Here is a 72,089-nt window from a genome sequence, read left to right as displayed (position 1 = left end):
ATTTCTGTCTATATTGTCTGCTGTGCAATTAAAATCCCCACCCAGTATTAAAAAGTCAGTAGAATTACAGCCTGCAATGACAGTGTTCAGTGTGTTTAAAAACAGCATCCTATCCACTCCCCTAGTTGGAGCATAAATACAAATAAAAACAAAAGTTTCATTTTCAAAGTCTGCTGTCACCTTTAAAAGTCTACCATTTAAAATCTCTTCCACTTTGTAAGAACAAGGTATAAAATTTTTAGATAAAAGAATAGCAATACCAGTACTGGTAGAAGAGCCATGACTTAAAAACACAAGCCCCTCCCACTCTTTAGCCCAGTCATTGGCATTACTAGCATCACTGTGTGTTTCTTGTAGAAAGGTAACATCAATCCCCTTCATTTTCACCAGCTCACACAGCTTCGCTCGCTTTACACAGTCTCTTCCCCCATTCATGTTTAGAGTTGCAATTCTAATATCACCCATTAATAAAATTAAATAAAAATGGCTTAAAATAAAGGTCATTCGGACCCAGGAACAGCAGCTCATCTTATACATCCGCTTCAATATTCTCTTTATTACATTTAGTCAGTATTTTTTTCAACCTACAAATTGAGCACAGTTTGCGAAATAATCTTCAACACGAATACCTCTTCGCCCCTTAGTGACTTTTAAAAACTGTTTAATTTCTTCAACTTTGTACAGTACAGGCATGCTCTCCTCCTGCGAGCACACGGACCAGCCTGAGTCTGAGAGAGATCCGTCACTCTCTGATTCCATTTCACTCACTGCTTTAACCTCGGTTTTAGCTTGTTTATTACCTTCTCCTCGAGCTCGCTTTTTTCTTTTAATTGGAATTTTAAAAACATTTTCTTCCTCCATTTGTACCTCCATTCCATCCTTCACTACTGATTCTACTGAGGTGTTCTCATTACAGTCATCACAAATCTGATCACCCTGTTTCCTTAAGTTCAAAACCTCCTGCTCCACAGGGGCCCTTTCCACAACGGGCTCTCCTGCCGCTGGTAATGCCTGGACAGGCTCACCCTCGGCCGGTGCAGCCTCAGCGGACATCTCCTGAGCATTCTCAACCTCGACCAGTTCATCCCCTACAGGTATCTGAGCTGGCGACAACGTCTCTGTGTCCTGCACTGTCATCCTTTCAGCAGCCGTAGTGGGAACAGACATTGCCGGTTCAGTCTCATTAGGCCCTGTTTCACCAGTACTCCTATCCCCTAACTCAGTATCTTTACCATTATTGCTAGCACTATGATGACAATTACGGACAAGATGTCCAAACTCTCCACACCTAAAACACTTCATACTAGTGTTAGAAGTTACAAACACAGTGTAATCAAAACCATCTACTCTGAATTTTAAAACCAGATCTAGTTCATCTTCACCATCTCTTAACACCATGAACACCGTCCTTCTGAATGACACCAAATGCTTAACTAGTTGTGATTTACAGCCTAGGGGTAATTTTTTAATAGGGGAGACAAGTTTACCAAACCTTGACAGTTCCTGTGCTATTAGCGCATCAGAAATAAACGGGGGTACATTGGAGATGGTAATTTTTTTAGATGGGGTACTGAGGGGTAAAACAGGCACAAGTCTCTCATTAATCACAATTCCATTCTGAACCAGCTCACTTGCTTTCTCCACAGAAGACAGAAACATCACCACTGCATTGTTCATTCGTGATGCAGACAATATGTTATTATAGCCGACTGCGACCCCCGCAGCCAAACAGCACTCCTCCACATTCACCCGGCACTCAACCTTCACACCGTGCCGGCGTGTCAAGTTTTCAAAGCACCGGGTGTTTGGGAAAGCCATGCTTCCAGCAAAAATGCCGGTAGCAGACTCCCCGCGCACCTCACGCACACACACACAAACACACACACAAAACACTCACGCGCGCTCTCACTCAAACACTTACACGCAACTTTCAAAATTAATTTAATCAAAACAAACTAAAGAAAAAGTTTTTGGCAAATAACGCCACTCACGCTCACCACTCACGCTCACCACGCCGCTCACCACGCTCCACCGCTCACACCCGCACATGCGCACGAGAGAGAGAGAGAAAGAGAGAGAGAGAGAAATTTAAGTAAAATGGGTGGATATGTCTCACCTGGACTGCTAGAGCCATTAATGTTTTGTTAAATCGAGTGTTAGTCATGAATGAGTGATTAACTACATAAACAATGAATACATTAAACGAATACATACATAAAAATGGAGTAAATACGTTTTCAGATTATTCTGTGCTTAACAATACTGACTTATAAACTCTTTATAAGTGACATCTGTGTTAAAAATGTGTTTGTATATTTCACTGTATTGTGAGAAATGGGACGTTATAAGTCATATTCTGCTAAAGCATAACGTTTCATAAACATATTTCAAAGTCAGACACATCTTGATTAAAGTGAAAGTGATCTTAGCTGTGTATCAATAAAAGCCAAATAAGTGAAATAAGACATTGTATTTTAACTGTGTTAAAAAGGTTAAACGTTAAAAAGTGCATCTTTATAAAAGAGATGTATCAGATAAATAGCTAAAATAGACTTGAATCTGTTTTGTGAGTGTTAGAAAGATCAGTAGAATGTGAATGTTGGAGCCATGTGTTGTTTTAGAAATGTTTCAGTATATGTGAACTTAAAGCTGACACGGTGATGTTCTGTAGATCTTACAGCACAAATATGTAGGAATAATTGAAATGAATGTTAGTGTATTAAAATATTCTTCTTATTATCACCATTATTATTCTAAATTGTTATATTTACTTTTTTCTTACATTTGTTCTTTCAGCTACATGACAGTTAAGCACCCTGGACTCGACCTAGTCCTGCTTGGTAGCTGTGTTTTACTTCGCACTAAACAGCCTATTTTTCTAGTAGAAAATGAAGCTCACATCCGCTTATAAATGCATGTGGAAAACACCAAGGCTTTGTTTGCTCTTTTCAGCCTGTGTCTACAAGAAGATCGGGTTTCCTCAGCATATTTTTACGTGTAATAAGATGTGAAATGTGCGCTGCGTCGCTTTACGCATCAGGAGCGGTGTGCTGTTTTAGCAGAACACAAGGAAACAGAGCATCGTTAGGTTCCCTTTGCGGGCTTTTACATGAACGAGAGAGCTTATGTTCGGCCGACGTGCACTTTATTACCTCGTATTTTATATCAGGACTTGTATTTTAATCATTATTTGCCATGAGAAAACACAAGTGCGCATGTGTCACGGAAGCACACAGACGCTGCGCTGGCCGAGTTGAGTCTACACCAGGGGTGGGCAATTAAATTTTCCAAGGGGCCACATAAGAAACTGGGACTGTTGTGGAGGGCCGGACCAATAAGGTGAACTTAATTCTGCTCAATATTAATTTTATCTCTTTATTTACATTTACATTACATTTTCAGCATTTAGCGTTTACGTCTTTATCCAAAGCGACTTACATTACAGTTACACTATACAGTCTGAGCAATTGAGGGTTAAGGGCCTTGCTCAAGGGCCCAAAAGCAGCAACCTGGCAGTGGAGGGGCTTGAACCAGCGACCTTGTATTTACTAGTCCAGTACCTTAAGCACTAGGCTACAACTGCCCACTCTTTATGAGAAGCAGTAAATTGTACAGTTCTAATAAGCTGTTAATGTTTAGATGTTACAATCAGAAAATTAGAAGTAGGCAGAGAAAAAACAACATTATTTTACTTTTTAAACAAATAAAAAGCAAAAAAACTAATGTGAACAAATGTGCAGATTTTTAAACTATTTTGTTTGGAGTCTAATTACCACATTTGTTTTTCAGTCCTTTGTTATTGTTGGATATTCTTTTTAAAATCACAAAGCTGGTCCTGACTGCTTCAGTTCTGGATGTGTTAAACTTTATAAAAAGTATTTGTTGCTTTTGCAGTTTAGATAGTGAAGCTTCAGGTGTGACGCTCTGCATCGTTCATGTTGTTGTATTTCTCTGTTTAGTACCGCAACAGCGATTTAGAGCCTAAATTGTGATCGTTAAACAGCTTTACATCTGACTTCAGTAAATAAATACTTTGGAAGTTCACGTCTTGTTAAAAACTCCACCGTCAATCACACTCAGTTCTGTTCGCATTACGGTGAAGCTGATACACTCGCGCACACGAAAACGAAATTTACGGATATTTAAAGACACAGCGCTCCCGTCAAAAACAATCCTGTTATACTGCATGTTTGATGTACATTTATTTACATCTAATTTTTAATTGCCTCGAACCTCATGCGGGCCGGTTGGAGATGTCTCGCGGGCCGGATGTGGCCCGCGGGCCGTACAATGCCCAGGTCTGGTCTACACTGTTCTCATGTGTGCTATAAAGCCCCGCCCCCTCTCGTAAAAGGGAGGAGTCTCTGTACAACAGAGCACAGCGCTTCACTCGCTCTTTCTTAGCGCCGTTTTAGCTCCAACAACGATGGTAGAAGAAGCTCCATCACCGGCCAGCTCGGCCCCCGCCAAGGCTCCTAAAAAGAAGACCGCGGCCAAACCCAAGAAAGCGGGTCCCAGCGTCGGCGAGCTGATCGTCAAAGCTGTTTCCGCTTCCAAGGAGAGGAGCGGCGTGTCCCTGGCCGCCCTGAAGAAAGCTCTGTCTGCAGGTGGATACGACGTGGAGAAGAACAAGTCCCGCGTCAAACTCGCCGTCAAAAGCCTGGTGACCAAGGGCACCCTGGTGCAGACCAAGGGCACCGGCGCCTCAGGCTCTTTCAAGCTCAACAAGAAGCAGATCGAGGCGAAGAAGCCCGCGGCCAAAAAAGCCGCCGCTCCTAAAGTGAAAAAGGCCGCAAAGAAACCCGCCGCTGCAAAGAAGCCCAAGAAGGTAACAGCCAAGAAGCCCGCCGCTAAGAAGGCCAAGAAACCCGCTGCGGCCGCTAAGAAAACCACCAAGAGCCCCAAGAAGGCTAAGAAGCCGGCGACCCCCAAGAAGGCAGCCAAGAGTCCTAAAAAAGCCAAGGCAGCCAAACCCAAGACCGCTAAGCCCAAAGCGGCCAAGGCCAAAAAAGCTGCCCCCAAGAAGAAGTGAACATGTTCCTGTTTTATTACCTTCGTTTTCTTAAAACGGCTCTTTTAAGAGCCACCTATATCCTCCCATAAAGAGTCGCGTTTCCTAAACACATACATACATATAAGCATGCATGCGAACATACAACTATTCATACATGCAACCATCCATACATACATATTTTGTGGAGAGAGTGATAAACAAGGAGTTAAAAACACTAAGTATGACTGGTCCTGTTTTATTTGTAATAATGATTTTGTCACACATCCCCATAAAACTGTCCGTATAAATGTGTATATGTATGTGCACTCACGTATATGAGCTCCTTACATAATGTAATTGTTAGTGTAAATGTTATTGTGACATAATATAATGTAATTGTTGCTAAAAAGAAGCTTTTCTGTATCATACATTACACGGGCGGGAGAACGGAGGAGTCCATTCAGTGGATGTCCACTCAGTGTAGCATTATATGTACTTGCAATAAGTCCGTTAATACAAAACATAAAAAATGATGACAGGCTAAATGGAGTACAATTAAATGATGAAAAACTTATTATAACTGCCTATGCTGATGATATTACTGTGTTTATTAAATAAAAAAAAGAATTGGATATAATTTATGAACATTTTAAAAATTATGAAGAAGCTTCTGGTGCGCAATTGAATCTACAAAAGTGTGAATGTGTTTGGATAGGAAATGAAGAACAAAAATTTCAAGTTAATATTACAGAAAGACAACAAATAAAAATTTTAGGTGTTTACATTGATAATCAAAAATGTGTCGACTACAATTGGACTGAAAAGGAAAGGTGTATAAAAAATGAAATAGGTAAGTTTGCTAATATTTCTCTGAGCTATAAAACCAAAATCGCAATAATTAAAACTTTTGTTCTTTCAAAAATCTTGTTTTTAGCATGCATTTTTCCACTCAATAATATATGGGTTAAAAAAATTAATAAACTTAGTTGCAACTTCATTTGGGGAACAACTAGAGAAGTTACTAAACGAGAGTTATTATTTAAAAGTAAGGAATTTGGTGGATTAGGTGCAATAGATTTAGGAATTAAAACAAAAACTGCATTTTGTAAAATTATTGCATGCGGACTTCACAGACAAACTAAGTGGATTGGAAAAACCTCAAATTGGAAGGAAAAAAAAGGGAAAATAAGAAATCAAATTCCGTACTATAAAATAGTTTTTTCAGATTTTATCACAATATTTAAATATTGATTGGGTTAATTACTCTAATAAACAAATTTACAAATTTATTATAGATAAAATATATGGAAATCTAATAGATTATAGAGAGCTTCAACCCCACGAAAGTGAGGAAGTAGTCAAAAATATAAATAGTAAAATGCCAGAAACTATTAGAGATGTGGTATGGTTAATCTCTGTTCGAAGACTTCCAGTTAGAGCAGTTGTCAGTTGGAGTTGCTATGTTAAAACTAAGAAATGTCCTATGCCAAACTGTTGCGAAGACGAAACTTTAGAACATTTTTTATTACAATGTTCTAGATCTAGAGAGGTCTGGACAAAAATGTTATGTTAATGCGCTGATATACAAATAAATATGAAATATATTGCTTTTGGATTGTTTAATAAAACTCTCTCAAAGATGGAAAAGGAAATATTATGGTTAATTATTAATATTGTAAAAGTAAAATTATGGAAAACAAGATGTAAAATGACAATAGATCAAGTTTTTATTCCAAGTGAGATTGTTTTTAAATCAGTTTTAACAGAAATGAGGAGAAGACGGACTCTAGAAAAAAGAAATTCATACAAATGTGTCTGGGAGAAATATAGTTTTTGAAAAAAAATGAAATTATGTAAGTTGATTCATGTATCTTTTGTTGATGGAGATTTGTCCCTGTTTATTATTGTAATTATGTGATTAAATTCAATAAAAAAAATAAAAAAAAAGAGAACGGAGGAGAAGAGAGGGGAGGGGGAGGAGGAGGAGGAGGGGGAGGGGGGGCAGTATGTGAGGGGGCGTGTATGTGTTTCCCTGAGACATGACGGCGCGTTTAGGATTGGATCAGCTGTGCATTCGCTCTAAGCCAATAGGAGAGAGGCCAGTTTGCCTATATAATACCGCTTCGAGCTGTCCCCCGGTTTACTTCAGTTTTGTTTAACGAAGACATCTGATCATCAAAATGAGTGGACGCGGCAAGACCGGTGGTAAGGCTAGAGCTAAGGCCAAGACTCGCTCATCCCGTTCCGGCCTTCAGTTCCCCGTGGGCCGTGTTCACAGACTGCTACGTAAGGGAAATTACGCCGAGCGTGTGGGAGCCGGTGCTCCTGTCTGCTTGGCTGCCGTGCTGGAGTATCTGAATAATATTCGGGGCTACGCAGACACCGTACTTCATTACGTTTATACTTCAAGTTCGCGGTTTCCATCTCGAAATTTCCGAAACGCTTTTGTCAGAGCAGATCTGAGTTTGAATCTCTCACTGATCTCGTTCCTGACATCACAAGGCTGCTCCGCTAAACACGCGCACTCACTGAAATGGTCAGTGGTAACTGCATATATACTAGTGATGAGTCGTTTGTGAACGATCCGATTATTCTGGTTCTTATCGACTGTAATCCACCCATTCAGCTTCGCATCAGTAGAGGGAATTAATCATAACTCGTAATAAGAGCTGCACTTTCAGTTTCACGGAGAGCGAGCGAGACACACACACACTTACATTCACATACACTAACACCACACACATAAACACACACTCGCACGCATGCATACTCCTATACACACACAGAGAGAGAGAGAGAGCTAGAGCTAGTAGTGTATAATGACAAATAATTGAGAAATAAACTATAAACTTGTTTAATTGTGTTAAATCTGGTTATTTCATTGTGCTTATGTTGTAAAGCAGAAACAAACAGTCGCATCTCTGCACAAAAGAGGATTTTTCTGAAACTTAATGAAATGCAACCACAGTATGTCTCTTCCCTGTAGTTTTTTTTCCTTTTGAAATAAATCTTTTTTTCTCATTTAAGTGTTGTTGAATTAGGAATACATTTAAGGCAAGGTAGCAACATTTTATATTAATATCGGGGTGTCTTATAGTTTACCTAGTAGCGCCTCCCGAAGAACGAAGAGCCATTTTTTGAACGGCTCTTTAAAAGGAACCGAGCCAAAAGATCCGACTCCCTTCAAAGAGCCATAATTCCCATCACTAATATATACAGTATATATACACACACACACACACACACACACACCTAATTAATGTGTGCCATATGTGGTTCTGTGATGAGAAACATAGGTGGTACTTGGAACTTTTGGTTTGATAATGGGTGGTACTTGGTCTAAAAAGTTTGAGAACCACTGTTCTAGTGAATGGGGCAGAAGGGGGCGTGGAACGGTATGTTGTCTGTCCAATAGAAACCCAGGACCTTGGACCAATCAGAGTTACGTGTTCCAACTTGGCTTACTCAGCATGCAGGGTTAATAAAGCGGGCGTGTAGAGCGTTTACATTCACTTGCAGTTTGCTCTAGAGGAAACAGCAGCATCATGCCTGAACCAGCTAAGGCCGCGCCCAAGAAGGGCTCCAAGAAAACCGTCACCAAGACCGCCGGCAAAGGAGGCAAGAAGCGCAGAAAGTCCAGGAAGGAGAGCTACGCTATCTACGTGTACAAGGTCCTGAAACAGGTAGTGATGGGAATCCGAAGCTTTCTGAAGCACTGAAGCTTTCCATCCAATTGTCCCGAAAAAAGGTTCACTTCATGAAGCCTCATGAACCATTGGACATTACCGCCCTCTGATGGACAGAGAAAACAGTGTCTTGTATTAATCCCCTTCAGTTTTTAACCCCATTTCATTTCATTAAAAAATTATTTTGGTCAGTAAGTCAATAAAGGAAATCTGTTTGGTTTGTTGTGATTTGTTGTGTCTTATCTAGGTCTGGGTTCTTATTTTTGCGTTTTTCTAATAAATTACATTTCTATAAATTATGCAATCTTCCCAAAATTACGTTTGATGTGAATTTTACATTTTTCATAGCCGTAGTTTATTGCCTGTTTTTTATAGGCAAGGCTCATATAGGCTTTCTGTATGAATATCCATGTATATCATGTGAATGTTAGTGTATGAATGTAAAAATAACAAAAGTGCTTGTGGAAAAACAAGTTTGATCTCACTCTAGTGATGGGTCGGTCGCGAACGATCCGGCTCTAAGAGCCGGTTCCTTAAAGTAAACGACGGGATCCGGCTCCTGATCGGGAGCCGATTCGGTTTTATTTTCTGTTAAAGCCGCACATGATTGGTCAAGATGCGTAGCGACGTGCACACGAACAGGAGGGAGAGAGAGAGAGAGAGAGAGATAGAAAACTTCATGAAGTATAGTAAAGTTAAAGAAACAGTAAAGTTTGGACACGAGGAGCCCCTTTTACAAGACCCACTGAACTGGTGTATTCAGTATTCAGTCTACCCACATCTTATACATGTGATGGCACATAGACTGTAATGTAGCAACATCTGTCCCCTCAGAGAGAATCTTTTAAAAAAAAACAGGGCAGATGAAAACAGAGGGAGAAACAGGATCTTCGCCAAAGACTTACAAATACTGTCATCTGGATGCTGCTTTTTTTGTTTTGCACATTTTCATTTATACTTTGTTAAGTGATGCTTTGTTGATGTGTTCTTTCACTCTAGATGCAAATTTACAAGTAATATACACAATCAGACCTTTTTGTTTAATTGAGATGGGTCTTTGTAATTTGTTTTCTTTATAGTGTGTATTTGATTTGATTTAATTTACAATGCTACTGGGACTCTAATTTCCTTCGGGATCAATAAAGTATCTATCTATCTATCTATCTATCTATCTATCTATCTATCTATCTATCTATCTATCTATCTATCTATCTATCTATCTATCTATCTTGTTTTTGTATTTTATAATTTATTGTTGTAGCACTCTTCCATGTTGAGTATATAAATGAAACAGTTTAAATAATAAACATTTGATACAATGTTTTTACATTAGTAATTAATTTTACATGTAATTTGGTAATAAATTAATTTAAGGAACAAAAAAATCTAAGGAGCCACTTGGGAGCCGAAAGAGCCGGCTCTTTTCAGTGAGCCGAGCCAAAAGAACCGGCTCTCTAAAAAGAGCCGGAATTGCCATCACTATCTCACTCTAACGCTCTCACTCCTTACGCAACCCTCGAAGCGCGAGCTATGATTTGCTCTTTTTGAACCGGCCTCTGAAACAGTCACGTGGGTGTGAGCCGAAGTGAAGCTTCGGACGTCATAGTCACGTGATCATTTCAGAACGAATCAAGCATCGACTCAGTGATTCGAAGCACTGAGTGTCGTTTTTTTGGCACATGCCTCGAAGCTTCAGTGTCAAGGGTGACATCACTAGTTTTTTCAGCTCACAGACTTTGGCAAAATTCACCAATATATTTAGTAATGGTGCAGGAAGTGGTTTCTGGAAACACTGGGAACTGGTTTCTTCAATTCCAAATGACGTAAAGTTCATCGTTGTAAAGTTCTGGACTGGAAGAGTTGCGGATGAGGATGTCGATCAGTACATTATGAGGTTTGCACATATACTACAACCTGTTCAAAAACCAGTAGACCAGTTTGGAATATGGTATGGTGTACGGAGGTACAAAATAAAAGTCAAGAGGGACGATGGTGGAAACCTAATGCAAATCCCAAACTCTATCTCGATGGGGCCGTACAACGGGAACATCACCTTTCCTGGACAACAACAACGGTGCTACATTTGTACATCTTCAAGTCATCAAGCTAAAGAATGCGACACGATTAAATGCTGGAAATGCGGTCAACTGGGACACAAAGCCAAACTATGTGACAATTCTGAGATCTGCAATTTATGCAGACAAGAAGGACATTCATACTTTTCCTGCCCACAATCGTATAGTAATAGAACTAAAATTCTGCAAAGTCCTTGTACAGTATCCGTCGTAAATGTTGCAAACACGCAGCTGCCTGCACAGACGCCTTCAACTCAACAGCAAATAGAACAGGTACTTCCGACTCAAGAGCAAAACAAAGATCAACAAGAAGAGAGCTCAGATTCTGATGGATCCACCACTACCTCCTCCGATACAGACAGCGACACCGAGGGCTCAACATCTTCAAACGCTACATCTGATGAAGAACCTCCCCCGATACCCAAAGTTGATTCAGGTGAAAGACAAACTGACACCACAACAATGAATGATGAAAATTCTGTTCAAACAGTAAAAAAAAAAGCTAACTCACCTAACACAGTTAACATAGTGGCTGAAAAAAAAGGCATCTCAAAAAAGAGACGTAAAAAAATTTTATCTATAGCGGACACGAGTAAACGAGTAAAAGATGCAGACTAAATATTGTTAGTTGACATCTTACCTGAATGATCTCATTAGGTATTAAACGTAACACTTAAATTATTTTAAAATGACATTGAATATAATATCAATAAATGTAAGAGGGATTGACATGTCAAATCGTATAAAACTGAGCTGTTAGTTGATTCTGATCACCTAGCTCTAAATGTAAAACTATTATTATATAGATATGAACAAAAAGGTTATTGGAAATTAAATACTCATTGTTTAAAAGAAGAAACAATTATCTCAGACGCTATAAGTGAAATTAATAGGATAAAACAACTAAAAGTATGAACAAAATCGAATATTGAATTATTTTTAAGTTTTAAAAGAACAAATTAGAATGTTTTTTAAACGAAAATGCATGTTGGATGAATATATTGAATTATTTACAAAATCTGGGTTGACCTCTGAAGAAGAGAATAGATTAAACGACATTAAAACAAAATTAACTGAAATGAATGATGAACTAAATATAAGCCCTCAAATGCAAGCATGGTCATGATATAAATCAACCAGCAAATATTACAAATATAATTAAACAATTAAGAGAAGGAAAATCACATAAATACATTGCCGGGATACGAAACGATAAGGGAAAAATAATTGAGGATGAAAGTGAAAAACGTTTATTAATAAGGAATATCTGTGAAAAGATGTATAAAAAAATAGAAGTAGATATTACAAAAGTGCGGTCCTTTTTGAGTACATGCACAAAAAATACTGTTTATTGTTCAGAAGACCTATCATGTGATGAAACTCTTGTTGCCATTAAACAACTAAATAAAGGTAAATCTCCTGGCACAGATGGTATACCCACAGAATTCTATCAGTTATTTAAACAAGATTTGGGGTAGTTATTGGCATCTGCTTTTAATGATGGAATAAATAACTGTAAAATGCATGAATCTTTTTATCAAAGTGTAATTAACTTAATTTTTAAAAAAGGAGATCCACATGATTTTGATAATTGGCGACAAATTACATTAATGAACGTAGATTATAAAATTTTTGCTAAGATTTTAATGAATAGAATAAATGAACATTTAGACAATTTGATAGAATTGGAACAGACATGTGCAATAAAAGGCAGATATATGTGGGACAACTTGAATTCTTTAAGAGAGATAATTACAAATAAAAACATTAAAGATTATTTTATCATTGCTCTTGACCAAAAGAAGGCTTTTGATTTAATATCTAGAGAATATCTTTGGTTGGTGCTGGAACATTATAGGTTTCCTCCTAAATTTATACATATGGTTAAGCTATTATATAAAACATCTGTGACACAAGTAAAAGTAAACAGCGTTTTGACAGATTCTTTTCTAGTGGAACGGGGAGTTAAACAAGGCTGCCCCTTAAGTGCAGCTCTTTATGTACTAGCTATTAGCCCTCTTCTAAATAAAATCAAGCATGACCCAAGAATACAAGGTATAAGACTTTCTAAGAACAACATAATTAAAATCTCAGCTTATGCTGATGATATAACAGTCTTCATTAAAAACCAATTTGAAAATAATATAATAAAAGACTATTTTAATGAATATGAAACAATAGCAGGTGCAAAACTTAACCAAATGAAAACAGAAGGTATTTGGATAGGAGGAAATACACAACCCTATCTAGAAGTTAATATAAAAGAAGAAATAAAAGTATTGGGTATATATGTATCTAAAGATAGAGCACGTGAACTAAACTGGGAAAAGAAAGAGGAGTCAGTGAAACATGAACTGGATAAATTTAAAGGTTCTAACTATAAAACTCGCATAAATATTATTAAAACCTTTATCTTATCTAAAGTATTATTTCTGGCTACTGTTTTTCCACCAGATGAAAAATGTATTAATCGCCTGAACAAATTGTGTATTAAATTTATATGGAATACAAATAGGGAAGTAACAAAACGAACCCTTCTGTTTAACCTAGAACACTAACGTTAAAATTAGTAACACCATCACTAACGTTGGGTATATTTTACCCGGTATAAAATTCCAGATAAAATATAGTTTTCATCAATTTATTTTAAAAGTACAACACTGTATGACAAGTTTTGGAACCCTTCTTTAATTTTACAACATACATCACATAAAATAAAAAAAAAGGTACCATGGATGACCCTATAAAAAAGCAGAAAAATTATTGGAAAATCAGGTAATCCTTAACAGGTAATGTCCTAACAAAAAAAATAATGCTGCTGGGAACTTGGTCTTTGGTCCACCCATTCCTGGGACATGTGAGCCCTGTCTGGTAAAGGCACAGTCTTCCTGCATCACTGATAACTGTGGGAGAGATAGACAAAAAATGGCATTTTTTGAGAAGGGGAAAAATTACCAAATTCTTTTGATTATATGAATTTTCTTGGAAATTACCATTTAAGTGATATTTATTCATTGCCATTATACTAATTAAGGATTATATGCAAATTCTGGGACAACTCTAACTTACCTTATGCCTTACATGCAGTCAGTACAGGCAGGGTAGTAATGGCGAGGGCACACTGGTCAACGGCAGACATGACACCTGTGTTGTGTCTTCCTGTCCGAGCCTGTGGGGCAGTCAGCACACCTCACTAAGGGACCTCCGCTTTCTGCTGCCACTGGTCCAACCTCGCTAGCAGTAGTGCCAGGTGTAGGGATGTTGCACACACTGCAGATAAGGATTCTGAGCTGATGGGACAGACTTGAAGAGGGGAGCCTCTGCTCTGCCCATGGCTTGATGAGTGCCATTGCCAAAGCCTGCATATAATGCCTACTCTTCATTGGTGTGTCACCTCTCTTCAAGGCATTCTCCTTGTGAATGATCCATGAGTTTATCACACCAGCGTTCATCATGCCATATAGCACACACAGTGGCCACCTCTTGGTTTTTCTTGCACAGCTGTAGTGAGCACACATCTGGTCGAACGTATCAACACCTCCCTTCGTTTGGTTGTAAAATTCAATCACTTCAGGCTTGTGAGTGGATCCAATACTTGGTTTAAACACACAAACACTAACATCGGGTAAATTCCACCCATAAAATATGTTACTCTCTATCACTAACGTCGGGTGAAAATCACCCAAACGCATGCCTCTTGAAAAAACCATAGATGGGAGGAGGGAATCAACCATACCATTAATGACATCAATGAGCGCCCTGAAGCTACCCAAAGTCCCATGCAACTCAGACAGCAGCAACACAATGAAAATCACATGACAACAATTGTGTGGGTGAAAATCACCCGGCGTTAGCGTTCTAGGGTTAAACCAAAGTCTCAAGGAGGTTTAGGAGCAATCGATTTTGGCATTAAAATGAAAATTGCATTTTGTAAAAACATAGCACAAGCAATGGAAAGGAAGGCTAAGTGGATACTGAAAGAATCGGAATGGTTAAAACAAAAAGGTAAGAAAAGATGTATTTTATTATAAACTTATTTATGGTGATTTCACATTTAAACATACACTGTAAAAAATGGTGTTGAAATTACTTTAAAAAATTAAGGCAAGTGTTTGCATGGATCTTTTTGAGTTGAATTAACTTTGTTTTATTAAGTAAATGGAACCTATCTATGCCACTTAAAATATACTTAAATAAATTATCACAGTATAACTAAAATCACTATGTTGAGTCAACTTAAATATTTTGAGTTGATTTTTAAGTTGAATCTACTCAGGTTTTGTAATAAATACAACTAAATAAAGTCAAAATGAAGGACTACAAATTCAAGTTGTACCAACTCATTTTTTAAAGTTCTCCCAACATAGAAAGATCCATGCAAACTATTGCCTTAATTTTTTTGCTTTTGTATTACTTAAAATACAAGCACACTTAACTACCACTCAAATAAATCAATTTCCAGACATCAAATACAATATCTGCATTTATTAAAAGTGCAAACAATTAACAAGCAGCAAAAGGGCTTGCACACACACACACACACATATATATATACATATATATACATATATATATATATATATATATATATATATATAAAACCACCATATATATTTCAACACCATCAAGCTTAATTAATCTGAATCTATTATGCTGAATATTATGAAGCTTAGTTAATTTGGACCTACTTAACAATTTAAATTGTTCTAACATTAAATTGTATTTCTGTTCTACTTAAAACTGTATATGTAACCTTTTTTATTAATTATATGACAGTTCATTTAAAGAAAATGAAAGGCACCTTTGGAAATTCCATGTTTTGTTATGCAACAACAAATTAAAGCATCTGCTTTGGCAACCAGCTGCCTCACTTTTCTGAGCTTTCTCAACTTCAGGCATTCGTACTTATTTTCTTTAGTTTCCCTATAAGTTCACTTAAAAGATTTTTTTTTCGGAGTACAATCAAATAGTAATTGTAATTTTGTCCAACTTTAAATAGTGATTTGAGTGAACTAACAACCTAACTTAGCAAAGCAAGTTGCACAACTGCTTGGGCTCCTGAAGTTGAGAAAACTCAAAAAGGTGAGGCAGCCGGTTGCCTTAGTCAGCTTAACCTTTAGATTTTTAAGGTTGACTAAACATTTTACTTTTAGTTTACTAAACTGTGTTTTTTTAACTAAAAAAAAGCAGTTACTAAATGTTTTTTACAGGCAAGTTTTTTTTACATATCTGAACTGGCAGTTGGTAGCTCAGTGGTTAAGGTACTGGTCTAGTATTCAGTGGGATGCTGGTTCAAGCCCTAAGTTGCCACTGTTGGGGCCCTGAGCAAGGCCCTTAAACCTCAATTACTTGCATTGTATTCAGCCACAATTGTAAGTCTCTGAGTAAAAGCATCTGCAAAAATGTAAATGAATATGTTACGCTCTTAACAAGTAGCTATGAAAGAAATTTAAGAAAATGTTATTAAAATGTTTATTTGACTTTCACAACATACATTTATTTTAAGCCATAAACCTGTGCCACTCCAGCAAAAGTATAATTAGCATCAATAAACAAACTGGTTTTCCAGGTAAGCACAGTCAGGATACAAACACGGCAATGGCCAGGAGCGCCCTTGGTAAAGACACAATCTGTAATGTTTCAGTAGTACTTCTGGACTGGGATTGCATTGCATATCAATCTGCAAAAAAAACAAAAACAATTTTAAAATAATATATTTAAATTTAAACAATATGATGATTTAGCTCTCGTTTAATAATCAATTAAGACAAGCACAGTAAATCAGCTAAAGTTCAAGTATGTATGAAATTAGCAAAATTCCAATAAATTGACAATAAGCATATTAATGTTTAAAAGTTTGCAACTATAGCTAACTATGAATACCATGAATAAAGCCCTACCTAATTCACAGCCGTGAAAATCACATCAAATGAGCCGCTTACTTACAATCATGCTGCATCAGAATTAAGAGTAACAGACTGTTTAGTGGTGTAGTGTACCACAGACAAGTTTAGCTTATTAAGCTAACACAGTTAGCCCCAGGCCATTCAAACAAATGGGCATCATAACCCTCTAGCATATCAGCTAACATCGCTCTCTGTGTACCGAAAATGGTTAAATTGTCACCAACAAGCCCAAATTTGCAAATAGTTTACACTTGTACACCTTTATATAAATTAACAATTTGAAAAGAACTCGCACTCGTCTGCCATACAATATTTGAAATCTTTGGTTGAGAAAATACGTGAAACTAAAATGCTAGTCTTTCCCCTCGTTATTCAGTCAGTTTATAGTTTATGCATTTGTTAAGTTTTAAACATAACTTGTATTATGTTGAATAGTTGAATACCTACCTCAGGGCAGGTCAGGGCAAAATCCAAAACTTCAGCGCGTTCTCAGGGTCGTCCTCAGAGTCGTCCTCGACCGTTACAACTCAACTCGGAGAAGTGCGCATGCGCGGTGACAAAGTAGAGCTTCTGATGCTCTTCTCCTCTTTGCTTCGTTCAGACAACTCAGATATTTTAGTTGGCTCAACTCAAAATTGGTATGATGTTGTACTAAAGCAAAAATAATGTGTTGAAAAAGTTTACAATTTTGAGTTTGTCTAAAATAATGTCTTTTTAAGTTGCCCAAACTCAAACATTTGAACAAATGTAACAAACTTAATTTTTTTTGTTGAACTGACTTATTATATTACGTTTAATTTACTAATGTGCTGAATCATTTTTTAGAGTGTATACACCACGTCCATTGCGGTGACGGTCTTTCTCTTAGCGTGCTCGGTGTAGGTGACGGCATCACGGATCACGTTCTCAAGGAAAACCTTCAGCACACCGCGGGTCTCCTCGTAGATCAAGCCGGAAATACGCTTCACACCGCCACGGCGAGCCAAACGGCGGATGGCGGGAGGGAAGAAAACAAAAAAAAGAGAAGATGCTTGGTGGCAGACGTAGACTGCTTTTTGTAACCATTGTATTGTGATTATCATCGTTCGAACAATTTTATACACATACATTCGCTATTAAACAAAGTTGTAAAAAAAAAAATAAAAAAAAATAATACCCTGGATGTTATCACGGAGAACTTTGCGGTGACGCTTAGCGCCTCCTTTTCCAAGACCTTTGCCGCCCTTTCTTTTTTTATTTATTTATTTATTTATTTTTTTTATTAAATTTAATCACATAATTACAATAATAAACAGGGACAAATCTCCATCAACAGAAAGTACATGAATCAACTTACATAATTTCATTTTTTTTTTTTTTTACTATATTTCTCCCAGACACATTTGTATGAATTTCTTTTTTCTAGAGTCTGTCTTCTCCTCATTTCTGTTAAAACTGATTTAAAAACAATCTGACTTGGAATAAAAACTTGATCTATTGTCATTTTACACCTTGTTTTCCATAATTTACTTTTACAATATTAAAAATTAACCATAATATTTCCTTTTCTACGGAGCCCCTGAGGTGACATGGTGATTTTTTTTTTTTTTAAGTACAAAAAAAAAAATTCAGTAAAAAAAGTGGTGAGCACCAGATACTAAGTGGTGAGCACCAGATACTAAGTGGTGCGCACCAGATACTAAGTGGTGAGCACCAGATACTAAGTGGTGCGCACCAGATACTAAGTGGTGAGCACCAGATACTAAGTGGTGAGCACCAGATACTAAGTGGTGCGCACCAGATACTAAGTGGTGAGCACCAGATACTAAGTGGTGCGCACCAGATACTAAGTGGTGAGCACCAGATACTAAGTGGTGCGCACCAGATACTAAGTGGTGCGCACCAGATACTAAGTGGTGAGCACCAGATACTAAGTGGTGAGCACCAGATACTAAGTGGTGAGCACCAGATACTAAGTGGTGAGCAAGAGATACTGTCTTGCAGCGAGCACCATCTTGCAGTTATACTCTATGGATATTGACAAGTTTATTGAGCTGTATTTTTGGTTAGGTCTCACATATAAAGACATAACATTTATTCTTGCCAGTCGTCATAGATATATTATCACTGAGAGACATTTAAAACGCATTTTAAAAACAAAGGGTTTATTTCGTCGAAAGAACTACAGCAACATAGATGACATTATCATGTTTATTCAACAACAATTGCAAAGTTCAGGTCAGCTCCATGGTTACAGGTGGATGCAAACCAAATGTCAAGAAAATGGTTTGCATGTGAAAAAGGAAGACGTTCGGTTAATTCTAAAGGCCCTGGATCCAAGAGGAGTTCAGCTCAGGAAAGCACGGAGACTCCATCACCGTAACTACTTTGCAAGAGGACCAAACTACATTTGGCATTTTGATTCTTATGATAAACTAAAGCCTTTTGGTATTTGTATCAATGGGTGCATTGATGGATTTTCTTGAAATATAATTTGGTTGAATGCATTCACTACAAACAGCAATCCAGAAATTGTAGGAGGCTACTACATAGAAGCTGTGGAGAAACTCAGAGGTTGCCCGAGAATAGCTAGAGGAGATTGTGGTACAGAAAATGTACACATCAGGGATTTTCAAAGGTTTCTCCGCCGCAACAGAGATGATGGAAACACCATAGACAGCTACTTGAATGGGGCAAGCACGGCTAATCAACGAATAGAAAGTTGGTGGGGAATCCTAAGAAGAGAGTCAATGGAATTCTTTATCTCTTTGTTCACCGATCTTAAGGACAATGGCATGTTTGATGAATGTTTTCTGGATAAAAGTGTTTTTCAGTTTTGTTTCATGGGAATTATCCAGGTAATAATTACAATTTAGATATTTATTTGTTCAATGTAAAAAGCTCATTGTTAACGAGATAAAATAATGACCTAGTAAAATGAATTGCTCCTATCCTACTGGTCATAAACAAATACAGATATATGATAAACATTGTAATTTAACCATGATCTATGATCAAATCTTATCAACCTTGTTGGTTAAGCACTGTCTGCTACCAAAATGATTTCATATTATAATTAGCATTTAGTTTCACATTTCCCCCCATTAGTAACACCAGTTATAAAGTTTGAGTTATAAACATTATAGATATACTGTATTTTATTGTTGTTTTATTACATGAAGCCATGTACACTTTTTGTTATAATGGCCTTTAATGGTGAGAAAAAATGCTCAACTGAAAACTGTCTGTCTCCAGCAGATGAAGCTGACCTTCAGCTTTGCAAAAGTGCATGTACATTTCGATCAACAGTACCATGTGACCCTGATGTTTACGAGCTCTGCAATATTACTATGGCAGAATCTCAGATGGCTTTCCCAAATGATTCCATTCAAGCACTGGATTTATACATACACTTGAGGAACGAAATAAAAGCCTCCCTGTGAGTTTGGTTTTAACATTGACACATGGACAGTGACTGCAAAATAAAACTTTTTAATATCATGTATATAAAACTGACATGAAAACATTACATAGTCATACATATTTCCAGGAATAAACTGAATCTGTTTTTGAATTAAATGAAATGTTTAAAACATAAAACAAAAAGCCACACTAAAAACAGTATGTGTTTATTCTTGAATATATAATTAAATAAAATGCAGTTGGCCTAACAAAAATCCTTTGACTTGACATCCATCACTACATAAAATACATTCAAAACCTTGTGTAGAAATTGCAAGCATACAAACCCATTACAAAAAGTTGGGACAGTATGGAAAACACAAATCCATTTCAGAAATGGATGTATATTAACAAATAAAATTAAGTTGACCAGACAAAAGAAAAAAAAATATCTTGGGTTCACACTGTCTGAAAAACACAGCATTTTCCATATAGGCCCAACTTTTTGTAATTTGGGGTTGTTCTTGCAATTGAACAATTACCTTTATCTTAAACTTTAGGCTTAGGAATATGAATTGCCTCTAAAACATTACGTTTAGCAATACTCAACATATAGTTGAGGTTATTTTTCCAAGTAAACAAACAGAAAGTGCTAAACAGTAATTTTTTTCTTATGAATACAAAGCATAAACACTGATCAGCCATAACATTAAAACCACCTCCTTGTTTCTACACTCACTGTTCATTTTATCAGCTCCACTTACCATATAGAAGCACTTTGTAGTTCTACAATTACTGACTGTAGTCCAACTGTTTCTCTACATTTTTAACCTGCTTTCACCCTGTTCTTTAATGATCAGGACCCCCACAGAGCAGGTATTATTTAGGTGGTGGATGACTCTCAGCACTGCAGTGACACTGACATGGTGGTGGTGTGTTAGTGTGTGTTGTGCTGGTATGAGTGGATCACACACAGCAGCGCTGCTGGAGTTTTTAAGTCCACTCACTGTCCACTCTATTAGACACTCCTACCTAGTTGGTCCACCTTGTAGATGTAAAGTCAGAGACGATCGCTCATCTATTGCTGCTGTTTGAGTCAATCATCTTCTAGACCTTCATCAGTGGGCACAGGACGCTGCCCACAGGGCGCTGTTGGCTGGATATTTTTGGTTGGTGTACGATTCTCAGTCCAGCAGTGACAGTGAGGTGTTTAAAAACTCCAGCAGCACTGCTGTGTCTTATCCACTCATACCAGCACAACACACACACTAACACACCACCACCATGTCAGTGTCACTGCAGTGCTGAGAATGATCCACCACCTAAATAATACCTGCTCTGTGGAGGTCCTGTGGGGGTCCTGAGCATTGAAGAACAGGGTGAAAGGGGGCTAACAAAGCATGCAGAGAAACAGATGGAGTACAGTCAGTACATGTAGAACTACAAAATGCTTCTATATGGTAAGTGGAGCTGATAACATGGACAATGTATATAGAAAAGGTGGTTTTTATGTTATTGCTGATTGGTGTATAACCAAGCAGAAAGAAGCATTTAGTATTTTGTATGAACATTTTTAAACTTTACTTGGACGAGAGTATCAAAAACATTAAGATATGCTTAAAATATGACCAATTAAAACAACTGCTTGCACATCTTTATAGGGAGGGTGGATTAAGTTATAGGATATAATGTAAAAAAAATCAACTACTGATTTGCAGTATAAACAATATAATATAAATAAACAACAAAATACTTCAAATGGTCAAATTAGCAGTTTTAGTGAGAAATTTAACAAACCTATGCTTTTTCCATTTAAGGCTTACAACAGGTCAAAAATTTCCAAGTATTTTTCCATATTACTAGGTGTCCTGTAGCACTTCAATCCACCAAACTCCCTTCCAGTCATTACCTGCAAGAATTGTGTCCCATATGTATATCTACAATATATCCATTGCAAAGCAATTAGCCGAGAGAATGTTGTCAAATTCCACACGGAATTCAGGATATGAATTATATGTGCATGGTACCTCAAGAACAGCACCACATGTATGTGCTACAGGCCTGTGACTAAGACCTGAAATTTGTTGAAAGTTACTTCAATTTTGTCTTTGCACATTACATTGGAGCCTGTGCAAAATCGCAGAAAGGTTTCAAGTCTTTGCTGGTCTACACTTCTCACATAGTGCAGCAAGTGATTTAGGACCAATTGCTCATGCTGGTTCAGAAACTCTTTGGATGGTTTTAGAATCTGTGCTACTTTCCTGTTTGTGGCCTGCTTTGTCTCATACAGTTTCAGTATGCTTTCTTTATTTGTCAGATCACTATGCATGGCTCTCATAACACTGCTGAAGCAATCAATTACAAATTTGGGCTCTTGTAATAAAACTTTGTGTGCCATTGTCAGAATGGAAATTTACATGTTGTCCTCTGGAGGTAGGATATGAGATCCCATTCTTGTGAAGAGGTCTAGTAAGTCCTCTTTTTCAGTTTCATCTATTTGGCCCTGTAATGCCTTCTCAACACATGCTCGCTCTGCAGATGATAAGTATTTCACAAATGATGACATCAAAAGGGCTTCATCCACTGAGTCAGTTCCCTGAGTACATGCTAGGACAAACAGTGGTGATAGTCTGACTGGAATAATGCCATGGTCCACATAACCTTTAGCCCATAGTCTACCAACAGCTTGCCATTCTTTCTCTGAATAATCCGGTCGGAGTCTGGGCACTCGTTCCTCCTCTCCTTCACACTGTTCCAGAAACTCCTCCCAAAACTCTGTGTAGGCCTCCCTTGACACACCGTCATCATCTAATGCTCTCTCACAGACAAACTCAAATCATAGGGTTACATCTAAAACCTTAGCATTACTAAAAATATCTAACATATCCTGAATTATATTTACTTGTCTTATCTTAACTTTCTGGACCTCTCTCACATGTTCGTATGTGGCTGCCACTGGATGTGCTGACAATGCTACAGAAAGAGGTTGGTGATTCTGGACTGCCTCCTGCAAGACAAATGGTATATTAGACTTAATGTAAAATTACAAAAAATATCAGTGCATATATGTGACAAAACAAAACCAGTTTGCCCATGCAAATTTTGCAGACTGTGTTCTCCAACCATTTGTTATTCTTACTCACAAATGACTGTAAAATATTATGAAAGCTTATACAGGTACAGTACCGAATAAACTGGCATTAAGTTAAAAAAAATTAAAATTTAAACACAGACTGCTTTAATACCAACATTATAAATTAAAACACTTCACAGAATTTGTCTGAGATGCAAGATGACAAGATACATACCTCATTTTGTGAATACCATAAAATTGTAGAAAGATCACTTCTGTTGTCTTCACATACATCACTTCTGTTGTCTTCACAAACATTGCCAAACTGGATCTCTGGGTCTTCAAATGATGTGTGAAGATCCAGAGTTACTGTGCCAGTATTCCCAACAGGCGAGCTAGTTAAAAACTGGACAAATAAATAGGGAAAGGAAAAAAACTTAGATTATGCAAATCTTAAGTCTAAAATGACATTAAACTATCCTCAGTTGGCAAATTACTGAGGGACGAAATAACTGTATAAGAAAGTATAAAACCGCAATGACCCTTGGTTGCAGTAGTAGCAAATGCTAAGTGGGTAGCAAGAAGCTCACAGCAACAAGGTCCTGGGTTTGATCCCCAGGTGGGGCGGTCCAGGTCCTTTCTGTGTGGAGTTTGCATGTTCTCCCCATGTCCATGTGGGTTTACCTCCGGTTTCCTCCCACCATCCAAAGACATGCAAGTGAGGTAAATTGGAGACACAAAATTGTCTGTGACTGTGTTCGATAAAACCTTGCGTGAACTGATGAACCTTGTGTAATGAGTGACTGCCTGTCCTGTCATGAATGTGAGCATGGTGTAGAACATGACGTTAAAATCATAATAAACAAACAGACAAACAAAAAGAGGTGAAATAAAGGTAATAATAATAAAAAATACACATAGAAGTATAACTCCATAACATTCAAACTTGAGTAAAGATAATTTAGTAAGTTTTGCTATCTACTACACAACTCTGCCTACTAGAAATTGTACTGCAGTTACTTGTTAATTAGCAGATAGTAAGGTCTTTCAGTTAATCTTACCATACTCATCTCTTCAGGTGCAAATTCACCAGTCACAAGATCTGAAGACATACTTCCAGTATTGCTGTCATCATGATTTCCTTGCGTTGTCTTATCTGTCTTCTTTTTCCTTCTTGATTTTCGCTGTGCTGTAGAAAGCTATTTAAGAATGCAAATAACTAAGCCTCTTTTATTTTATTCCATAACTTATAGTAACCAAGCAAATGCTTAAACACCAAACACCTAATGTCCAAATATAGTCGGTGAATTCTACTACTTTAAGATGAACACATTGCTGACATAGGCATTTAATTGTAATTACAGTTTTTTTCAACTGCTTACACACTAAATATTTGCTTGTCACACAACTTTCTAAACATGTCCTTCAAACACCATAACCCCACACCAAATTTTCAAAACCATACACTCATTCGCAGTGTCTGGCTCAGTTTTCAATTTCCTAAAACACATTTTGCAAAACTCCACACACAATTTTCTACCTAATACACAAAAATCAAACAGGAAGTAACTTGATTTCCTTTTTCAAACAACCTATCAAAATGCCACACTAAATCACCAGTGCTTCACTCTCACTCCTCACATGTGCAAACACTCATTACTTTATTGAACACCAACAAATCATTGGCTTTCATGGTCACATGTCAAGATGTCTGTTTTGAACAATGATTGACAACGCAGAGAGAGCCAGGAGGGTTGGAGGTAAAGGCAGACCACAAGGAGTTCGGGTTTGAGCCCGGAGGAGAGATGAAGCCTAGACACACACCCAACCCCCCAACCCTTACCCTTCTCCCAACACACACACACACATACACAATTAATTTTTTTGGTAAAAAACAAAATTATTTGTTTGAAATCAGCTTTTTCATAGATGTGTTTGATTTCTGTCCAACTACATGTGGTGGTTGGATTTTTCTTCTTCTTATGTGCTGTACAAATACTGTATTCAGAGCAGCAAATGATTTGGAAAAAAATAAATTTTTGGTTTCATTACTGCTTCTGTGTGTTGTAAGAATATTTCACCTTCTCTCTGCACGTTTGTATGAAAATAAACATAGAATCCCATGAAAGACAGAAGTGCTTTAGGTTTTAAACAACAGTGTGTACATGATGCATCCAAAACATTTTGAATGTTGTGTGTCATTTTGCTGGAGATTTGAGGCATTTTGCATTTTGTGTGAGCAATTGTGGGTTTTGTGTGTAGAGTTTTGAAAAATAGACACAGATTTTTGAAAATGTGTGTAAACAGTTGTTAAAAACTGTATGACTGATAAACACGATGGAGTAGTGTAGTTGTTGAGTTTCCTCAGTTGATTGACAGAATACCTTAACATTGTGCACGTGTGGAGACCAGCTGTAGCTGCTACTCTTGGAAGCGATGCACAGGACCAGACCACAAGGCAGGGCACACCAGAAAATTTAAGTCCAGGTAAAAAGTTCCTATTGTGAAATGCTGACAGACAGCAGAAAACGAGAGCCACTGTAGCGTCCTCAAAGAGAATTATGAAGATAGAGCTGCAGAAGTCGAATGTACCAGCGCCCGCATCTTTTAAAAAAGACCCAACAAACTCCATAGTCATCAATCAACAGGAGCGGTAGTGATTACAAGAGTGTATAAAAAGATGAAAATGACAGAAAAACACGAAAAAAATACAATAAAATACGGTAAAAATACGGTAATGGTAGCGGCAGCCAAATGCACCAGCGTCCACCGTCACCATGACGACCCATGTGTGAAAAAAACAGCAGTTTTTTTTTCTTTGAGCAGGCAGTCTAGCTCTGAGGATCCTGAGGAAAGACTCTCTTTCAATAAAACTGAGTAACCGTCCATCTAAGAGAGAGCTAGGAGACAAGAACATTCTACCCATGATGACTGACCCGAATGTGTGTAATGTTCTCTAGGTATTGTTCACGTGTACATCTGACATTTCATACATGCTTATAGCTCTTCTAAACTCGACATGACATTTAAACTATTTCATATGTATAGGTTATATATAGCCATTTAGTTCTGTATTTGTAGTATGTTTATGTGCTTAGGTGTGTGTGTACACACTTAAAATGTGTATTATACTTGTTATTCTTTATGAATTGTATATGATTTTATTATCTTGAGACGGTGTCTCTCTTCCATCTCTCACTGAAACATCTTCAACAAACGCTGCATCCGCAAAGCTCCTCAGCACTGTGGATGATCCGTCACATCCATCACGTGGACGCTTTACTTTCCTGCCATCTGGGAGAAGGTACCGCAGCATCCACATAAACACGACTAGACTGTGCAGCAGCTTCATACCACAAGTCGTCAGATTCCTGAGCTCAGGTCTAAACTGATGATCTAAACACACACACATGTTGCACTCTGACACACACATACACAGGCACGTGCACAGACATTTTTGGGGGCAGGTGCTCAAGCCAAAAAAAAAGGGCACACATGGCCAAAATTATTAATAAAATAAAAAATAAAAAAACACACACAGTAGGATATTTAACTTATATATTTATTTTTGTTAACACAACCAATACACATCTAATCAAATAACTCAAATTATCAAATTGCATAAATAAATGAAAAACAGGCAAAAACAAGGCTATATTGACTAAAGGTGACTTTTCATACACTGCGTTTTGGCCAGGATGCTGTAATTATAAAATATTGTATGTTTGTATCTATTTTCAACACTTTACTGTGAGAGCTACTTGACATTCTCCTGCAAAATGTTTGTGCTCATGCTTTTTTTTTCTTCAGGCTTTCACATCAAAATATCAAGATTCACATCAAGATTTTAAATGAAACAAAACTAGTGAACTTGTCTAATTTGTAAAACAGTAAAACTGTCGGGGCAGAATTCAAATAAATGCCTGTCAGATATCAAAACACTTTCGGAGGAAATTGATGACAGAGAGGGTAATTTTTATTTTTAAATTGATGAATGTAGAAAAAAATTGGGCTCCAGCAGAAAGGGCACTTTTCTCATCCAGGGCAAAAGGGCAGGTGCTTGAGCACCACTAGGGGTCTATCTGTGCACGTGCCTGCACATACATGATGGACTCTGACACACACATGATGCACTCTGACACACACACACACACACACACATACATACATGATGGACTCTGACACACACACACATACATACATGATGGACTCTGACACACACATGATGCACTCTGACACACACACACACACACACACACATACATACATGATGGACTCTGACACACACACACACACACACACACATACATGATGGACTCTGACACACACACACACACACACACACACATACATACAGTGTATCACAAAAGTGATCCAACAGGATAACGACCCCAAACACAACCTCCAAGATGACAACTGCCTTGCTGAGGAAGCTGAAGGTAAAGGTGATGGACTAAACCCAATTGAGCACCTGTGGCGCATCCTCAAGTGGAAGGTGGAGGAGTTCAAGGTGTCTAACATCCACCAGCTCCGTGATGTCATCATGGAGGAGTGGAAGAGGATTCCAGTAGCAACCTGTGCAGCTCTGGTCAATTCCATGCCCAGGAGGGTTAAGGCAGTGCTGGATAATAATGGTGGTCACACAAATATTGACACTTTGGGCACAATTTGGACATGTTCACTGTGGGGTGTACTCACTTATGTTGCCAGCCATTTAGACATTAATGGCTGTGTGTTGAGTTATTTTCAGAAGACAGTAAATCTACACTGCTGTACAAGTTGTACACTGACTACTCTAACTTATATCCAAGTTTTATTTCTATAGTGTTGTCCCATGAAAAGATATAATAAAATATTTGCAGAAATGTGAGGGGTGTACTCACTTTTGTGATACACTGTACATGATGGACTCTGACACACACATGATGCACTCTGACACACACACACACACACATACATACATGATGGACTCTGACACACACACACACACACACACACACACACACACATACATACATGATGGACTCTGACACACACACGCACACACACACACATACATACATGATGGACTCTGACACACACACACACACACACACACACACACATACATACATGATGGACTCTGACACACACATGATGCACTCTGACACACACACACACACACACATACAGTGTATCACAAAAGTGAGTACACCCCTCACATTTCTGCAAATATTTCATTATATCTTTTCATGGGACAACACTATAGACATGAAACTTGGATATAACTTAGAGTAGTCAGTGTACAGCTTGTATAGCAGTGTAGATTTACTGTCTTCTGAAAATAACTCAACACACAGCCATTAATGTCTAAATAGCTGGCAACATAAGTGAGTACACCCCACAGTGAACATGTCCAAATTGTGCCCAAATGTGTCGTTGTCCCTCCCTGGTGTCATGTGTCAAGGTCCCAGGTGTAAATGGGGAGCAGGGCTGTTAAATTTGGTGTTTTGGGTACAATTCTCTCATACTGGCCACTGGATATTCAACATGGCACCTCATGGCAAAGAACTCTCTGAGGATGTGAGAAATAGAATTGTTACTCTCCACAAAGATGGCCTGGGCTATAAGAAGATTGCTAACACCCTGAAACTGAGCTACAGCATGGTGGCCAAGGTCATACAGCGGTTTTCCAGGACAGGTTCCACTCGGAACAGGCTTCGCCAGGGTCGACCAAGGAAGTTGAGTCCACGTGTTCGGCGTCATATCCAGAGGTTGGCTTTAAAAAATAGACACATGAGTGCTGCCAGCATTGCTGCAGAGGTTGAAGACGTGGGAGGTCAGCCTGTCAGTGCTCAGACCATACGCCGCACACTGCATCAACTCAGTCTGCATGGTCGTCATCCCAGAAGGAAGCTGACGCACAAGAAAGCCAGCAAACAGTTTGCTGAAGACAAGCAGTCCAAGAACATGGATTACTGGAATGCCCTGTGGTCTGACGAGACCAAGATAAACTTGTTTGGCTCAGATGGTGTCCAGCATGTGTGGCGGCGCCCTGGTGAGAAGTACCAAGACAACTGTATCTTGCCTACAGTCAAGTATGGTGGTGGTAGCATCATGGTCTTGGGCTGCATGAGTGTTGCTGGCACTGGGGAGCTGCAGTTCATTGAGGGAAACATGAATTCCAACATGTACTGTGACATTCTGAAACAGAGCATGATCCCCTCCCTTCGAAAACTGGGCCTCATGGCAGTTTTCCAACAGGATAACGACCCCAAAACACAACCTCCAAGATGACAACTGCCTTGCTGAGGAAGCTGAAGGTAAAGGTGATGGACTAAACCCAATTGAGCACCTGTGGCGCATCCTCAAGTGGAAGGTGGAGGAGTTCAAGGTGTCTAACATCCACCAGCTCCGTGATGTCATCATGGAGGAGTGGAAGAGGATTCCAGTAGCAACCTGTGCAGCTCTGGTGAATTCCATGCCCAGGAGGGTTAAGGCAGTGCTGGATAATAATGGTGGTCACACAAAATATTGACACTTTGGGCACAATTTGGACATGTTCACTGTGGGGTGTACTCACTTATGTTGCCAGCCATTTAGACATTAATGGCTGTGTGTTGAGTTATTTTCAGAAGACAGTAAATCTACACTGCTATACAAGCTGTACACTGACTACTCTAAGTTATATCCAAGTTTTATTTCTATAGTGTTGTCCCATGAAAAGATATAATGAAATATTTGCAGAAATGTGAGGGGTGTACTCACTTTTGTGATACACTGTACATACATGATGGACTCTGACACACACACATACATACATACACACACTAACAAAGTTTGACTCATGCAAACACACTTACAAATGCACATATACACTAACACTAAATGATATGCACACCTCAAACAAATACACACTCGCATCATTATAATCACACACAACAGAACCACACACAAACATACACACACACACACACCCTTATACACTAACTTACATGCACATACACTAACATAAGCACACTCACAAACACACACATAAATCCACAAACACTTGCACATAGGCATACATACACCAGCATGCTCAGATTCTGACACAATCATATATATATATATATGACTGTATTACTTGCATCTTTGCACAAGTTTGTGCATTTTTGCATCTTACTCCTGTTATAGCTCTGCTGCTACAACAAACCCTATACTGCTAACTGCATATAAGAAATGTCATCTTCCTGACCTACCACTTACTTACTTAGTACCATGTAGTGACCAATACTTGTGTCTAGTCTCGTCTCCCTTAATTACTTTTTAGTACAACCTCTGGCAAACAAAATGGATGAGCTGTGACTGTGACCACAACACGTGGGTGAATGGCGGAGTGTAACATCATGATTCAGACGTGGTTAAACTGTAACAGTGCGGTGGAGCTGGATGTTCGAAGCATGTTCAGAGCGGACAGAGTGGCAGTAAACTCCGGTAGGAATCGAGGAGGAGGTCTGTGCATTCATGTAAATAAATCAAGGTTTACAGACTCAACTGTAACTAAAAGTCATTGATCTGCCAATCTAGAGGATCTGATGATTAGGTCTGATCACCTTTCTTTGTTCCAGGTGTGTGTGTGTGCCGCTCAGCAAACGTGTGGAAACAAAGAGAGTTAAAGTGTGGCCAGATGGAGCCATCTCCTCTCTGCTGCCTTTATAACACTGATTGGAGCATTTGAAAAAGTTAAAAAGTGTTTCTTCAGCAGCTGTTTCTAATCATTCATTATTTATTCTTTGACTAAAAATAATTGGTGTAAATGTATTTGATATACATGTTGTGCAAGGTTACAGTAATTATCACTAACAGCACAAATAAAAGAAATAATAAACACTGTAAAATCAAAGAGGGACATTTTTTAATAAATTAGGTGTGTGTGTGTGGGGGGGGGTAAAATCATTTAAGTAAAATATTGAAAAATAAACAAATGGTGAAATTTAAATGTACACCATCACCACTGTTATGCTGCAGCACTGAGACCTTCTGCCTTTGTGACATCATTGTGATGACACTGAGTGTTCTATGAGAGCTCAGTTTAGTTGAACCTTCAGTGTTTGTACATCATTTCTCACGATGGCTGCTGAACAGGAGAGACGTGCTACCGACCGTCCTTCTCTAATGCGACGCTTTTTGACCAGTCTACGTCTGTGCTGGCCGTTCGGTCGAGTTCGTCCTCAGATGTCTTTTCAGGACGTCTGTGGTGGCGAGATCGAACCGGAGGGCAGCGTGGACGCAGAGAACCAGATATTTATGGAGGGATACTTGTTGAAGAGGGCCAGTAATGTATTTAAAACATGGAACAGGTGTGTAGTGAGCTAGAACACATGATGAGCAATCATTTAGGTAGAAATGAATGGCTAATTAAACACCTCTAACCATCATAGCAATCGTTTCCTAAACATTGTACATGTTACTGACTCAGACTGATCAACGGCATGTTAAATCAGAATACACGACGATTCAACTCTGAATGATTTAATGTGAAGCTCATTTATATCATTGTATTAGTTACAGGTGAAACCCTGCAGAACCATTTCAGTACTATGCACTTGTTTCCTTTCTGTGATTTCTTTTTGTTTCTGTTTCTTTCCTTCAGGCGCTGGTTCCTGATTCAGGACAACCACCTTATGTACAAGAAGAAATCCAGGGTTAGTCACGTGTCCTTTGTCTAAAGTAAAATCAGTAGCAATGGTGGCCTTCATCAAAATCAACATGAAAAGGAGAAACTGCTCCTGAACAGTCAGTTTTAAGCACTCGTTTGCTAAAGTTTGAGTTGTTTTGCTTGTGCTTTGATTTAAAACTGGAATATTAGAGGTAACGAAATGTTTGAGAAACCTTTTGTGCCCCAGCAGAATAGCATGGTGGACATAGCCGATTTACGCCAGTGCACGGCCAAACACTACAGGAGCATCGGACGCCGTTGCTGCTTTCAGGTGGTTTCACCTACAAAGTAAGTCCAGTGTACCATCAGGCATTCATTTTCTTTCTTTTATTACGACACACTGAAGGGCGTGGCTGTGCAACAGTTCTGCCAAAGAAAGATGAATTGAAAAAGGAACATTTTACTCTCTTTATAATAGAAATGACATGAAAACCAGAGCACTCTGTTGTGCTGTAGATTCGTGCCATGTTCAGGGTGTGTGTATGTGTGTGTGCGTGTGTAGGATCTGGGTATTGCAGGCTGATTCAGAGGAGAATAGAGAGGCTTGGATCAGAACCATTCAGAACATGGTTGCTAACACCGATGGTGACAGAACAGACGACTCCATCACTTCCCAATCAGATGAGGTGGTGGATTTGAGCCCAGAACAGGAAGGATCCAGTAGCTCCTCTAAATCACGTGGATCACAACACACACAAAGAGACTCGCTACGTCCACGATCCGCTTCTGGAACTTCAGGTGGGTTTAAAAGATTCACTCTGTGACTGTTTGAAAGTCGATATAAAACTGATTCTAACACAAAACACGTCTTTTAAGTCGAGAGCGTTGAAGCTACAGTTGGAGGGACCTCACACATTGAAGAGAGCCCGGAGGAACTGAGCACCAGCACTTCCTCCAGTGACTCCATCCACACAGGTCAGCCAGAGCTTTACTGAACCATTCAATGATATTGTGAACTGGTAGGATTTAATGATAAAACATTTGTAACGTATGACTCTAGAGCTCTAGACACTTGTTGTACATCTGATGTGTTAGAGATCATTGACTAACAGCGATTAAATAACATTTGTGTGAACAACAGCTGGTGATGAGAGCACGACTACAGGAAAGCACTCGGTCCAGAGAGGCAGAGCTCCATCCAAAGGTCTGTCCAGCCTCACAACTTTCATAGAACAAATATTTTCTAGAGCTTAAATCATACTGCTCACGAGTTTTACTGAGAACACTGGAGTTTCTATCAGATTAACAACACGCCCCGCTTTACAGAGTGCTTCAATAGCCGGTACAGAGTGGGAAAGCTTCTGGGGAAAGGAGGCTGCGGTTCTGTGTTTGCAGGACTTCGTGAGGCCGATGGAAAACAGGTGAGATATTTACTCAGCTCTGCTCAGAGCGACACGAGAATTGTCGATCATTACAATGACTACACGTCATCAAACTTGCAGTTAAAAAGCGATCGGCCCTTTTGGTTATTGTTGGCCGAGCTGTAAAGTACGTTCCCGTAATATTCGTTCCTGATTTGAATCGTTTTGTTTTGCATGTTTTAATAGGTTGCTATTAAGGTTGTGCTGAAGAGTGGCTGTGACAGATTCATCACCATTGTAAGTTACATTTGTTTCACTTGTGAAATATTGCAAAGATGCATCAACCATATAAAAAAACCTTATCTTATAAACGACATGATGCATTAAAATGCAAAATAGCATCTAATGTAACCGTCACCCATGCTAACCATGTCTGCTCAAATATTAGCCTGGCGAGAAGAACGCTCTCCCTGTAGAGGTGGCGTTGATGCTGATGGTGTCCGAGCCACCTCGCTGTAAATACGTCCTGGAGCTCCTGGAATGGTTCGACATGCCCGAGTGCTACGTCTTGATCCTGGAGCGACCCGCCCGCTGCATGAACCTCTACGAATACCGCAGGAACAGCTCACTTCCCGAATGCCTGGCTCAGGTGATCATGTGGCAGGTGGTTCTCGCCGCCTGTCACTGCCGTAATCTCCATCAGGATATCAAGGAGCAGAACCTTCTGGTCAGTTTCCACACCTTAGAGGTCAAGCTCATAGACTTTGGCTGTGGGGACTTGCTGAAGTTGACCCCCTACAGACGTTTTGCAGGTAATTGTACCTCGGCGTTCAGTAGCTATGACACACAGATGACAGCGATGGCATAGGAAAGCCGTGTGTGTGAGACCTGTTTCTCTCACGTTTATTCAGGCACCATGCTATATGCCCCACCTGAATGGATCGAGGAAGGTAAGTATCACGGTTGCGCTGCAACGGTGTGGAGCCTGGGCGTCCTTTTGTTTGTTCTAGTGTGTGGAGAGCTGCCATTCTGGAATGAGAGGGAGATCGCTGCTGGACACCTGATCTTCAAAGCTGGTGTGTCTAAGGGTAAGAAAATGCAGAAACATAAGAAACACGTCTCTTTTCGTTTTTTTTAAATAATGTTAAATAGTTTCTATTACAATGTTGTAACGACCCCATCACTGCACGCACAGCCTGCCGTCATCTGATCAGACGCTGCCTGGCGAAGGATCCGAATAAGAGACCCAGCCTCGAGATGATCCTGGAGCACCACTGGTTTCCAGAGATCCTTAGGAACTAAGTCCAGGTCAGTCAGAACACATAAGGATAGACCTAAATGGATATAGCTAAGAGTCTGTGTTAGCATATAGGCCAGATCACATGTTGCAATGAATCATCGTTACATTTTGCTAATAACATTAAAGACACCAGTTTAGTAATTGGTGTGTAAAGAACTTTTAACCAAATAAAATCATACATTTTTACAGCTATAACAACAATTCCTCATGTCAAACTGTTTTTTTTTTTTTCTTTACTTTACAGGCACCTGCACGGGTTTGTAGCAGACAAATCATGGGTGAGCATATCGGAGACTAAGCAATGACTAAATGTGTATGAACAAAACCGTCCACTGATTGCTTTTATGCTATGTCAAAGTTATCTGAGAGCATGATCACCAGAAAAACACAACAGGAGTGATTTGGAGATCAGCAACATTTTGTGGATCAGCTTGATGAGTCAGTCGACTGAATAAAACTGAAGTTTTTCAAGCTGCTTTTCATCCGTTTCCCCCCTCAGATAATTATTAGCTTAACATCCCTTTAACACATAAGGGAAATCAATCTCACATTATGTTTTCACCACCACAGCACAGGTCTGCTACAAGAACACATCCAGAGGTTTCTGGCTGAGGTTCAGATCATCTCCATTCCTCAGCACCGTGTACATACCACGCCAAATCAGAAAGGTGAGTGCTGGAGAAAGTGGCTTAGGCAGTTAAGAGTTTAACATCATTTAACATCAATGATTGATATGGGTGTGTGTGTTCTGGGTAATTGTCTTGTAGAAAGCCCCATCAATAAACGAGTCTAACCTACTGGAAGAAGCAACCAGATCAGATTTGGGCCCAAGCACCCTGATACCTGGCAGAAGATGAAACGTCCCTGAGTCACCACAACAATCTACGGTTGGTGTCTGGGAATGGATCCTGCAGACGTTTAACACATGTGTATTGTGCCTTGATTGCAGTTGATGATCATTTAACGGTCAGCACATTGTTTTGTGTCCCTACAGATCAATGACCACGTCTGTCGTCCTGAAAGCACTTTGACCTTCTCTGTGGTGGTGTATGAGACAAGAGATGAAACAAAACCAATAAAATATTGAATAAAACTGTTTGTACTGGCGTGTGTATTTTTTTTACCCACTTTATGACTTGCACAACACAGGAGAGCACATTTTATAAAGAATTGATGCAGAAATGTAGATGAATCCTAAACAAGTTTGGAATGACCTTTTCTTGCAGCTGTAGTTTTGTACAGCTGAGAATGTATGTATATGAAAAGAAATGATCAAAAAGACCCTTGACACATCAAAATGACAATTAGACACATTTTGTCCAGCAACATTCGAGGGAACAAGACTTCACCTAAATCACTAAAGTAAACCTGACCTTAGACCTTAGCAGAGGGTCTAATCTCATGTAACAAAAAGCTTTTCACTAAACTGATTTTGTTCATTAAAACATGTTACATATTACATGTTCTGACATTCCAACAACAAATATTTAAAACACAACATAAAGGCACTTATCTCCTAAACTCTAGTCCAGTGGTCATCAACAGGAACACTTTTCATGTGTTTAATCCAAGACTGTGCAACTCCCCAGCACATCACTGTTGTTTAGAACTCTCCACTGGCACTACTTATGTCTGTCCAAAGATCTCTCATTGTTCTGTACACGCTAAACAACAGAAACAGAAATGAACACCCAACTGTTCACATAAGTCATTAAACAACGTGAACAGAAATGAACAGGCAACTGTTCACATAAGTGATCAAATATTATAGACGGAAATCTTCATCAACGACTAACTAATAAGAAATGATTCACGTTCCACCAAGCAAAGCACTGCATATGCTAACTTTTAGCCATAGTTTGAATATTTCATACTGAGAATTCCTTTTAAATATTCTTCTGTTGGACCTCTTTGGCTTCTTGGCTCACAAGAGCCAAGGTGTTACTCATTTGAGAGTCGTTGCCCCACCCTGCCAGGTGTGAACTGGGGTTAAACTGACTAGGAGTGTTTTATGTGTGGCTGACCAATTGGTGTGAAGTCTCTTGTCCCTTTGGTGAAGCAGTGTTTATCTAAAGGTGTTGCTGGGTCTGAAATGCACCAGGGTCAGGGATGGACTGGTCATCGGGAGGGTCGGGAGTTTTCCCGGTGGGCCGCTCTGTTTGTGGGCCGCTGAGGGAGTGAAAATACACTGTGTTTTAAATATTCCTGAATAATAATCCTGAAGTGTGCATTGGCCCACCACAGTATCCTCACTGCATGTCCATTGGCCAATCACAGAAATGTCCCTCCCCCAGGATAAACCGTAATCACAAGCACCAGTACAAAAACTATGAATGAGTGCGAGATGGAGAAAAGGGTCGAGGTGCAGAAAAAGCCCGTGATGGAAAAAAAAAAAGCTGCAAGCAGATGCAGGAAAGTGCAGGAAACTTGACAACTGTTAGGATGAATCTTTTGGTTCAAAAAGGTCCTGAAGAAAGCAGTCGGGAAGTCCAGAAAGTACTCTTTAAAACACTTTATTAAGTGTAAAAATAATCTGTGAATATATATCAGAGCTAAGCCGATCGGTGCTCCTTACTCCTGCAGTCTAGACACACAACCACGTAAGCAAGCAAGAAGAACTTCTCTCAGCCCGCCGTCCTTTTTTAAACTAGTCTAGGCTCCTCCTCCGCCGCTGCTATTGGAGCCAATGAAATGTGCTAAAGAGGCCCAGGCTCCGCCCTCTGCCAAGAGATTATGGCAGCCGCCATTTTGAATAGACCATGTGGCGGCCATGCGGCATGCATGTCGTAAAGCTTGGAAAATGCCGTAAAACTTCCCATATTAAATGTACGTCTTTGTTCTGAAAAACCTAACCATTCCCCCTTGAAAGCATCTTAATGCTTTCACAATAACTTTTAACTATAGGTTAGGTGTTTCTAGATCCCAGGAGATAAGGATAGCCGTCAGCAACCCCCCAATTTAACCCCTTCTGACTACATGGCCACTGGGCTGAATTTTATACAATAAAACGTTTCTAAAAAATAAAAAGGCTACCAGTTAAACTAAAGGAACCGTACCTATCGCAACAGCTCCTAACCCTAAAACAAACAAACAAACAAACAAAAATAATAAAAACAGGAAATCAAAAATAAAGTAATTTAAAAAATAGGAAATCAAACACGAGAAAAATAAAATAAACACAATGGGTGCGTGGCTTCTACAGGAAGTCCGTTCAGGTTGTCCTCCACCAGACGGAGCTGCAGATATTCAGAAGGGGCCCATAGCTCCTGTGTCTCTGCATGACTCCTAATGTCTTATGGATTCTCCCCTGTCGGTCTTACCTGTTTCCACAGCAGCACAAACATTTCCTAAAAATAGCAGAGTACCAAACATATATACATTGTAAACAATCCTGAACTAACCCCTTGCGTTTTGTAGCTAAACTATGTGTGTTGCACTTAACTAGTGTTTTCAAAGATGGTCTATGTGTCTGCGAACTATATGTTTATGTTTTTGTCTCCTAGTCTAACTAAATTCTCCCCCCTCGTCTTGTTCCGCTCCGTTGATTCCGCTGGACTCTTCTTCCACATAGTCGGTTTTGTCGGGCTTTTCTGCTGTGGGTTGTTCCCTGTAGGCAGGTCCAGTTAGTGGCACTTCTGTCCCTTGGAGTGGGTCTTCCAGTCCCCTCAGTGTCTGCCTCTGCCAGTCCTTCCAAGTCTCCTTCCTTCATCACGGTGTGTGATTAGTAGTGCTGGTCCTCTCTCCTCATCTTGTCTGGTCGGTTTTACCTTTAATTAAGCAGAGTTAGTAGCACTTATACTGCTCGAAGTGGGTCTTCCGGCCCACCTTCAAGGGTATCCTCCTCATCATCATCTACATGATATCTCGACAAATCGGCCAACACCATCTGGATAACTGGTGGATCCTGCCCCCCTCTGCTTCCTCTACTCACTATATCTATTACAAATCTTCCCATTAACACCCTGATACACGGGACACAACAACCACATACCACTAAAATTGCCGTTCCCACGCATGCTGACATCACCAAACTTGCAATAACTCCCTCCCATGGTCCAAATATCCCTTCTAGCCATTTAATCCATTCATTGTTTATCCCTGAATTTTCCTTCCATTCTCGTGACAAAGCCCTCAATCCTTCCAAAGCTCGTGTCACACTACCATCGGGTGCAGTATTATTAGGGATGAAGGTGCAACACGATGACCCCACAATCTGGCAAACTCCACCTTTTTCTGCTAACAACATGTCTAATGCCATTCTATTCTGTAAGGTCATAAGTGAAGTCTGGTCTAGCTGGTCTCTCAGTCCCTCAATGGCCTGAACACTGAAATTAACAAATCTCTGCTGATTGTAATAGAGATAGTTTATCCAGTCTACATTCTTATTGATAGTCACCCACCAAAAGAGTGCACTTTCAAACCCTGCAGCAATCTGGTTCCTAGCCTTAAATTCATCTGGGACCCCCCTTGGGACCCCTATACCATCAATCCACACGGTCTTGTCAAAGGATCCGCCAGGTTTGACCTCTCGGGTGTCTCTTCGATGGCTGTGGTGATTGGTCAGGACGTCCCCGGCATCCTCCACTCCGTGCTGCTTGTAAATTCTGAAAGGCATAATCAGAAAGACCAACGCACACTCCCCAGACCAATTCCCATGCAATCTTCGCCGGATTCTCATATCTCCACACAACCATACTAAATCCGCCCTACTGAATTTTTGTGCATTCAGCTGGCTGCCTGTATAATTCCCATCACTATCCAGGATAATGGTTTCCTTACACCAACCTTCTGAAAAATTTCCCCTGTTTATCGGTCCTGGTTTGTTGCTCCTGAAACAGGTGTAATTGCCTTTATAGGCTTTGATGTTAGTTGGGGTTGGTTCCTGAGTTACTGGGTGGGTCATGGATAAGTCCCCACACCCTACTGGCGCAATCTCATTGAACAATGAGATTAGGCATGTCCAATTACCTGAAATTACTGGATGAGTGGCCAAATTAGGTTTTGCAGCTGCACATACAAAACAATCTTTAACATCTATGCTCTTTACTGTAAATCTGACCCATTCTAACCACATGTTAGGCTCCTCATCTCCAGTTTCCACCGCCAACTGATCGCGCCAGGTCATTGTTCCTGTTGGTGCTATGGCAACCGGCTGTGGCCTCTGACTACCTTCCCTTAGTTCCTCTATCTTGCCAGTTATATTGTTCGTAACTATGGTTGTCTTCGGTTTTACACACACTATGCCCAATGGGTCCTCGCCTTGTATATCTACTCCTAAGGTAAAATAGTAATTAAGTTGGGGACCCCACCCAAAGCTAGATAGCTTGGGTATGGTTAGGAGAACTGTCTTTCCTCGCAACTGAAGTTTTGTGCCGAGATAGGCTCGGGGCTTGTTGTCCAAATCTAATGCATGCCCCCTTGATAAACGGACCGTTGGGTCATAATGAATTTTATAATTTTGGTTCGAATGAGTGAACACTGATCCCCAAGTGGGACAGTAGGGTTCTGGTGAGGGATAGGAGGCGCAGCCATAAATATGATGACCCCTCCACCTATTTTCTTCACCACAATCCACTACTCTGCACACATCAAACACCACATTGGTGGATCGGTTGTAATCTATCTCAATCTCGAAGCACTTGGTGGGGATTCTATGGTTTTGTTCAAGGGATCTTTTTGGTCTCGACCCCGGAGCAGTTATACTCGCAAAGTCGCACAATTCAAAAAGTCCCAGCAGGTGACACAGTCCTCTGAAAATTAAACACCTCATGGTTATTACTGGGCTACTCCCGTATCTAAGGTCAAATCTTAATTTGTGTTATACTCCCCACCTTGGTTTGCCTACCTCTTTTCCCCTTCTCCGTACCAGTCTGTCCCACCGTAAGCAGAATCAGGAATCACTCTCAAGGATGGGTGCCTGCAGATCCTGTCCAGTCCCTGCGAGGGTTCTGGTCGGAGGTTCAGCACGGACGCAGTGGCTCAGATGATACCAGGTGTTACCTTTCTTCCCTCTCACTCTGACTGCATGTGAAGTGGCTTCAGTCACTTCCCAAGGTCCGGTCCATCTCGGCTGATCCCACTTCCTTTTGTGCACCTTGATCCTGACCCACTGTCCTGGTTCCACCTCAGATAGCAATGGTACTCGTTCCTCTCCTTTCGGTTTCTGGGGAGAGATACTGACAACAAACTTAGTTAAGGCTTCCATGTAATTGTCCAACTCTTCGTCCCACAGATCTAACATTTTGCCTACTGCTCTATCTCGTGGCGGACCTGACATGGGTCGACCAGTCAGCAGCTGGTGAGGTGAGTAATGAGAGTCCCCCCTAGGGGAGTTCCTCATGGACATGAGCACTAATGGCAATGCTTCAACCCAAGTCATCTTGGATTTATAGCAGGCTTTGGCCAATTTGGTCTTGATTGTTTGATTGGCTCTTTCTACAATACCCTGCGAACTCGGATGATACACTGAGCCAAATATATGGGTTATTCCCAGGGCTTTTTCCACTTCTTGTAGTTGCCTGTTGCTGAAGTGGGTTCCATTATCCGACCTGATTGTGGTAGGTACACCATACCTCGGAATCAATTCGGTCTTAAGCCATTTCACTACAGTTTTGGCATCTTCACGCCTGGCAGGTATGGCTTCCACCCACCTTGTGTATCTGTCGATCATTACCAGTAGGTAACGATAACCCTTCACCACTCTGTCTGGACCCATGTCAGTGTAATCAATACAAATTTCCTTAAAAGGTGCGTCTGGTACTGGAAAGTTTCCGATAGGTAATCTGTAGGTCGGTTTCGGATTATTTTCCTGGCACGCCCCGCATTCCCTCACATGCAACTGAACCATGTCTGCTAGCTTTGGGTGCCACCAATTGGCCCTAAGGTGGTGCAGCATGGTTTTTGTCCCTACATGGGTGGGACCATGGGCTTCGATTAAGAGTAGCTTTAGTACCGCTCCTGGTGCCACTATCTTACCTTCGTGATTCCTCCAGATTCCGTCTACCTCTTTCGCCCCTTTCTGTAACCAACTATTCTTTTCATACGCTCCTGCCCTCTCTTGCATCTGTCTAAGATGAGTGTCTGTAAGTTCCGGCAGACTCAGTGTCGTCAGTGCTACCAGCTGTCTTACATAACCCCCAGCTGCTTTAGCCGCTAAGTCGGCTGCATTGTTTCCCTGGGCTACCTTGGTTTTCAAATTGGAATGTCCCTTACACTTTATTATGGCTACATGCTTTGGTAGGTGTACTGCTGTTAACAGTTCCTGTAAATCAGTCATGTGTTTAATAGGGGTGCCCTGTGAGGTGACTAGGCCACGTCGGAGCCACTGAGGTCCATCTACATGTATGGCTGAGTGTGCATATGCTGAATCAGTGTAGATGTTAACCCTTTTACCAGCTGACAGCTTCAGTGCCTTAGTTACAGCAGTGATTTCTGCCAGTTGGGCGGAAGCAGGTTGTGGTATGATTCCATCCTCTAAGGTCTCAAACTGTCCCTGTTTTTCACTTACCACCGCATATGAGGCTACCAACCCCTCGTTGCTCTTGTAGCAGCATCCGTCGCAGTACAGGTCCATGTCCCTTTCTCCTAGGGGTTCGGTGCTCAATTCCTCTCTAACCCTTAGCGCTTTACTAGCTACTAATTCACAGATGTGTAACTCATCTTCGTCTACTCTACCAGGAAGTGTGCTAGTCATATTAACAGTTTTTGCAGGTGCAAAGGTGATACTTGGCTGAAGAAGGGTGTCACTAATCTTTGAACGCCTAGCATTAGATAGTGTAAACGCAGCTGAGGTCAAGAATGCTACCACCCCATGCGATGTGTTGATTACCAAAGGATGACACATTACAATGTGGGCTGTTTTATCCACTGCTGTGGCTAATGCTGCCAAATGTTTAGTACATTGTGGTTGTCCCTGTACTACGGGATCCAATTTTGAGCTATGGTATTGGAGAATTTGTCTTTCCCCATTGCTCCCCCCTCTCTGAAAAAGAACAGCATTTACAATGCCCTCTTTTTCAGAGACATCCAGATAAAAAGGTTTAGTGTAGTCAGGGGACTGCAGATGCTCTGCAAGTGCGAGTGCTTGTTTTACTTCTACAAAACTGGCTTCCAGGCTGGTACTCCACTCAATTAGAGCAGTGAGGTTACGTTGACCCAATCTGGTCACTTCAGCCCTCAGTGGTGAGGTTAAGCCTGTGTAATTTGGGATGTAATTTCTACTATAGCCTGTCAGACCTAAAAAAGATAGCATCTGGCTGACTGTTTTAGGTTTAGGGAAGGCTCGGATCGTTTGTACAGCTTTCATAGTCAATGTGTGTCCCTTTGGAGAAATGCAACGACCTAAGAAGGTGACAACGGGTCGACAAACTTGTAATTTGGATTTGTTGACTTTATATCCTGCTTGTGCTAGCCTACAAAGGACCGTCTGGGTGTCTGTCAGGCAGGTGCGTGAGTCAGTGCAGGCAATAAGTAGGTCGTCTACATACTGAATTAGTGCTGTGTCAGTGTCTAGCAATTGGTCAGTCAGCAGCTGGGAAAGATCTTGTTTCAGACACTTGTTAAAAATACCGGGACTGTCCTTGTAACCTTGTGGTAATCTAGTGTAGGTGTATTGTTGTCCCCGATATGTGAAAGCAAAAATGTTTGCTAAATGTGATGGTACTGGTATGCAGAAGAAAGCGTTGGCTAAGTCAATAACTGTGAAGAACTTGTGTTCAGGGGTCAAGTTCTGTAGTGATCTGTAGGGGTCTGGGACAGGTATGCTTTCAGTGACAGTCACCTGATTGATCAGTCTCAAGTCATGTACCATCCTGTATTCGTCCTTGTCCGGTTTTTTAACTGGAAGTATGGGTGTGTTCCAATTTGATTGGGTTGGGACTAAGACACCAGTGTCCAATAGGCCTTGTATAGTGGGGGCAATGCCAGTCTCCGCCTCAGCAGAGAGTGGGTATTGCCTTTTATATACGACCTCCGCCTCAGGTTTCAGAGAAATAGGGGCAACATGATGTTTTACATGCCCTACGTCTATTTTGGAGGTGGTCCATAAAGAAGTAGGGACAGTCTTTAGCATCTGATCAGCCAGGTGATGATCTGTGTGTTCTCGTCCATGGTGACGTGGGAGGGAAACCTGTTCATAATGTACATTGTCCACACACTTACAGTCAATTTTCCAATACTTACTGTCCTGAGTTCGTGACAGATATGGAACGTCCGTCGGTGCATATGTCAAGGTCTGTGCAAGACATACCATAGGACCAAGCGATCTAGCTTCAGAACCTTTAGCCAACATCAAGGAGACATGTGGTGCCTGCGAGATGTCCGGATCCATTCTGAAGTATTCTTTCTGTTCCTGGTTTAGCTGCACCGCTGCTGCTACTCCCTCTGGTCCTAAGAAAATGGCTACACTACACAATTGGTTATTTAATCCTTCCATGTTTTGTTTCCATAAGTCATCATAAAGGTCATCAGGGTCTCTGGTGTAGTACAAGGTACAATGGTACGGGTCTTGTGGGGGAACCAAGCAGGCTTGTGCCATCAACCAGGGTTTCCACAAGTTAAATACATACATTAAATTGGATGTGGTACCTTGTTTGTCGGGTGCGGTCAATCTAGCCCAGTAGATGTCGCAGGACTGAGGCTTTGGCTCAGAAACAGGCTGCATTACACAAATTCTGGCCTCTGGAGGAAGCTCCTGGCCTGGTAAAACTAACTTTGTACCTTGTGGGGTACAATATACAGTGGCCGATAATTTGCACAATACATCTCTGCCCAACAGACAAATAGGACAATTTGGTGAGTATAAGAAAGAATGGGTTAATTTTAGCTGTCCAATTTCCAGAACCATTGGGGTGGTGAAGTATTGGGTCTGCGTTGTTCCCGAGTATCCAACGGTGGTGATTGTGTTTGACGTAAGCGGAGGAATCCAATTGGGCTTACCAGTGATGACCGAAGCTGTAGCTCCAGTGTCAATCAAAAAGTCAAATTGCTCACCACCTACACCACAGGTGACAATTGGTTCTGGGAATATGTCACGACCTGTGGTGGACACTGGGCAGCATCAGTAAGGGCCTCCAGAGTGTCCAGGGCCCTGGGGCTGGTAGGCAGGTACTAAGGGTTGATTTGGAATTTCGGGATATGTTTGTGGTGTATGTCCCTGGGTAAACCGCGACTGCGGTGTCCCCGCAGGCTGGCTGGGGTAGGGACAATATCTTGCCTGGTGGTTTGGTTCGCCACAGTTAAAACATCCAGTCCTATCTGCTCGTCTAAACTGAGAGTGTGGCCTACGTGGACCTTCATACCTTCGCCTATTATGTGGGGTTGCCCATTGCTGCACAGGAGGGTTGGGACAATATTGTGGCTGGTACTGGTGCTGGTATTGGACAGGGGCAGATTGCTGTATGTACTGCTGTGGCCTCTGCGATGTTAACGGTTGGGCGGGAGTTGCGGTTTGGGCCTGCTGTACATTATTGTTAGTAAACGTCTCACTTATCACCAATTGCTTTTTTTTACTCTTGTTATCCATTTCTGCCAGTTCTAACTTAATCAGGCGTTGTTGCATATGTTGTAGCCCGTCCACCTGCTCTGACTCCTTTTTATTATGTTTGGTGATGCAATGCACCACAATGGCTGTCCACTCGTCCTCTGGTTTATTTAACAGTCCTACTACATCATCTAGTTTGTCCTGTATAGCAGTTGGGAGTGCTTTGACAACTTGCGTCTTAAATAACAATGAGTTTACTGAATTGTGGTCATGTCGCTCTCCCGTGCACTGTCTCCAGGTTTTCTGAGCTCGCCTCAAGAATTCTCCTCCCTCTTCACCCTTATTCATGGTCATGCCCTCTAACGCCTGTAGGTTCTTTTGTGTGGGGTACATGCTGCGTAATGCGTCCCAGACATCTCCTCTATGGCGTGAAAAAGGGGTACGAGAGGATAGTGCGGTAGTTCCTAGCTGTGTTTCTATTCGCCCAAAGGGTTCTTTGTAATCCATCCTCAGCATTATGGCTCTAAGGTCGCCCATACATAAATTGTCAGCTGCGGTTACCTGTTCAAACTCCTCTATCCAAGGTTGGGCTCCTTTAATTAGGGGAGGTAAGCTATTCACTAACGATTGCATATCGCGGTGAGACCATGGGACAAAAATCTGACCTCCGGAGGCAGTTTCGATCAGTGGGAGTTGCAGGTGTTTCCCATTTCTTAGTCTGAGTCCGTCGTAAGGGTGATTGATGGGCTGTCGGTGCATTTTGTCTAACATATAATCGTCCTCTAGGTGTTCCGAGATTGCCGAATCAATGGGGTTCACAGGTGGTGGAGTAACGGTCATGGGAAGCGCCCTATAGTCTGTACTAGGGGATTTACGTGTTGCAGTGGGTATGGCTACAGGGTGAGTCCGTGTGACGGTCAATGTGGTGGGGTGACAGTCCTGCTGGTTTACCTGGGGGTATGTCATTGGGTGGGGGTCAGTTGATGTCAAATGATAACCAGTCACTGTTATCTGTTCAGGTGGACCAGGTGGCTTGGATGTGGGAGATATGGTTGGGAGAGCTTGAAAAGAGGATCTGGTCTGGTCAGAGCCTACACTATCTTGTTCCGACTCACCACAATCACTACGATTGCCTTGAGGTGAGTGTGTAGGTACCTGTTCGGGGAATCTTACCGTGTTCTTTTCAGGTCTCTGTCGTTTTGTGCCAGTTGGTGACTGTTGTAGATCAGTCTGTTTATCTATGGTTTGTTTGTGTTCCTGTCTTAGGTTATCCATCTCGGCGTTTAAGTCGTCCAACATGGCCAAGTGTACACTTAACTGCCCTCCGGTCACTACCATCGTAGTCTCTTGGGCTTCCGGACGGTAATGTGAGGGTGAAGCAACATCCTGCTTGGTAGGGTCCGAATGCTCCCCTTTCCTTAGCGACATCTGCTGGAGAGCTTTCAACATATTATTTGCTTTTTCATATGGAGGAGGGGCCTTGGGCAGGGGTATTGCACCAGAATCCAAAGCGGGTGGATCAGGGACTGGTAATTTAGGTTGAGGTGTGTCAACGTTTGGAGCCACCAGGCCTTTGTTCATTTCCCTATCTGCTTTGCTTATTACAATTTTCATATGTTGTAAACATACCTTAGTTCTAGCTAATTGGTCTTGTAGTTTTATCAACTGTCGCCTGTATGCTAATGACTTCAGTAGCCCTCCTTGATCTAATCTCTCCTGTTGTATCCCAACTTCTCCCTGCTGGTATTCCAAAATTTTTAATCTTTGTGCAGCTGGAGGAACAGGCTCACTTGAAATTGGATACAATCCCCTAGTTACCCAACTATGAAATAATTTTTTATATTTCTCCCCTTCCTTGTCTCTACCTTTTGTTGGAGTGGTGTCTTTAATCCTATTAATAACTACCTGCTGCAATTGTCCTGCTGTTAGATCTCCCATTTTAGGTTACACTAATGTTAATTATTGTTAACGGGGCAGTTAAAGTCAAACACGAGTGTGATGGACTGTATAATGTGTCAAGCTAAAAGGCAACACACACCAAGTTATTCACCTGATGAGGAATTTGTCTTACTCAGAGGTGGGGAGTCGCAGATGATGTTAGTCACTCGTGTCGTCACTTTAGCTCTGCCTCTTGAGGGTCGTCCAGGGCTTTCTGGTGGGATTCCTCCAATTCACTACTTACTGCAAAAAGGGGCCACATACAGAATTTCTAAAGTTTATCATTAACATTTGCAATGGAAGCCTTAAACTTTTTTTTTTTTTTTTTTTTTTTTTTTTTTTTTAAAATCACGTAGCCACGTGTTTCCTGGCTCCACAAACCCCACACTAGGGTTGGATGATATGGCTAAAATTTATATCACGATATGATTTCTATTTTCGGTCGACTCGACACAATTCCGACATTGACACGAACAACATAAATCTCAGAAAAATTGCCAAATACAACAACATTGTAAGGCCTCCCTTGCGAACCTTTGAACCTTGCAACAGTCTATGAAATCTCACCCTTCACAACTACACAATATTTTAGATACAGTATTATAATAGCTTTTATCATTTACTTGTATTCAGCATTTGTATACAGAGAATAACATGACATCACTCTCAAAATAAACATAAGCTTTGACAATATATAATCTAATATATTACCATATGTCCTAATCAGAGGTGGAAAGAGTACAAAAAATTGTATTCAAGTAAAAGTACTATTACCTTAATGAATCTTTACTCAATTACAAGTAAAGTTACTACTCTAAAAATCTACTCAAGCAAAAAGTAGAAAGTAACTCATTTAAAATGTACTCACAGTAAACAGCAGGAGGTCTCCTCTGTGTAATGTAAACAGGAGTGGATACAAACCTCACAACAGTAGTATTTAATTCAAATGTAATAGAAGAAACGTTGTCCTTAACTCAAATGCAATAAAAGAAACATGTTGATGCAACACTTAGGGATGTGTAATGCGTCATTTCAAATGACATAAAACTTTTTCAAACTGTATAAACACTAGCGATGTGTCGCAAAATGATTCGAATCTATGAACCGGCTCTTCTAACCGAAACAAAGGAATCGACTCTTCAGGGAGTCGCCATGTAAATACGCGGCTCTTCAAAAGGAACCGAGACAAAAGACTCGACTCCCTGTCGCAACTCACTGAATTCGCGATTTCTTTAGCGTTTTTTATTTTTATTTTGCTCGGTAACAGATGCTATTCAAAATGTACAAAACATACTTAAGCAAAAGCTAAATTACAGTCTGTGAAATGTGCTTTAAAAACTACTTTGTTACTGTAACCAGTGTGATCAGAGCGGTAACACTAAGCACTGGATTCGTGTATGCGGCGTACGTCATCATGCACTGATGTATGACGCTACCCACATTAAAACACACTTAATAAGGTACCATAAATACTTCATCTTAACTCAGTTATCTTAAGATTATAAAAATAAAGTTGATTATAAAATTAACTGCAGCACTTACCCAATCCAGGCATACAAAGACAAAGATAGCCGATGGACAAGATACGGCAAGCCGCGCACATGCACCAAAATGGCCGACGGACAGAAACACGCTGCCCATTCAGAGTCAAAATGGCGGATAGACAGAGAACACGCGCAGCTCTCCCAGAGCCAAAATGGCGGACAGACAGAGCCAAAATGGCGGACAGATAGAAAACCACGCTGCGTTCTCAAGAAACAAAATGGCGGACAGATAGAAAACCACGCTGCGTTCTCAAGAAACAAAATGGCGCCGACAAACAAAAGAAACCACGTTGCGCATCCAGCACACGGTTTCACAGACAAACATACACAGAGACTTACTGACGAACAAAACTCCTGATGTACTGTTTTTCGAACCTGATTTAGAATTTAAAGTAGTCTAATGAACCGAACCCCGCTCCCATAACAGTCAGGTCCGAATTTAGAATAATCTTATTGATCAAATCTAGTTCCCAGCACCAAAAGATTCTTTCAAGATTAAACAGCGCTCCGTTGCCCTAACAGACAAGCCCGTATATAGGACAATCTTATAGATCGAATCCCGTTTCCAGCACCGGCAGATTCTTTCAAGATTTCCCACACGAATTACGAATTCCGCTCCCATAACAGACAAATTCGTTATAATTTAGAACTATCAAATTAATTAAGCCCCGCTCCCATAACAGACAGGCTAATTAAAATGTAGAACAATTCGAATTAGACGAGTCTCGCTCCCATAGCAGACAGACTCCCCTTTCCCTCCAATAGTGTTCCATACACAATGGCGCCCTTAACATTTATTTTAACCGGTTTGGTTCAAATTCAGATATCAGGAAACACACATTTTTAGCTCCAACATATATTCACAGTTTTAAACTATCTAATGATACTTTAGTAATTTAATCAGACACTTACGGATTCTGAGATTCACTTTCACACTCAGTACGCTAAATAATAAATGCAGCTAATATATATACAGAGAACGTCTGTTTACCTTAAGAAGGCGCGCGCCCTGTACTGAGTACAAAAGATTTTCAGAATTCCAGGTCTTACCTTGATCAGCTGAATTAATTCTGATGCAATTCTCAGACCTCTACGAACCATCCTCTGCTACCATTTGTTAGGATGAATCTTTTGGTTCAAAAAGGTCCTGAAGAAAGCAGTCGGGAAGTCCAGAAAGTACTCTTTAAAACACTTTATTAAGTGTAAAAATAATCTGTGAATATATATCAGAGCTAAGCCGATCGGCGCTCCTTACTCCTGCAGTCTAGACACACAACCACGTAAGCAAGCAAGAAGAACTTCTCTCAGCCCGCCGTCCTTTTTTAAACTAGTCTAGGCTCCTCCTCCGCCGCTGCTATTGGAGCCAATGAAATGTGCTAAAGAGGCCCAGGCTCCGCCCTCTGCCAAGAGATTATGGCAGCCGCCATTTTGAATAGACCATGTGGCGGCCATGCGGCATGCATGTCGTAAAGCTTGGAAAATGCCGTAAAACTTCCCATATTAAATGTACGTCTTTGTTTTGAAAAACCTAACACAACCTGTTTGGCAGTGAGGAACTACAGCATAGCCAAAGAGCAAAGAAGGTGAGTTAGAGTTCAGAGCCTCTGCTTCGTTAGTAACGCCGTTTAGGAGGAGACTGTGGGCCCATCTCAAATGTCGCCTATGCCCTACTTGGGGTACTCCCTAACAGTACAAACCATTTCTTTTAGCAGTCACTGAATGATTAATAAGTAGTTATCTATCATATCATAGTGCACTACATAGGGCGGTGGATATCATTTGAGATGGTACCATTAGTCTCTGCTCTTCAGAAAAAGTAAACACTATCTTGTCCTGGGTTGAAGTGCAAAAGCATAAACACCACCGTCTATAAAAGAATGAACTGCGAGCTTGATTAGTTTATAAAGGCTCCCCCGTCCCAAGTGTTTTTGTAAGATGTTGAAGAGGCATGAAATGAGCAGTTGAGGTGAAAAGGGGTTTAGCAGCTGTGTGGTGTGTGTTGTTCTTGTTGTGTTTTGCCACTATCGAACGCATTTTAAAACGGGGCGTGTAGAATAAAAGAAAAATAAAGACTACAACTCGCGAAGTGAAAGGCTGAACGATGGACGACTAGAAAAGTGAAGCTGTTTGTAGGGTCTCTTGCTTATGACCATACCACCCTGAGATCGTCCGATCTCGGAAGCTAAGCAGGGTTGGTCCTGTTTAGTACTTGGATGGGAGACCGCCTGGGAATACCAGGTGCTGGAAGCTTTTCAAAGGAGCTTTTCCTCCTGCCAAAGGAGCCGAACATTTTCTTTTTTCTTCATCATCATCAAAGCAACACGTGAAGAAAAAGGCCAGCTGACACTTTCATTCTGAGTAAAACACTTATCCATCCTGCCTGTATGATATTGGAAAAAACTGACATTGTGACTTTTCTTTTCCCTGCGATATATATTGCAATATTAAAAAAAGTGCAAGAATTTTCACCATATTATTAATAATATCTTACTCTAAATAAAGGGCTCATCTGTGAAAAAGGGTGGTGCCTACAAGTGATACAAAAGATTATGACAAGCTACATCTTTGTACTGGGTTGAAACTGAGCATTAAACTAAGAAAGCTTCAATATCACATAAGGGAATTAACAGGATTGACAAAATTGGTCATTTATTATTTTATTTCACAATCAAAACCTCTTCAAGTAGTACACCTAATACACCTGTTCAAAATCCGAGATGCCTTAGTTACTAAGCTCACTACTGAGGCATCTTAATATTTCAATGTTATTTTTACTAAAGAACGAGTGAGAATCGGAAGCGTCCCTAGTGATAAAGGCAATCCCAGAATTCATTGCGGCATATCTTCTCTCACAGAAAAATAAACATGGCTGACGGTGCGGACAGGACGTTATTTTTTAAACGTAAATAAATAATTATTGATTTTTAACGAGTGTTTTTATTTGCAAGTTTGGGCTTGTCAGCAAATGAAACAGTTTTCTGTACATGAATCGAGAGGTTATATTGACATGTTAGTGCCGTCCCACCTCATTCCATTGTTTTTAATGGCAAGATGCTAAATGCTAAACGCGAAACCTGATGGAATCGCTAACTAGCTCACTAGGTTTTTGAACACACTGGTAGATGTCATGGAAAATGAGAAGGTGTGAATTTTAGTTCAAGCAGCAAAAAAGTTGTAGCATGACGGATTTGATTTAATTTGCATGAAGTGACATCACACGTCCTGCGATGTGACTATTGCGCATGCACACATCGCGATGACGATGCTGAAACGATATATCGTGCACCCCTATTTGATTCTCATCCAGTTGATGCTTACATTTAGGTCATGAGTTCGATCCTCACATGGGGCAAGGACCTTGATGTACCAGTTTAGTTACTGTGCCTAATCTAAGCCCAGTTAGCAGACTGGTTTCATGTCATTTAGTGACTTTAATCAGCACTGTAAATAGAACAGGTAGTGACCATACACTTACAGTCAGAAGGGTGTAAGTTTGATTCTCAACCAGTTTTTGATGCTACATTTAGATTCTGCTTTTCAACATTGTGCCTAAACTACAACTACAAAAACTGCCAGATTCAGTCTAGCCCTGTTGCTGTCAGCCTCGTTAGCGCAGTTGGTAGCGCATCAGTCTCATAATCTGAAGATCGTGAGTTTGATCCTCACACGGGGCAAGGCCTCATTTAGTCACTGTGCCTAATCCAAGCCCAGTTAGCAGACTGGTTTCATGTCATTTAGTGACTTTCATCATAAATAAAACAGGTAGCAAACATTCATTTACAGTCAGAAGGGTGTGAGTTTTAGAATTTAGATTCTGATCTAAGCCCAGTTTGCAGATGGGTTTCATGTTAAAGATAACTTTCCCCGTGATAAAATCATAGCAGTAGTGCACGGTCTCTGGTGCCTTATTGCTTTACTATCTAATTTGTTTATGGTTAAAGCACCTTTTCATGTAGAGTTGTAGAAATGTAGTTTTTACAGGATCCAGTGAAATTTTCTATATTAGTAATTTAAGTGTCTTGTCTTATCTAAGTGCAGCGTTTCATAAGAATGTCAGATTTTGGGGTTAAAATGTCTCTGTCAGCAAACTGGCTAAATGAAAACTTTCTAGATTAGCAGTGATTAGACGTGCTGAGGCATAGTTATGGTAACAAACCGCAAATTAAAGAAACAGTGGCCACATTTCATGTCAGTCACGCTGACCTGTTTGAATGAGGAATGATATACCAGCGTGTACTGTCAAGTCAAGTCAACTTTATTTATATAGCGCTTTTTACAATAGACATTGTCTCAAAGCAACTTTACAAAATCCAGGACCAACAGATACAAAAACCCCTGTTGAGCAAGCCGAGGGCAACTGTGGCAAGGAAAAACTCCCTGAAAATTACAGGAAGAAACCTTGAGAGGAACCAGACTCAGCAGGGCCCATCCTTCATGGGTGGCCTGGAGGATACTTTAAATAAATACACGATTTACACAAATCATACAAACACAGAATTAAATGATCTAAAAGTCATAACTGGTAATAAATAGATAAATAAACAATTAAATAATAATAGAGTTGTTATCCACTCTAGTCTTCAATAAAGTCTGTAGTGATTTCTTGTCGTTGCAATTACTCCAGACCAGTCACATCTGACAGGAGCAGCATCGTTGTCCCGGCAGTCTCGACTTCAATCCTTAACCTCGGCGGGTAAACAGGTTTCCATCAGAATGCCCTCGGGGTAAAACAACAGAGAATGTAGTTAATAATGTACAATGCTAGTTGACAAACAGTTTTACAGAGAGTTTTAGACTCCGGCAGCCCTAATTATTACAGCATAACTAAAAGGGAGAGCAAGCAGGTAACAAGGTCATGAAGGCTTTCACAGGACATCAGCGCCCATCTCCCCACCGTCACCAAACCTGAGTGATCGGACAAGAGAGGCAGAACGACAGCAACCCAACATCCCTGATCACCACAAGTTTCTATGACCAAGAACCCCCAAGCTCTGCGCCTTTGTCTATACTAATCAAAAGCCTGAGAAAATAAATATGTTTTCAGTCTAGACTTAAACATTGAGACTGTGTCCGAATCCCGAATAGAGGCAGGAAGATTATTCCAGAGTTGTGGAGCTTTGTAGGAAAACGCTCTTCCACCAGCCGTGATCTTTTTAATTTTAGGAACTATAAGTAACCCTGCATCTTGTGAACGAAGTGGACGCGCTGGGCTGTAGTGATTAATAAGTTCACTCAGATACTGTGGAGCCAGACCATGTAGCGCTTTATAAGTTAGTAAAAGTATTTTGTAATCAATGCGAAATTTAACTGGCAGCCAGTGTAGAGATGATAGAACAGGAGTAATATGGTCAAATTTTTTAGTTCTAGTTAGCACTCGAGCTGCTGCATTTTGAACTAACTGGAGTTTGTTTAAGGATCTACCAGAGCATCCAGTTAGAAGAGCATTACAATAATCTAACCGAGAAGTTATAAACGCATGGATCAGTTTTTCGGCGTCATTAACAGATAGTATATTTCTTATTTTAGAAATGTTACGCAAATGATAGAAAGCAACTCTAGTAATATTATTAACGTGTGTATCAAATGAGAGATCTGAATCTATTGTGACACCTAAGTTTTTTACATCTGGGCTGGGAGTAACAGAGAACGTGTTTAAGTTTAGCACCAGGTTAGACAATTTGTCTCTTGCAGCTTTAGAGCCAACAAGTAAAACCTCTGTTTTATCTGAATTAAGTAAAAGAAAATTACACGACATCCAGTTTTTTATGTCGTTTACACAATCTTCTATCTTACTGATTGTGTCAGTATCATTTGGTTTGGCTGATATATACAGCTGTGTGTCATCTGCATAGCAGTGAAAGTTTATGCCATGTTTATGAATAATTTCACCTAGTGGAAGCATATAGAGTGTAAATAATAGCGGTCCCAGTACCGACCCCTGTGGAACACCATACTTTACTTTTGTAGTTTCCGAGCATTTATTATTTACATAAACGAATTGAGAGCGGTCAGTCAGATATGATTTAAACCAAGAGAGTGCGAGTCCTTTAACACCTACTGTATTTTCTAGCCTCTCCAGTAAAATGTTATGATCGACCGTATCAAACGCTGCACTAAGATCTAATAGAACAAGAAAAGAGACACATCCATTATCAGAAGACATTAACAACTCGTTAACTACTCTAATTAATGCGGTTTCGGTACTATGATTGGGTCTAAATCCTGATTGAAATTTTTCATGAATACAATTTTCATTCAAATAAGAACATAACTGTTTGGAAACGACTTTTTCTAATATCTTTGAGACAAAAGGAAGGTTTGAAATTGGCCTATAATTAGCTAGTACATGTGGATCAAGATTAGGTTTTTTAATCAGGGGTTTAATAACAGCACTTTTAAACAATTTAGGTACATATCCAAGGCTAAGGGATGCATTGATTAATGTAAGCAGGGGCTCTACAATAGCTGGGAGTAAATCTTTAAGTAAACGAGTTGGAACAGGATCGAGTATACACGATGATGACTTCGATGATTTAATCAACACAGTTAGTTCATTTTGGGAGATTGGATTAAAGGAATTTAGTTGGATTAACTCGTTACTATTATCACCACTGTTATCACCAATGCTGCTCGGAGTGAGTCCATACTTAACATTGGCAAGTGACACAATCTGACTCTGAAGTCGTATTTTTTCTATCTTGTCATTAAAGAATTTTAAAAAATCATCGCTGGTACAGTCAGGTGGTATATTAGATTCAGTTTCATTAACGTTTTTAGTTAATTTGGACACTGTCTCAAAAAGGAATCTGGGATTGTTTTTATTTTTCTCTATTAGGGATGAATAATATAAAGATTTAGCTTTTATAAGTGCATGTTTATACTCAGTTAGAGCATCTTTCCAAGCAATCTTATACACTTCTAGTGTAGTGTGACGCCACTTGCGTTCTAATTTTCGTGCTGCTTGTTTAAGTGCGCATGTGTGGTCATTGTACCAAGGAGCAAGTTTTTTCTCCCTAATCAGTTTAGTTTTGAGTGGGGCTACGTTATCTAAGGTTGTGCGCAGTACGGTCTCTAGGTTTTGAGTTGCCTGATCTAGTTCTTTAGGTTCTGATGCTGATATATTTGGTAATTCTGGTAGGCAGTTTATGAACGCTGCTGCAGTTGCAGATGTAATAGTGCGCTTACATTTAAAACGATTTGGTTGCTGTATATTATTGGACAGGGACACTTCATAAATTAGTAGAGAGTGATCAGAGATTAAGTCATTCTGTGGTATAATTTCCAGGTTGTCTATGTTTATACCATAAGTAAGTATTAAATCTAAGGTATGTTTACAGCGGTGAGTGGGTCCTGTTACATTTTGGGTGATGCCTAAGGATTCTAAAATAGAGTCAAACGCAATTTTGAGTGGATTACACTTATCCTCATAATGAATATTAAAGTCACCAACAATTAAAGCTTTCTTAGTTGATAAAACTAATTTAGAAAGAAAATCGGCAAATTCGTTAAGAAATTCTGAGTAAGGACCAGGGGGTCGATAAACAGTAACCAGCTTAAACATACTATTTTTATCAGATGAACATTTATTGGTTATGTCAGAGATAAGAACTTCAAACGAGTTTGTTATGGGAGATGATTTTACAGTAAGACCTATGTCTTTATCATAAATTGCGGCTATTCCTCCACCACGACCGCTAAGACGTGGCTTATGTTCATAACTGTAACCCGGAGGAGATGCTTCATTTAAACCTAGATACTCATCAGGTCTAGCCCAGGTCTCGGTTAAACACAGGGCACTAAGACAATTATCTGTAATTATTTCATTTACAATTACTGTTTTGCATGCAAGTGACCTGATGTTTAGAAGTCCTAACTTTAGTTTAACTTTACTAGGGTTTTCATGATGCTCATTTAGATTAATTTTAATTAAGTTATTATGACATACTTTTTGATTTTGTTTTGGCTTACACCTGCCACGGTAAACAGACACAGTCTCAATGGTTTGTGACCTAAGGATTCCAGGTGACGTCCGATGGCGACTCGCAGACAGTCGGTTAGGCCTGTTAGTCTGCTGCCTGGTCTTGGCTCTGGATAGTCATTTAACACTATCTGCCGCTACACTAACGCGGTGGTAAAGCCTGTCACCTATGCTGCAAGAAATGCGAGCAGCACCCTCCCACGTGGGGTGGACACCATCCCGCTTCAAAAGACCAGGCCTTCCCTCAAAGGTGGACCAGTTATCTACAAAATCAATGCAGTTTTCTGAGCACCATTTAGACATCCAGCGGTTCAGCGACAACAACCTGCTGTAGGTTTCGCCACTGGGTCGAATCGGTAAGGGGCCAGAGCACACTACTGCCTCAGACATCGACCTAGCTAACTCACACACCTCTTTAACATTACTCTTAGTAACCTCAGACTGCCGTAAACGAACATCATTAGTGCCGACGTGGATAACAATCTTCGAAAATCTACGATTAGCATTAGCCAGCACTTTTAGATTTGCTCTGATGTCAGGCGCCCTGGCCCCCGGAATACAGGTGACTATGGTTGCTGGTGTCTCTATGGGGGTTGCAATACGCACGTGTCGGAGCTGAGAATCTCCTATAACCAGAGCACTTACATTAACAGGCTTCTCAGCGGGTGGCTCACTGAGTGGGGAAAACCTGTTGGACACGTGCAACTGAGATGGTCGGTGCTTTTCCCTACGACTATGTCGCCGAGACGTCACCCAGTCGCCCCGCTGTGAGGGCTCTAATGCCGGAGTCTGGGGTTCTACACCTGAACTGCTGGCATTCGGGACTGCTACAGCTGAATCTAAGCCCTCACTAGTAGTAGTCTGTTCTAACGCCCGAATGCGCCCTTCTAACACTGAGATCTTCTCCGTCAGACTAACAACTAATCTACACTTATCACATGTAAAGTTATCACTAAACACGGAGAAGGAATAACTGAACATATTACACTCGGAACATGGATATAATGCTCCTGCTGGGGCCATAGTAGCAAAGAAATGTACTTAGCTTTACAAGATGAGTTGGAGATGATGTTAATGTTGGATTCACCGGCGCTTCTGCTGGTAGTCACAGAAGAACGGCTTTAATTCCGGATGAAACAGGTGATGATGAGCTTCTCCTTTTTTGTCCACCTGTTTTTCTTTTCTGCTGTTTTGTCAGTGACAGTTTAACCAGGTGGATTCGCCAAGCCCCCCTCAGTGTGGCAGCCTGCTGGCAAATCGATTTTATAGTGCTGTCCCTAGTGCTGATCACTACTGTGTGATCGACGTAGTGTGCACCCCTGATCTAGACTCTCTATCAGAATGAATACTGCCAATCTGAAAGCAGTTTGCTTATTATTCACCGTAAAAAAAAGATTCTGATGTTAAAGCATTGGTTTTGTACTTCATTTCTCTGGCCGTCAGACTTGGCTCCCCTGTCATGCCACTCACTTTGAGAAACACTGGATTGGGCACAGTAACTAAACTGATCCCTCAACTGCCTTGGCCCGTGTGAGGATCAAACTCACGCCCTTCAGATTATGAAACTGACGCGCTACCTACTGCGCTAAGGAGGCTGACAGCAACACGTCTAGACTGAATCTGACAGTTTTTGTAGTTGTAGTTTAGGCACAATGTTGAAAAGCAGAATCTGAATGTGAGCATCACGAACTGGATGAGAATCAAACTCACACCCTTCTGACTGTAAGTGTATGGTCACTACCTGTTCTATTTACAGTGAGACATCTGATAATAATATTGAAAAGCAGAATCTAAATGTAAGCATCAAGAACTGGATGAGAATCAAACTAGTGCTGGGCGATTTTCACGATTAATTCGGTTAATTTGCATGAATGTTTTCACACGATGTTAGAAATGAGACAATCACAATTGTTTACATACTTTATATTTTAATTAAAATACCAACATGTCACGAGGCAGAAACTGACCAGACGCTCGTGGAATATAAATCAGGGAAAGTTTAATATCAAAAGGGCAAAACAGTGTACAAAATCAGGTAGAGTCTAAAACCAGAAAGACTAAAACAGTAAACGGAAGACAACAAGTGTCATACACGGTAATGGTTAGATTAAGAAATAAGGAGCACAAACACGATCGGCAAAACGAGACACAAACAGAAGAATTTAATTAAGATTCACTGAATCAAACACAGCTGAACTGAATCAAAACTCCGGAGCCGATGGGTGCAATCATGATTGGCTGACTGGGATATGTGATAGTCACATGACAGTCCATGGGAGCATGGGAATTGTAGTCCATATTGTTAGAAGCAGAACGTGCCCCCTCCATCCACCCCCAATAACAAGAGGACAAAATCAAAGCTGAGCTGAGTGATTACTTGATGCCCCCCCAGTGTAGATACTGATACAGACTCAGTCAGTGGTGGAAACAGTAAACAGCCTCGTGTCTCTTTTAAGAAACCTGTAAAGAACTTTTTGTAGTTCTTTTCCTAATGTAAGGAGGTTCTGCTGCACATTATTTAAAATAAGAGGTTGTTTGTGAGCTATTCTTATAAAGGATATAGATAATTCAGATTTCTATTTTGTTTTAATTATTGTTAATTATTGTGATATCGTTATTGTTATAAAGTTTGAGTCCCTTAAAAGGATGATTATAGGTGTAATTATGATGCAAAAAAAGAAATTTGAGTCTTATTTCAACTGCATTATACAAGAACAAAAAAAATTTAAATCGAGAATCGGTTATAATTTTAAAATAATCGAGATTTTTTTTTTTTGCAAAATCGCCCAGCCCTACTTCAAGCTTCTAATGTCAAACACAGTCATGGACAATTTTGTGGCTCCAATTTACTTCACTTGCATGTCTTTGGACTGTGGGAGAAAACCGGAGCTCCCGGATGAAACCCACACAGACATGCGGAGAACATGCAAACTCCACACAGAAAGGACCAGGGTCGTCTTGCTGTGAGGCAAGGAGTTTGAACTCAGGAACAATCATACACTCTAAAAAGAAATGTGTTAAAAACGACACACACTGTGTGGAATTTCAACACATGTGAGGAGTGTGCTCAGGGACGACACATACTGTATGTTGATTTAAACACAGTAAATGTGTCATCCTGTTTTTGCACACCCACCGTGTTAGGATAATTAACACACACAATGTGTTGTTCTTACACAATGTGTGTTAATTATGTGTAATCAAGAAAATGGGTAAAATAAAGACTAATACAAATGTAGCTATTTTATTTTACTGTATAATATATTTTATATTTTACTTAAAACCTTTTGCATTAGACTTATTGGCTATGCCAGCTTCTCAAGCTTTTGCAGAGAATGTATTCAGTGTTACAGGTGACCTCACCAGAGGCCGGTGCAATAGAGCAAGGGTTACATTAGCCCGAAGTGCTTTCCTTAAAATGAATAGAACCAAATAAATCTTTTGTACTCTGTGGTCACATTGATAGCTCAGGGAGAGCAGGCCTGATGGCATTATAGCTTATGCATTTTCTTTTTGAATGTTTGGGGGAATTTCAGCTGTTAAAATAATTACCCTGTGAAATACTAAATTATTAATAGGTTAGCTGTTTTGTTATATGTTTGGTGTTTTATTTTTGCACTAATGACACTTCTTCTTTCACAGTACCAAAGTTTTAGAAATAAATGTAAAATGCAATTTGTAAATAAAAATGTTTAAAATAAGTTCAATCTGTTTTTGTGTGTATTGCACATTTAAACATTATTAATATTTCCTAACTGGTTAAAAAATGTTTAATTTTGTGTAAGTGTATATAATGACTTAAATAATTCAAGGGAACTGATGAACAACATTTACATTTTACACCCTGTATATTTTAGTCGACTAAATCGACTGTAGTTTTAGTCAGCTATATTCTCATGATAATTAGTCGACTAAGACTAGACTAAAACTAAAAATAATTTAGATGACTAAATTATGACTAGAACTAAATGACATTTTAGTCAAAAGAATATGACTAAAACTAAATCAAAATTTGCTGTCAAAATTAACACTGAAGTGCAGCTGCTGTGATGTGCTGGGCAGTTTTCACCACTCTCTGAAGGGTCTTGTGTTCAGCAGCAGTGGTGATGCCATACCAGACTGTGATGTAGCTTGTCAGGATGCTCTTCACAGTGGATCTGTAGAAGCTGCAGAAAAGTTGCCGAGGCTGATTGAATGGAGTTCATTTTAATAAAACAAGTTAGATTTTCAGACCTGATTACGGTACCATGGAAATAATGAAATAACATATAATGGCAATAAAAATGTAGCTGACATTACAATTAAAATCTTGTGAATAAATGAAATATTTTGGCATGACAAGGAAAAATATATCAGTTGGCCATATTCTGATCATGTGGGATGTACACATTAATATCAAGTAAATTCAATGTATAATTGCATTTTTGCACTTTGTCGAATAAGTTTGAATTAAAATAATTTATATTATTATTATTATTATTAATAAAATTATATTTTTCAGACCTTAAAAGGTCTAATATATAAAGGTAAACAGAGAAAATGTAACAAACCTATCAGCAGAAGATGAGTGAAGTCAGCAGATAACTCTAGTAGTGGTAAGTTAGTAACATCTGATCTGCATTACAGTTAAAACTCAGGAGCTCACATTTAAACAGCAGCTTTGTGACGTCACAGTAAGGTGTTCTATAAAGCGGGGAGTAGGAGGGGTGAAGGATCAGTTGTGTTGAGACCCCCCGCAGCGTTCACTGTGTTTTCTTTCTCTCTCTTAAAACTATATTTATTATATTAAATATGAAGCATTTATGTGGAATCTCTCCGCTGGACTGAGGCAGGTGAACTTGCGCCCCTGCTGTTCGTGGCCGGAGCCGCTACTGTCACTGCAGGTGTTTATTATTTCTATAACAGCTTCACCGATCAGCAGCGGAGGAAACTGATGGAGGATGAAGCAACACAGACTCATCCTGAAGGTAACCAAAGTATAAACGGTGTGTTCACTAAAGAAAACAGTATGATCAAACACGCACAAGCACACACACACGTGTACATATTATATAGTGTAATACAAAACAGTTGTCCCTCTTGTGGCACGTTTGGAGAATTGTTAATAAAAGTAATATAATATGGTAATATTATATTAGGACAGTTGAAGTCTAGTTGTTAAGGTACTGGACTAGTACTCAGAAGGTTGCCGGTTCAAGCCTCACCTCTGCCAGGTTGCAACTGCTGGGCCCTTGGGCAAGGCCCTTAACCCTCAATTGCTTACTCTGTATACTGTCGCTTTGGATGAAAGTGTCTGCTAAATGTAATACTAGAGCCTGTGACCATGTTAAAAAAATCCTTGTAATGTCGCCCTTGTGGTACTTTTGAAGAATTGTAAATAAAAAGTAATATGAGTTGGTAATATGAGATCTTGTGACCATGTTAACCCTTTCATGCATGAATTATATCAACATGAATCAAGACTTTTTTCCTACATGGTTTAATTGTCCTTTTAGGTTGATAAAACTATTAAATTGCTTTTTTTTATTCTAAATGTAACTAATTAGGAGTTGTTCATGTGTCCAGTCATGCATTTCACTGAGAGTGACATTTCATTAACAGCCAAATGTATAGAAAAATACATTTTAGAAATAAATAAAGTAAAATACAAACATTTAATGATGCACAACAAATATCATGTTTTAACATGTACTAAACCAATTTTGAAAAAAAACATGAACAGTCCAAAGCCCTGTGGAAACATAAAAAAAATGAATTGGTTTGTATGTAAAATCTATATACGATGCAAAGCTAAAAAGGTATTTCATGCATTTGTACTTGGTATATTGCGTGCATAGAGCATCTTGGCATTTGTGTGCATTTTTTTGCTTTCTTAAGCTGAGGCCAGTAGTTTTCAGCCCCAAATCTGATTTCAGTACATATCATGTAGTGGTCCATTAGTCCATAGTTCTAATAAATTGTGTGAAACACCCAAGCAAACCAAATTTTCATCTGTTCTCAGAGCTGCATGTTTTTGTGGGAAAGTCATTCTATGCTGAATATATACACCGGACTGGATACATTTATCACACCCAGAATAACCTGTGTGGGACTTAATACCCTTGACAAAGGCTCTTGCTGGTGCATCACAGATAACTGCACTCACTTTCAGGAACAATCGTTTCCCATTATGCATAAATCCTGATTGTCTGTTTCAGCTCTGCAACAACCTCTCCCAAATAATCAGTTAAAGATGTTGGCTTTGAAACTCCACCATAAAGAGTTATTAGGAAAGACTGTCTATGTAATTCATGTACTAGTCCTAAAACAGGCCAAAACTGGTATTTAGAGCTTTTGAAAAGTGGGAGACCATCAATGTTTATTTGCATTTTAAAAATGTGGTTGTTCTTTACGTGTGTCCCAAATCGCATCAGAAATGATAAGGTGGTCAGAAGCACAAAGTAGTGGTAGACCCCTCCTGCTTTCCTTTGTATCACATACTTTGTCTTTGTCCCAAGTAATGTCCTAGCATCCTTTGGCAAGTAAGGATGGTGAATTCTAAGAATAGACAGGAGGGCAGAGAGGGCAACTAATGTTACACCAAACTGTACTGCCCATTTTGCCAAGGATGCAACTAGATCAAGCCCGTGGTCCTGTCCATCAAAGTCATCCTCACTCTCACTAACTGAGTCTTCACTGAATTCATTATTTAGATCATCATGACCTGAGCCACTGTGAAGATTTACACATTCATTGTTTGTGTCAGGGTCTACTGGCATCATTTCATTTATGTCAGTGTCAACATTGCTAGCTCTATCAATAGCTGTAAAAAGGGTTTCATCCTGCATTTCAGAAAATAATGTTTTTAAACGTTTTGCTACATGTTGACGGGATTTACGTCTCATATCTGAAGCTGAATTGTAATTTGTCATGTGAGGCTCCATGTTTGTGTCTCTCACTGCAGCAAGACAGGAGAAGTATTTGTACACCATCACCAGGATCTGAGAAATGAAATTAGTTTATGAACTAACATCAAACTTCTGGTGTACAAATATACAGAAAATGCATGTTCTATAATAAAATAATTCATCCATATTTCTTAAATGTTTTGTTGTCTCTTGCATAGTTTAGCTTTCCAAAATGTGCACAACTGCAACTGTATCACAAAAGTGATAATTAGTGTTTTAATCATTTTATGTTTACATGGTTTTAATTTGGATCATAAGAAGGAAAACGGAAACTCAAGGTGCATGTAGATGCTCATGTCAGTTTATCAAAAAAAAAAAAAGCTATGAATGCACCTTACCTTATTTTACCTTATTTCCTTAATGACTATGTGCATCAAATAGCCAAGACCAATGCTAGAGGTTCCTGTAAGACATTTATTTATTTTTATTTTATTTATCATTATTTTATTTACATAATAACAAATATGGTTTGTTACTCAGTCTATTTGAGGAAACACATTATAACAGTGTGAGCAACACTGGTTTGGGCTGCTGTAATAAAAATAGCAGCTGCTAGTTTGAGTGCAGAGTTCACATGCAGATACATTGTTGTTCGATGAGTTGTATTTCTGTTCTTCAGTAAAAACACATGAAGACTGTTTAATCTTATCATTCACACAGAACAGAAATATAATATGGAGTATACGACTGGAAGTTCTCCAAGCTCCTCACTGAACAGATCTTTATACTGTGTAATAATTTGTGTAGTGAAATTTGTGTGTGTCTCTCCATGGTGACTTATACTATAAAATGCAGAGTACATTGTACTAATTTGAGTACACATTTAAATGTGCTAAAAGATTTAAGTTTACTAAACAAAAAAAATTACTTTTCTATCAGATTAACTTAAGTTAAGTTAAGGTAATAAAACAGAAAAACGCCACCATTTACATGTAAGTCCGCCTTTTGTCAGCTTGCTGTTGGTGAATCAGGCAGCCATTTGTTTTAACTTTTGTAACCTGTTGTTGCAAATTACTTTTTACTTTTCATTGCAGGCTTTTTGCAAAAGTAAACTTCATTTAACCAAATGATCTACACTGGTTTCATCTGAATCCCTCCCAGAAAAGGTGCTTTACCACTACCAGTTACAAACTGTCAGATTCTGACCAATCAGAGTAGTTGCATTACCCAGGGAGATTGCAGCTAATTCTGGATATGAGCTGTGTGATGATGGAGGATCCTCCTCCTCTGTTACTATTTCACATCTACCAGTGATCAGTGAAGTCTCTTACATGCTTTCTGTCCATTTATAGTAGCTCTTTTATACTTATCTACTAATACTCACTCATACTCATTATTACTCTACTAATACTCACTCATACTCATTATTACTCTACTAAAACTCTCATACTCATTAATACTCTACTAATACTCACTCATACTCATTATTACTCTACTAATACTTACTCATACTCATTATTACTCTACTAATACTAACTCACTCATTATTACTCTACTAATACTCACTCACTCATTATTACTCTACTAATACTCTCACTCATTATAACTTCACTAATACTCACTCATACTCTTTATTACTCCAGTAATACTCACTCAAACTCATTATTACTCAAGTAATACTCACTCATTCTCATTATCACTCCAGTAATACTCACTCATACTCATTATTACTCCAGTAAAACTCACTCATACTCATTATTACTCCACTAATACTCACTCATTCATTATTACTCCACTAGTACTCACACATACTCATTATTACTCCACTAATACTCACTCATACTTAATATTACTCCACTAATACTCACTCATTATTACTTCACTATACTCACTCATACTCATAATTACTCCACTAAAACTCACTCATACTCATTATTACTCTACTAATACTCATTCATACTCATTATTACTCTACTAATACTAACTCACTCATTATTACTCTACTAATACTCACTCACTCATTATTACTCCACTAATACTCACTCATACTCATTATTGCTCTACTAATACTCACTCATACTAATTATTACTCCAGTAATACTCACTCATTATTACTCCACTAATACTCACTCATACTCATTATTACTTTACTAATACTAACTCACTCACTATTACTCTACTAATACTCACTCACTCATTATTACTCCACTAATACTCACTCGTTCTCATTAATACTCTACTAATACTCACTCATACTAATTATTACTCCAGTAATACTCACTCATTATTACTCCACTAATACTCACTCATACTCATTATTACTTTACTAATACTAACTCACTCATTATTACTCTACTAATACTCACTCACTCATTATTACTTTACTAATACTCACTCACTCATTATAACTCCACTAATACTCACTCATACTCTTTATTACTTCAGTAATACTCACTCAAACTCATTATTACTCAAGTAATACTCACTCATTCTCATTATCACTCCAGTAATACTCACTCATACTCATTATTACTCCACTAATACTCACTCATTCATTATTACTCTACTAATACTCACTCATACATGTTAATACTTCACTAATACTCACTCATACTCATTATTACTCTACTAATACTCACTCATAATTACTCCACTAATACTCACACATACTCATTATTACTCCACTAATACTCACTCATACTCAATATTACTCCACTAATACTCACTCATACTCATTATTACTTCACTATACTCACTCATACTCATTATTTCTCCAGTAATACTCACTCATGCTCATAATTACTCTACTAATACTCACTCATACTCATTATTACTCCACTAATACTCACTCATACTTATTATCTCTAGTAATACTCACTCATACTCATTATTACTCCACTATACTTATTCATACTCGTTATTACTCCAGTAATACTCACTCAAACTCATTATTATTCCACTAATACTCACTCACTCATTATTACTCCAGTAATACTCACTCATACTCATAATTACTCCACTAATACTAACTCATACTCATTATTACTCTACTAATACTTGCTAACATTTATTATTACTCCACTAATACCATACTCATTATTACTCTACAAATACTTACTCATACTCATTATTTCTCCAGTAATACTCACTCATACTCATTATTACTCAATTAACTCACTCACACTCATTATTACTCCAGTAATATTTACTCACACTCATTAATACTCCATTAATACTCACACTCATTAATATTCCAGTAATACTCACTTATACTCATTATTAGTCCACTATACTCACTCATGCTCATTATTACTCTAATAATAGTAATAATTAGTATGGGTGAGTATTATTGGAGTAAAAATGAGTTTGAGTGAGTTTTAGTGGAGTAATAATGAGTATGAGTGAGTATTAGCGGAGTAATAATGAGTATGTGTTAGGGTGCCTGCGACGTCTGGTGAATGTACCACCAGTTCCCAGCATCGCAGGCGTTACCAAGTGACAAACAGCATGGCCTCAAATAGGAGGTCAGCTGATTAGGGCGAATGACCTGCAGCTGCGATCTCTCTATTTAAGGGGGCGTTGCCAGACTGCAGGCGTCGCACCTTTGTCTCTTGTTTGGCTCTACTGCACAGCACTACCTCTTCCTTTTTAGGGAAAGTCCGGTTACCCCAGGCGCTGTTAGGGCGTTTGGGTGAGTAGGTCGTAAGGCCGAGGTAACCTAGGGTTTTGTTTCTCTTTTAGGGAAAGCTGGTGCGATTCCGTGCAGCCATCGAGCTGCTGTTTGTTTTTGGTGTTGTTAACTAGCCACCGCTTGCGCAGCAAGCAGTGGGCTAGCGCTAGACTAACTGCCAACCTCAGCAGCCTTCAATAGCCTTTTTGATTCCAGGGTTCACCACTGCTGATTTGGCTTAGAGGATTAAGCCGCTGCTTTCTCCACCGGTACAACCCCGGTTTGAATCTGCTCATCTGTACTGACACTATGTTTCTCTCTTAAGTCGGCTCCTTCCCAGCAGCAGACGCTGACTGGTGACAATGCCGACTTTTTGTAAAAACCTTTTTTCTATAGTCTCGTTTTATACCCGAATTATTATCCGGACTTTGCCTCCCTCTATGCTCCCTTTAAATGTAAAGGGCTCTTTTCTTCCTCAGCTACGTAGCGAGATAAGTAATTGCCCCGTAAGTGAGCAACCAGGGTTCGCGCTTCGTGTGTGTTTTCTCTTTGATTTTGTGTTTTCCCTTTTTCAGTTGATTGCGGCGCCAGTGGCTAATTCGGGATTTCCCCGGATTGTTTTTGTTTTCCTTTTTTAACCTTTATGTTGTTTATTATTTATAATTGTTAAATAAAATTATTTTTCTCTCTGCATCTTTGGGTCCAAAGCCAATCATTATAACAGTATGGATGAGTATTGGTAGAGTAATAATGAGTATGACTGAGTATTACTGGAGTATTAAGGCGTATGAGTGAGCATTAGTTGAGTAATAATAAGTATAGTGGAGTAATAATGAGTATGAGTGAGTACTACTGGAGTAATAAAGAGTATGGTATTAGTAGAGTAATAATAAATATGAGTGAGTATTAGTAGAGTAATAATTAGTATGAGTGAGTATTACAGGAGTAATAATGAGTATGAGTAAGTATTAGTGGAGTAATAATGAGTATGAGTGAGTATTAGTGGAGTAACAATGAGTATGAGTGAGTATAGCAAAGTAATAATGAGTATGAATAAGTATTAGTGGGATAATAATGAGTATGATTGAGTATTACTGGAGTAATAGTGAGTATGAGTAAGTATCAGTTGAGTAATAATGAGTAAAAGTAAGTATTAGTGGAGTAATAATGAGTATGAGTGAGTATTACAGGAGTAATAATGAGTATGGGTGAGTATTGGTAGAGTAATATTGAGTTTGAGTAAGTATTAGTGAAGTAATAGTGAGTATGAGTGAGTATTACTGGAGTAATAATGAGTATGGTATTAGTTGAGTAATAATAAATATGATTGAGTATTAGTAGAGTAATAATGAGCATGGGTGACTATTAATGAAGTAATAATGAGTATGAGTGAGTATTTTTGGAGTAATATTGAATGAGTGAGTATTAGTGGAGTAATAATGAGTATGGGTGAGTATTATTTGAGTAATAATGAGTGAGTGAGTATTAGTAAAGTAATAATGAGTGAGTGAGTATTACTAGAGTAATAATGAGCGAATGAGTATTAGTAGAGTAATTATGAGTATGAGTGAGTATAGTGGAGTAATAATGAGTGAGTGAGTATTAGTAGAGTAATAATGAGTACGAGTGAGTATTAGTAGAGTAATAATGAGTATGATTGAGTATTAGTAGAGTAATAATAAGTGTGTGAGTATTAGTCGAGTAATAATGAGTATGAGTGAGTATTATTGGAGTAATAATAAGTGAGTGCGTATTGGTGGAGTAATAATGAGTATGGATGAGTATTACTGGAGTAATAATGAGTATGAGTAAGTATTAGTTGAGTAATAATGAGTATGATTGAGTATTAGTAGAGTAATAATAAGTGTGTGAGTATTAGTCGAGTAATAATGAGTATGAGTGAGTATTATTGGAGTAATAATAAGTGAGTGAGTATTGGTGGAGTAATAATGAGTATGGATGAGTATAGTGAAGTAATAATGAGTATTACTGGAGTAATAATGAGTATGGTATTAGTTGAGTAATAATAAATATGATTGAGTATTAGTAGAGTAATAATTAGCATGGGTGACTATAATGAAGTAATAATGAGTATGAGTGAGTATTAGCGGAGTAATAGTGAGTATGAGTGAGTATTACTGGAGTAATAATGAGTATGAGTAAGTATTAGTGGAGTAATAATGAGTATGAGTAAGTATTAGTGGAGTAATAATGAGTATGGGTGAGTATTACTGGAGTAATAATGAGTTTGAGTGAGTATAAAGAAGTAATAATGAGTATGAGTGAGTATTAGTGGAGTAATAATGAGTATGAGTGAGTATTACTGGAGTAATAATGAGTATGAGTGAGTATTACTGGAGTAATAATGAGTATGAGTGAGTATTCCTGGAGTATTAATGAGTATGAGTGAGTATTAGTGGAGTAATAATGAGTTTGTTTTAGGGTGCCTGCGGTAGCTGGTGAAGCAGCGAAGCAGGCGTTACAGACCAACCAAACAAAAGGCCTTAAATAAGAGGCCTTGTAATTAGGGCTGACGACCCGCAGCTGCAGCTGGCCTATTTAAGCCTGCGCAGTGCAGCAGTGGGCGTCGCACCTTTGGCTTTTGTTTGTGGCATGTTAGCGGTCTCCACTCACTTTTTGAGGGCAAGCCGGTTACCCCAGGCGACTTGTAGGTCGGTTGGGTGTGTAGGCTGAAAGGCCGAGGTAAAGATAGGTATTTCTTTTACTTCTGGCAGGGAAAGTGCGGTGCGACTCCGTTCAGCCCTCGAGCTGAGTTTGTTTGACGCAAACCTGCTAGCGTTCTCCTGTAGCAACCACAGGAGGCTAGCGGTGGCCATTTTGCCGGTTTTGCCGGTCTTTATATTTACTCAGGGCTTTGCAGTTCTCTAATCTCTGGGTGGCGCAGTTGGGCTTTGCATGCCTCTGATGCTGGCTTTCCTGGTTCGAATCTGCTCTCTGAGGTTTATCTAATTTCTGCTTCTTTCTATCTGTTATAGGTCGTCTCTCCCCGATACCAACGTGTCTCATGGTGGGACTAGACGCGCTTTCGGCGCCCGGCTTCTTTATCACTGAAACTATTTTTTAGTTTCACTTTTTTCCCTAATTAGCAGTTCTTAAGCGCGCCGAGCTTTTCTTTCCATACACTGTAAGCCCGGATAAGTTCAATCTACTTAAAAAATTTGAGGAAACCGGTTGCCTTAAAAAAGTTAAGTAATGTATAATGAAAACTTGAGTTAGCATAACTTAAAACATTAAGTTATTACACCTAAAAGGCAAGTTGATTAAACTTTCTTTTTTTTGTTATACCAACTGCTTTTCCCAATAATTCTACTTATTATCTTAAGCTCAATGGAAAAAAACTTGATTTTTTCTTAGTTTTAATGTTAATTACATTTTAAATATGAATTACAAATGTTTATAGAGAAACAGACACAATTATAAAATTATTTTTCTTTATTTCACTTCAGAAGTATTTACTTAAAATACAACATGTCAAGAAAACATCTTTAAAACTGTACAAACTGTATATAAAGTTCTGATGAAACACAAACAGCTCCTCACAGTAACCATGAACCTGTAAAACAACAAAAAGAAACAAGAAACAGAAGTATTAAAATCAACATTAATAGCATTAATTTAAGGATTAAAATAAAGCAAGCCAGCACACTCTTTGCTTCGTATGAAGGCTAGCATGCTAACATGCTAGCATGTAGCCTAAATACGGCAAATAAAGCAGCACTGTTTGATTATTTATTTAGTGTCAACATTAAGATCATTTATTTTAAACAAAATTGTTAAGTAAAGTACAACACTTACCAAAATTAGACGGAAGATGAAAAAGCCCCATCAGACTGGTGTACATGCTACTCAAAAATTGCATAATGAGGAAGAAAATGTTTGTCCACTTAGTTTAACAAAGGTTCCACTTCACAAAAGACATTTCAGGAAGACAAGTTTACTTTTGCAAAAAGCCTTAAATGAAAAGTTAAAAGTAATTTGCAACAACAGGTTTCAAAAGTTAAAACAAATGGCTGCCTGATTCACCAACAGCAAGCTGAAAAAAGGCGGACTTACATGTAAATGGGGGCGTTTTTCTGTTTTATTACCTTAACTTAACTTTTTTAAGTTAATCTGATAGAAAAGTAATTTTTTTTGTTTAGTAAACTTAAATCTTTTAGCACATTTAAATGTGTACTCAAATGAGTACAATGTACTCTGCATTTTATAGTAGAGCAAAAAAACTTAAATAATTTATGTGTTGTACAGTGTACTGCCAGTGTGGTGAATGGTGAGCGCGACCGCCTCGCAACTTGGCGATCGGGGTTCGCGACTCGTCGTTTGTGTTTTTTTTTCTCTTTTTCAGTTACTCTTGCCAGCGGTTATCGGCGGCGTCAATCGGGGTCGCCCGATTGTTTTTTGTTCCAGTTTTTACCTTTTTTTGGTTCTTTTGATTTAAATAAATAAACTTTTAATTTTTTTAATCTGCATTTTGAGTCCTCCTCCTTTCCACCTAACAGTATGAGTGAGTATTACTGGAGTATTAATGAGTATGAGAGTTTTAGTAGAGTAATAATGAGTATGAGTGGGTATTAGTAGAGTAATAATGAGTATGAGTGAGTATTAGTAGATAAGCATAAAAGAGCTACTATAAATGGCCAGAAAGCATGTAAGAGACTTCACTGATCACTGGTAGATGTGAAATAGTAACAGAGGAGGAGAATCCTCCAACATCACACAGCTCGTATTCACAATTAGCTGCAATCTCCTTGGGTAATGAAACTACTCTGATTGGTCAGAATCGGACAGTTTGTAACTGGTAGTGGTAAAGCACCTTTTCTGGGAGGGATTCAGATGAAACCAGTAACAATCTTATTGTTTAAGGTACAGAAAAGAGGACGTGAAATTAAGGAAACTAGAACAGAGATCATCCATATAAGAATTTAAACTATATATATACTGTATATACATTGCATAAACGGATATCTCAGCAAACATGGAACAAACTACAATCAAATTTGTTTAAAAAGTTTTTCTGATAATATTTAATTTAATGTTATTTTGTAAATGTTAGATGCATTTGCGTTAAAATGCTAAGGAAGTGCTGAGAGAGCATCTACAAAGTGCATGAAGCTGAGGTGTAGTAATTACCCAGTGGCATGTACTATCTAATACTAATGTATTACATCCTACAGTATAG

At 39.3% G+C, this 72,089-nt stretch overlaps 1 protein-coding gene, 1 non-coding gene and 1 pseudogene across 2 annotated transcripts; all 3 read left to right on the top strand.

The window, feature by feature from the left end:
- Positions 1-31,205: 31,205 nt before the first annotated feature.
- Positions 31,206-35,488, top strand: LOC134328337 (serine/threonine-protein kinase pim-1-like). Its single transcript, XM_063009443.1, has 15 exons — positions 31,206-31,435; positions 31,729-31,780; positions 31,985-32,082; positions 32,297-32,532; positions 32,611-32,709; positions 32,876-32,938; positions 33,061-33,155; positions 33,342-33,392; positions 33,544-33,907; positions 34,007-34,183; positions 34,291-34,403; positions 34,640-34,673; positions 34,754-35,063; positions 35,163-35,282; positions 35,390-35,488. The coding sequence occupies exons 1-11, from the start codon at positions 31,206-31,208 to the stop codon at positions 34,395-34,397; spliced, it is 1,572 nt and encodes a 523-aa protein (XP_062865513.1). The 3' UTR covers positions 34,398-34,403; positions 34,640-34,673; positions 34,754-35,063; positions 35,163-35,282; positions 35,390-35,488.
- Positions 35,489-50,498: 15,010 nt separating this feature from the next.
- Positions 50,499-50,607, top strand: LOC134329670 (5S ribosomal RNA; annotated as a pseudogene).
- A 1,351-nt stretch (positions 50,608-51,958) lies between these two features.
- Positions 51,959-52,031, top strand: trnam-cau (transfer RNA methionine (anticodon CAU)). The gene has a single exon. It is a non-coding gene; the product is annotated as a tRNA-Met (tRNA).
- Positions 52,032-72,089: the final 20,058 nt, after the last annotated feature.

The sequence above is a fragment of the Trichomycterus rosablanca genome, chromosome 15, assembly GCF_030014385.1.
Source record: "Trichomycterus rosablanca isolate fTriRos1 chromosome 15, fTriRos1.hap1, whole genome shotgun sequence".
In the NCBI taxonomy this organism is placed as follows: domain Eukaryota; kingdom Metazoa; phylum Chordata; class Actinopteri; order Siluriformes; family Trichomycteridae; genus Trichomycterus; species Trichomycterus rosablanca.
This window is presented reverse-complemented; position numbering and strand designations above follow the sequence as displayed.

Coding starts and splice junctions, on each gene's coding strand:
- LOC134328337 (XM_063009443.1), top strand. CDS start 31,206: ATGGCTGCTGAACAGGAGAGACGTGCTACCGACCGTCCTTCTCTAATG. Junction 32,533..32,610: donor ATCCGCTTCTGGAACTTCAG/GTGGGTTTAAAA, acceptor ACGTCTTTTAAG/TCGAGAGCGTTGAAGCTACA. Junction 34,184..34,290: donor CAAAGCTGGTGTGTCTAAGG/GTAAGAAAATGC, acceptor CTGCACGCACAG/CCTGCCGTCATCTGATCAGA.